The sequence below is a fragment of the Prosopis cineraria genome, unplaced genomic scaffold (assembly GCF_029017545.1).
Source record: "Prosopis cineraria cultivar Desert tree isolate PC_DT_omini unplaced genomic scaffold, ASM2901754v1 PC4, whole genome shotgun sequence".
NCBI lineage: Eukaryota > Viridiplantae > Streptophyta > Magnoliopsida > Fabales > Fabaceae > Prosopis > Prosopis cineraria.
In genome coordinates, this window is record NW_026555335.1 from 37,901,399 (window position 1) to 37,963,851 (window position 62,453).

The 62,453-nt window shown below is 31.4% G+C and overlaps 5 protein-coding genes and 1 pseudogene across 7 annotated transcripts; 4 read left to right on the forward strand and 2 right to left on the reverse strand.

Annotated features, from left to right (window-relative positions):
- The first annotated feature begins 1,016 nt into the window (after positions 1-1,016).
- On the forward strand, positions 1,017-4,132 carry LOC129308140 (probable glycosyltransferase At3g07620). Of its 2 annotated transcripts, XM_054949175.1 has the most exons (5): positions 1,017-1,585; positions 1,687-1,910; positions 2,001-2,346; positions 3,039-3,593; positions 3,674-4,132. In XM_054949175.1, exons 1-5 carry the CDS (start codon positions 1,115-1,117, stop codon positions 3,713-3,715), a joined length of 1,638 nt encoding a protein of 545 aa, XP_054805150.1. In that variant the 5' UTR covers positions 1,017-1,114; the 3' UTR covers positions 3,716-4,132. The 2 variants fall into 2 exon arrangements, with proteins under 2 accessions (XP_054805150.1, XP_054805149.1); XM_054949174.1 differs by having other exon boundaries at positions 3,039-4,132.
- Positions 4,133-15,138: 11,006 nt separating this feature from the next.
- On the forward strand, positions 15,139-18,008 carry LOC129308368 (probable glycosyltransferase At5g03795). 2 transcript variants are annotated; one of them, XM_054949449.1, is made up of 4 exons: positions 15,139-15,707; positions 15,803-16,026; positions 16,106-16,448; positions 17,060-18,008. In XM_054949449.1, exons 1-4 carry the CDS (start codon positions 15,330-15,332, stop codon positions 17,723-17,725), a joined length of 1,611 nt encoding a protein of 536 aa, XP_054805424.1. In that variant the 5' UTR covers positions 15,139-15,329; the 3' UTR covers positions 17,726-18,008. The 2 variants fall into 2 exon arrangements, with proteins under 2 accessions (XP_054805424.1, XP_054805423.1); XM_054949448.1 differs by having other exon boundaries at positions 15,141-15,707; positions 16,103-16,448.
- A 6,410-nt stretch (positions 18,009-24,418) lies between these two features.
- On the forward strand, positions 24,419-26,795 carry LOC129308729 (probable glycosyltransferase At5g03795; annotated as a pseudogene).
- A 907-nt stretch (positions 26,796-27,702) lies between these two features.
- On the reverse strand, positions 27,703-31,401 carry LOC129308730 (serine/threonine-protein kinase SRK2A-like). The gene is made up of 9 exons (XM_054950061.1): positions 30,951-31,401; positions 30,620-30,694; positions 30,424-30,525; positions 30,273-30,326; positions 30,083-30,175; positions 29,900-29,992; positions 29,539-29,643; positions 29,345-29,443; positions 27,703-28,243 (listed from the first exon to the last, which is right to left on the reverse strand). Exons 1-9 carry the CDS (start codon positions 31,068-31,070, stop codon positions 27,920-27,922), a joined length of 1,065 nt encoding a protein of 354 aa, XP_054806036.1. The 5' UTR covers positions 31,071-31,401; the 3' UTR covers positions 27,703-27,919.
- A 7,009-nt stretch (positions 31,402-38,410) lies between these two features.
- On the reverse strand, positions 38,411-44,679 carry LOC129309010 (uncharacterized). Its single transcript, XM_054950357.1, has 2 exons — positions 44,549-44,679; positions 38,411-38,765 (listed from the first exon to the last, which is right to left on the reverse strand). Exons 1-2 carry the CDS (start codon positions 44,677-44,679, stop codon positions 38,411-38,413), a joined length of 486 nt encoding a protein of 161 aa, XP_054806332.1.
- A 3,683-nt stretch (positions 44,680-48,362) lies between these two features.
- LOC129309444 (patellin-3-like) lies at positions 48,363-50,882 on the forward strand. The gene is made up of 4 exons (XM_054951026.1): positions 48,363-49,464; positions 49,559-49,683; positions 49,776-49,911; positions 50,470-50,882. The coding sequence occupies exons 1-4, from the start codon at positions 48,487-48,489 to the stop codon at positions 50,722-50,724; spliced, it is 1,494 nt and encodes a 497-aa protein (XP_054807001.1). The 5' UTR covers positions 48,363-48,486; the 3' UTR covers positions 50,725-50,882.
- Positions 50,883-62,453: the final 11,571 nt, after the last annotated feature.

Sequence of the window (62,453 nt, forward strand, 5' to 3'; positions counted from 1 at the left end):
AAAAAAATGTAACAAAAAAAAAATATACATTCATAGTGTATTTTATGGGATTTCTCCTTGCCTTTCACATGAGTGAAAATCGTTTTCCGGCCTTCCTTCGATATTGGGACCATAGGAAATAACTCCAAAAGCTTATTTTCGGTCTCTTTAAAGAAATCCAGGATCCAAGATTTGAAATCTAAATCTAGGCCACCTATTCCTCTTTGTTTATCTAATTATCTTCTTTCTCGTCTTTCTACGGCCTCCCATTTTTTCACTTAATTCCATTTTTCCTCTCCCATTATCCATTATGGTCCCCTACGGAATGTTTTCCTTTTCCTATAAAATATGTAATAAATAAATATCAATGTCAATCAATATTATTATTTATATTAATTAATAGTTCAATATCAATTACGAAATTTACATTAATCCCCTTTGTGCAGTTTTGATTTAATTAGAACTCGTGTAATACATTCAAAAAAAATGTTTCTTGCAATACAAAATTTATAAAATGTACTTCTTGTATTTTTAACACTCCGTCCTGTTAATAACCCAATTGTTAGAGTAATCCCATCTAAACGAATGATATGTTATTCGTTTCCAATCAGGGAAAATGGACATTTATAAATAATTTATCACATCTTTCTCGGAATAGAAATTTTGATTAATCATCTTTTTTATTGATTTATTTTATATAAAACAATAATCAACTAAAAAGAACACAAAAGCATGCATGCCTGTAGCTTGCATGCACGGCTCCAATATTTCAATGTTTAAAGTGAAACCAACGTTGTTGGCCCAAGAAAAAAAAAAGGTGAAACCAAAGTCTAATGAACTGTCTCAAATAATAACATGCAATAATCGAGTGATCTTAGAGAGGAAAAAGTAGAAAGGCCCTTTTAAATACCATTTACAATTTACATATCAATTTCAATAATTAAACAAAATTGTTTTAGAAAAATGTGAACATTATTAGGCTCACCCAACTATCTTTGTCTCAGTATACATTAAAGAATCTCCAGGCATCAACAAATGAATCCCAGCCCCATATTACTTCACTGTTGACCGCTCGATACTTAATAGGAAGGTGCAGGGCGGCGATATGTGAAAATAGTAATGTGAAGAACTAAAGATGAGAGTTTCTGAAAATCAAACCTTCTCTTTTGATTCTGTGGTTCTGTTCATCATACTGTCATCTTCATTATTTCTCGTGCTCATTACTAGTTTCCACCCAGCAAGTTTCTCCTTAGCTATTGTTCCTGGGAGGATTTTCCCAGCATCCTCTAATTTATACGAAGAAAAACTTCCCTATTCTCCATCTTCGTCTCTGAATACTTCAGATTCCACAAAAACATCAGAAGCTCAAGTTTCATCTACTTCCGGACAAATGAAAACACAACCTCCACATTCTCCACCTTCGTCTCTGAATACTTCAGATTCAACAGAAACATCAGAAGCTCAAGTTTCATCTACTTCCGGACAAATGAAAACAAAACCTCCATATTCTCCACCTTCTTTGAATACTTCAGGTTCCACAGAAATATCAGAAGTGCAAGTCTCTTCTAGTTTGGGACAAATGAAAACTGCCACTTCCAACAACTTTGTAGAACTTCATCAAAACTGTTTCGGCATTCGATTTCCTTTTTCTTTTCTTCTTTTCTTTGTCCCACTTTCTCATCCTTCTTTTTGTCGGTGGGTCCATAGGTAGGTGAAAAGCTTGACGAAGAATTGAACCGTAAAGGCACAGAAGAAGTGAGCATTATTACTAATGAGAAGGACAAGAAGCTGAAAAAGATTCAAGCGAGATTGGCCCAAGCGAGATCTTCCATTAGAGAAGCTAGCAAAGTTCGAAACTTGACATCAATCCACCAAGACCCAGACTTCGTTCCTCGAGGACCAATGTATAGAAACCCCAATGCTTTTCACAGGTACAGTACAACCTCTTCCTCACATGAAAGCCTTGAACATTACAAAACTGTGACTACTGATAATTAATTATGATAAATAATTCTGCACAGGAGTTACCTGGAGATGGAGAAGGTGTTCAAGATATTTGTGTACGAGGAAGGGGAGCCTCCGCTGTTCCATGATGGACCATGCAAGAACATATACTCGTCAGAAGGAAGATTCATACACGAACTCGAAAGGGGGAGGCATTATCGTACTGATGATCCAGATGAAGCTTTTGTCTATTTCTTGCCCTTCAGTGTGGTTATGATGGTGGAACATATTTATGGAGTGTCCGGTGATAGAAATTCCTTTGGCTATCCTGTGGTTGACTACATACAGACTCTATCCCGTAAATACCCCTTCTGGAATCGAAGCATGGGATTTGACCATTTCATGCTCTCTTGCCATGATTGGGTAAAAACTATAAGATTTCTCCCTCCCTCTCATCTTGGCACGAGAAACAGAGCATCATATTCATATGATATGAAATGAAGCTTAAAGTTTTCAAAAATTCAGATTTTTTATAGCAAACCTTATTCATAACTCATACTATTGTTGTGCATTTATTATGAGTTCAACGTTGAGAGCCATGAGTGAATTAAGATTTATAAGTTCAAGAGATTCTTCTACCATACATGTTAGTTTTTTGGGATACTAGCTCTCATGATATTGGTACTTTTATTGAAATACCAATGTTAAAGGAATACTCACGAGGATTTCATATCTTGAATGAGAGTACATTATTATAGGTCCTATGTCAACTGAGCCTTATAAGAGAATGAGATTTGTAAGATTCAGTATACTTTTACCCTCAATAAATTATTTTTTTTAAATAAACTCTCCATTTGATCTTAAACTTGCAACAGTAACTCTACTTGTAGTTTCTCGACCAAAATAGGGAACGAAGGATGTTGTTCTTCGTCATCCTAGAGTTTTTGTTATGATATCATTGCACTATATCATCACTAAGTGGAAAACGCCTTCATGGATCCTAAATTACTTTTCAAAGAACTTCTACATCGAAACATCATGCATGTCCCACCAGTCAACATTCCAAAAGGGTACCATGTTGACTCACTAATGAAATCTTTGGGAACATTTCACAGGGGCCTCGTGCAACTTCTCAAGTACCTCAATTGTTCCACAACTCAATAAGGGTTCTGTGCAATGCAAATACGTCAGAAGGATTCAACCCTGCGAAGGACGCTACACTCCCAGAAATTAATCTTATAACAGGTGAAATCACAGGATTAATCGGAGGCTATTCTCCATCTCGCAGGAACATCCTCGCTTTCTTCGCAGGTCGTCTTCACGGCCATATAAGGTACCTTCTTTTCCAGCAATGGAAAGGCAAAGACCAAGATGTGCAGGTCTATGAACAGCTTCCCAAGGGTGTATCTTACTACGATATGCTTAGAAACAGCAGATTCTGCCTCTGTCCAAGTGGGTATGAAGTGGCAAGCCCCAGAATAGTGGAAGCCGTGTTTACAGAATGTGTGCCAGTTCTGATTTCAGATAGGTACGTGCCACCCTTCAGTGATGTTTTGAATTGGAAGTCATTTTCAGTGCAGATAGATGTAAAGGACATAGCCAACATAAAGAAGATACTCATGGGAATTTCTCGGAGGCAGTATCTGAGAATGCAGAGAAGAGTGAAACAGGTGCAGAGACATTTTGTGCCCAATGACCCCCCAAAGAGATTTGATATTTTTCATATGACTGTTCATTCTGTATGGCTCAGGAGATTGAATGTCCAAATTCAACATTAGTGACATCCAATTGACAGATGCATTTTGCGCGACGTAGTTCAGAGTCTAGATTTTGACGGATGACCACCATGCAAAACTAATTGATGGAGCTCAGGCTTTGTCTTCGTCTGCCTTCGGTCTTCTCCTTTCTTCTTGGCTCGCCAAGTTTGTTCAGACTTTAGATCTGATTAAGAAGAACCCATGAGCTCAGATCTAGAGTCAGATCCCCATTGGCATTTCCTCTGCCTTCGTTCTTCACTTCTTCATCAGTTCATCTCCGTGGATTCTGATCGTCACCCGCTTCAATCTCGCTTCTTCTTTTCTGGCTTTTATTGTTGGAGCTGGGAGATCTTTACTGCTCTTCTTTTTAGTTTTTCCTCCGAAGGGAAAGCAAACTCGCAGCGCGTTCATACAATAAGAACAGGCTTGCAAAAGATTTGTTCTTACATTCAGCCATATTGGGTTACCCTTCGGCCTTACACATTAATTATTAAAAAAATTTAGAACTTAATTTTTTTTATATTAGAAAACTATATTTGATTACGTTGTTATAAATACTTTTTTAAAATTTATAAGTTTCGTATTCTTAAAATAATTATAAAAATATATGTTAATCTTTATTTTTAAATTTAATCACAATTTTTCTTAAAAATTTTTTAAGTGTCTCTAAAGTCTGTTATATATTTTTTATAATAATAACAATAATTAATTTTAATATAAAATTTAAAATTTTATTAAAGAATAAAAATTAATAATTTAAATATTTAAAGTGGTCCAAATAAGTTTCTTGGACTAGGCTTGATTTTAATAACACCCTTATTACCTGGTTGCTTAATCAAAACCAAGAAATCATTTTCATTTTAAAACCATAAAGAAGCCGAGATTGGAATCCCAAGTTTTCGAAAGTTAAAACTAATGTAAATCAAAGTATAATTATATATGGAAACATGTGATACTAAATAATAATTTAAATATATAAAAATAAGTTGAAAACATTAAAAATTCATAGACTGAGTCATGTGCCATGGCCAAAAGACAATCCCTCATGATGGACTGCAATGCATTGCACATAATCAAACAACATGATGTTGATCAATGACATATTCGAGGGTTGACTTCCAATGCACCCTAAATCTCTATCTAACACTCAATTAAGATAATTTAGATGTTCACAGAAAATTCTTTCACAAACTAGCAAATGGCACTAGTTCTAGCTCAAATTATTTCATATCAACAAGTTAGACACCCGAATGCAATTAAATTACCTTTTCACACTTAACAATAATAAGGATATCTTAAATCAACCAATGTGCCAAAAGTTTAACCTGATACCTGTTAGGTCTCTTTTATTAATTCACAATTAACTTCATAATTGAGGTAATTATAAAACTAACTTAAGTAAATTACTAAGTTTGTAAAATTTACATAAATGGAGTTCCAAGTTTTTAAAACTCAACATGTTAAAAAATTATTTCATAAACTAAAATTAGAGTAAAACATGTATATAAAAGCATGGATATCATATAAGGTAAGATAACATTAAATTGAAATTAAAAGAGCAAAAATAATAATCCTAACATAATATGCTACAGCATAAAATGTAAAAATCCATGATAGCAAAAAGCTATTATGGTAGATTTTTTAACTAAACTTTCAACGCAACTCATTTCTCCGTTCGATATTTGATTGAGATAATCTAAGTGTCTATCAAAAACTTTCTCTAAGCTCTAGTTAATGGCACTGGTTTCACATTCAAATTATTTTTCAATCAAAAGTTAGACACCAAAATGTGAACTTATTTATTTATACTTTTAAAATATAACTAGGGTGTCCAAAATCACAACTAAGTGTCATAGACTTAAAACCACTCCTAAACTATATTCAATGGACTTAACAAGACCTATGCAACAGATCACAATACTCCAATAACATATATAACATATTTTCAAAGTTTAACCCCTTAATCTCAAAAATGATAGGGGGAGTCTCAATCATGTAATCTCTTATCTAAATTACTATTACTCATAAGTATACTCACTTCTTACTTGTACAAGTATTTTAGCCCTATTTAAATTTCACATTTAATTCACATACAATCTAAGGCCGAAAGTACACAACTTAGATCAAGAGTCAAATAATGCAAGTAAGCAAAAACATGCAATCTCCTAGTTGGCATTATTAAGATAAATTATACACATAAACTCTTAAATAAATGAGGCCAACAAATTTAGGATAGAAATCCTAAGCCTCTTACTATTTCCCTCAGTCTTGTCCTGATGAGCTAGTTCTTGTAATATTGAAAGAGAGAGGGTGAGTACAACCACTTAGTAATTAAGGTCAATCTAACCTATATAGTTGTATATCAATTAATTATAAATGCAAATGACAATTAATAATTTCACAAACATTATATGCATATATTTTGAATATAGCCTCAACTACAAAATCAACAATCATGTTACTGGGTATAAACATATATAATCACATAATTTCAAAATGCACATCATAGGGTCGCAATAATAACAACCATGCACCTCTAATAGAAAACACACAAAACCACAATAATAACAACTATGTGGTCAAAAATAGAATGCATGATCAATTCTAACTTATATTCTCCTGATATCTTCAACATGAAATTGGTGACTCTTTAGTGGTTACGTCCTCAACTCAAACTAACCCAGCTTTTCATTTATAAGGAGCTATCGAGCTAGGGCGAAACACTCACTTATGATCCACGATTCTCCCAATACTAACAATCATAGGTGTCGTACCCTTAATCTAGTCTTTTCATAAACTAATAGAGACTAGTTAGGTGTGAGTCCCTTAAAAAATAAGTAGGATAATCCCTAATCAACCATGAAATAATGGCTACTTCCCAATTCCAACATTATGTGCCAACACAAGCTTCCAATTTCAATGATAAGCCGTCATTATCATGTGGGTTTAATACAATTACTTCTCTTCCTATAAGTGAATTCTTGCCTAAATAATCATGCCATGCACAAATTGACAATTTACATGCCATTCAATGACATCAATCACATCACATCATATTCACACAATTTTCTTTCTCCATTATACTCCATATACCAAATATTGCATGTAACACCCTCAAATTTACAAACTGATTTTTCGCAAATTATTAATTCAACAAATTATTTTTTTTTCATTGAACCCTTATCATACCCTTATCATGGTAGAAAAATTTCTACCATAATACATCCAAGACAATATACCACAGGTCTTAAAATATCTCAAAAAAGCAATTAGAACCATGAGGGACAGACATGATCCTCATGGCATGATATTCAAATCAGATCATAAATCAAGAGGGACGGATATAATCCTCCTGATCATATAAATACTTTTAATAAAAAAGATTAGAGTTTACATGCTCCACAAAGAAGATATGTCCTAAGTTGGCACAAGATACATTGTATAATCCAAAATAAGAGGCAACGTAAAAGATAGTGTCCCATACACCATAATTACACCTCTGGTGCTTTCTCGGTCGGACTCGCTCCTGTAAAAATGTTAACCACGGGGAATGAGACTTGAAAGTCCCAATAACCAAAAATTAATATGTAATGATGCATGCGGATGTAACTAATCATGCGATTGCTAAGTGGGCACACAAAACATTTAACAAACAATATTTTCAAACAAACCGAACAAGTATTTAATTGCATGACTACACCTTATATCCTCCTTTCACCATGCTCGGACGCCAAGTCACCCGGCCAAAGGTGAGTTGGACCAAGCGACACGCCACTCATTGGGTCCAATGAGGGCTTACCACGTGGTAATAATTAACTGAACAGAAATTCCCATTAACACCATACATTAAAATACCCTGACAAGTCATGCATCATTCAAATATCTAAACAGAAATATATCCGAACAATAATATCTCATCATGATAAACAAAAATAAATTTTTAACCCACTTGACAATAATTTCAAACAAGTATATAACAGTATTTATTTTCAATAATTCATAATTTTTCCAAACAAAAAAACAACACATAACCATTCACAAACACACTCATCACAACACATTAATAATGATTACCTTGTGTCTTGAATAACAAGTTCCCCTTCACAACTCCTTTTTCACCACTATCTTTGTCAATATAATCTACATAATTATTTCACAATACTATATATTAATTTTACATTAAAATAAATAACTCTAATTTAAATAATTAGAAAGTCTTAGATCTATAATCCATATTAACACTAATTTAAGATTTATGCCGCATTTAACTTCTCAAATTCTTTTCTAAAATTCTCATACCCTAATAAACTATTTTTTTAATCCTCAAATCACTTCTAGTATCACAATTTCATCCTTCTATATTCTAAAAATTCGTCCTAAAATAAATTAAATTTTAAAATTATCCTAAAGCCTCAGATCACCTTTCTATAACCTCAAAATACCTATTTATACTTAAATAAATATTTAATAATCATAGGTTTATCCCTACATCTCAGATTCCACATAAATTCAACCATATAGATCTAGATTTTAACTCAAAAATTCTTAAACATGAGTTTCAACCTCAAGAAAATATTCTATAATATTTATTATATCCCTAAGAATTTTAACCTATATTTTTAATCCATCATATCATCAGATTAACTATCCTATAGAAAAAAAATCCTAATCAGAATATTTACTCTATCCTATAAAATAATCATATCACTAGAAAGCTAATATTATTTAGAAAATAACTATAAAATTAATTTTGTAATTAAATAAATTTTTAAATGATAATCTAAACAGGAAAGTTAGAACATACCTGAAGAAAAAGAAAATAATCCCCCCTTGCGAGAAAAATGCCGAGCAACGTGAGAGGAAGAGAGAAAAATAATATAAAAATGGGATATGAGTCCCAAAATTATATTAAAAAAACTATAGGTTTGAATTTAATTATTCAAACCTTTGGGCCAAAGGTTGCAATTTCCTCTAAATTGCATCTTAGCCTCTCATGCTTCCTAATGCACATACCCCCTCCTTTTTATACATGAAGGCACCTCTTCTCTTCCCTCATCTAACCAATGTGGGACTTAGAAACAACAACCTTCCACCCCCCCTTTTTTTTGTTCCTTCTACCTTCTCTTTTTTTTAACACACACATAAAAAAAATTATTTATGTATTATATCTTAACTAAATATTGCTTATGTGGTTTTAAATTTAAATTTTTAAATTCATAATTAAATACCTAATCATAATATTATTTCTAAATAACCTCAAATAATATAAATTTCTATTATTATCATTTTTTTTCCTCAAAACCTAAATTCCACAATTTCTTTATTATATAAAAATCAGGATGTTACATTGCATATTCATCATTCTCATAATGACATGCTCTCAATCATTACCATTAATCACATATGTATAAACATAAATATTGTTCTCAAAAATCTAACACAATTTCACACACATAATCAATCATATTGCTAAAATTTACATCAATGGGTCTTAAATCACCTAACAAGTTCTAAACAATTTAATTTAATAAATAATTAATTAACAAACAACTATACAAACTAAATTTTTTTTCAATTACCTCAAACCTTTGAGAGGTCAATAGTTTACCTCTCAATAAAAATTCTTCACAAGCTATACTAAAGCTTGAATGATGCATAAGATAATTGATCTATAATTAATCATACTAATCATCATTAAAATCATCATAAACACTCTTCTAACTTCTATTAATCAACGCTTTAATTACCCAAAATTCCAATCTCTTATACTTAGGCATAACCATTAACTCCATTTAGTTTCAATTAACTTACACAATCCAAAATCATACTTTGAAGTTTTAGGGTTTGTTCAAAATGAATGACCCGAGCTTACAGGTTTGAAAAAACTTTCAAATTATGTGTAGAATATTTAAATAACTCTCATTAGTCCCATTTAGACTGATGAGTTTAGATCGATAACTTTAAATTTGAAAATTATCATCTCCTAACCTTAAATCTTACTTTCAAAATGTGTAGAGAGAAAAAAGAAGAGATAAGGAAGGCATACATAGTTGAAACCAAGCTTCAGAAACCTCCAAATGCCCAAAAGTTGATGCCTTAATAAAGAAAAGACTCTCTTGGTCGCATCCTCTCTGTTTTCTAGTCTCTACCACTGGTTTGGATTGTTTTTGTGTTTTTTTTAAACTAGTTTAGGAAATCATACTGTAACATAATGTACAATGGGCTTAAAATTTAATTTTTCTCTACAATTTGAGCCCAAGTGACCCAATTTACTTCCAAACTCAATCTAAAAGCTAAAGTCAAACCTAATAGTTGTCTTTAATATCTTCAAATCCAACTATACTTAAATTTACATAATTATCCTTTATTAAATTAATAAATTATGAGAAAATTTTTTAGGATATTACAACACCTAGACCAAGTTTCATAGACTTAAGATAATATAACAATCATATCACACATATAACTCAAAATCAACCATCAACCCTTTCATCTCAAAAATAGTAGGAAGAGGTTATTAGCATTGCATATATCAAAATAATCATTTATTTACATCAATACAATCATACATATACTTGCACTGATATTTCAACCCTAATAAAATAACTAAATTACACAACAATGATTCTATAGCCCAAAATACAACCAACCTTATATTGTGTGCCAATAGTACAAGTGTAACCAAAATAAATTTCTAGTTGACAATATCATTAAAACTACACATATATACAAGCAAACAAAAGAGACCTATAGTAGGAACAAAGTTCCTCTGCCTTTAGTGCTTTCCCTCTAACTTTCCTTGAGCTAGTGCTTATAGAATTTTAAGAAAAGAGATGAGTACAACCACTCAATAACTAAGATACATCTAATCTATATAAATGCAAGTCGTATGATTATAAAGTATGCAAAGTGTGCACATAACATGTATTATGTCACAATCACATCCAATTATAGCTCAAGTTATTATAAACCATCACAAGTTGTCATGGTCATAAATTGAGCAACCATGTGATAAAGAATAATGATATGAATGTTCAACACCTCCCTAACCTCATGATACCTCCAATTGAATGATAGGCCATTAAATCAAACAAGGCTTTATATATGTAAATAAATTACCTAAGCTCATCACTTGTATAGAGTAACATGATTAAAGGTTACTACACTTACTCTCGAACCATGACTTCTTCCATTCTTAAATCCTCGATGTGTCATTTTCTCTAAGCTAGTCCCCTCAAAGAATAAGTGGAGATAAGTTAGATTCAAGTTCCTCGACATATAGCGCGATAAAGGCTAGCCTTTGGTTACTGAAAGGTGATCATACTATGTGAATTACACTACTCCTCTCTCTAAGGCAACTTCTACCGTCATGATCATGGAACAATCATGCTTATACATATAAAGCATGTTATTCATCATATTATCAAGCTAAAGCCATTTTATCACATATCATATCTCAACCACCTTCACACAATCATATCACATCATTATAGTATGATCACATTATCTTATGCATCTTTCCAGTTTACATTCACAATTCTCATATTCAAGAATTAATAATAAATTACATATAGTTTCTCCACATCATCATGTACCACTTTAAACTTCAAGATTCATTGGCATACAACTCATTAAAGCACATTTGATAACAATCGCATGATTATCAATTTTCCAAACCATACATTGCATTTAAACATTTCTAAAATATAGTTCATATTATAGAAATCATGGAAAGTAATTTTCACATTTACAAAACAAGTTTCTAAAACTCTACAATCAATTAATAAATAAATACATAAACTAAATTTTCTCCTATTATCTCAAACTTTTGAATAGTCAAAGGTATACCTCTCATTACTAACTCACTTGCAATGCTTCTCACAAGCCCAAATGGTGCACAAGATAATTAATCTATAATTAATCAAACCAATTACAACTATCATCATAATCACACTTCTAACTCTCAATCAACATTTTAAATACTCAAAACTCCTAACTCTTGAGTTTAATTACCACCATTAGGTTTATTAACTACCATTAGTCCCAACTAACTCTATTAAACTCTTAAATCACCATTAATGACACCTAACCATCTCAACCACCACCATTAATGACACTTTACGGAATAAATTCATCCATTAATGAGAGCTCACTTTCATAAACACATAAAACTACTAATACTATATTTAGATAGTTCAAACAACTTTCATTAGTTTTATTTAAGCCAATGGATTCAAATCCGTAACCCTGTAAGCCCAAAAATCATCCTCCCATAATAAACTCTAAGTCAAAAACTCCTAAAAAAAGAAGAGGAAGGAGAAGAGGAGCTTAGAAAACTTACCCTAAGTATTTGATAGCTTCAAAATACTTCTTAACGTTTAAATCATGTATGCCCTAGCAAAGCAAAATTATGTTTTCTATCGCTCCCTCTCTATCTCTTCTTTCTCTTTACTTTTCTAAATTTTTAAACAATTTAAAATGTAATCTTGCAATTTCAATCATGGATGATTGTGCATATTATAAAACACACCTATCAGCAATCGAAGCCATTTACCTTATTTTTCCCTCATTGTTATTAACTATGACTGGTTATCTCTAGTGAAGGACTTAATTGCGGACAATTGTAATCCATAAACACACCTCACTTCTATGAATGCTCAACACAATCGGTCATCTCTTGTGAAGGATATGACAGTGAATGGTTGTGAATAGAGAGTATACTCCACTCCCAAAAATGTTTAGTCGTGTGTGATGATCGCCTATTTGGTTACAACAGCAGGTGGTTGTAGACAAAAGCCCTACTTCTCCTTCCAATTCACTCTTAAATCCCAAATCTTGTTTCGTACTAACTCTTTCCTTCTTTGTTTAATACGTCTAATTAAAATTTTAGGACGTTACATTGATCATATAATTTTTTTATAAGTTTAAATTTATTTAGATAGGCTTGAATTGAGCCTGATTTAAATAAGCTTAACTCACCTAAATCAACCACTGTACTTGTGATTAGTGGTCCTTTGTAGCCAAAGAAACAAAGAAGGGGTTACTAAGCATTGTAGAAATAAAGAGATTCATTATTGTTGAAGAAAGTGCATTTCTACGTTTATCAGGCTTGTGAAATATAGGGATGAATGAACTCAGGCATATTATTCCTTTAAGTTTATCTTTTTTCAAATGAATTCCTTACAATTTATTCAAAGTATAGCCTATGGAGATGACAAAGTCATCAGCCATGTCAGCATCTTCAAACACACATAAACATGTATCTTTATTTAATGTTATGGATTGAGATAGATAACAACAAGGATTAGATTAAAAAAAAAGAAAAGACTAAAGTATACATTTAATCTTTTAATTTTACATAATATTCTATTTTAGTCCCTTAATTTTATAAAATATTTTTTTAGTCATTTAACTCTAACACTGTTAGTTTTATCCCAACAAATTTTAACATTTAACTTTTAAATGTTGAGAAAATATTCTCAAATATTAACATATTAAGTTTAATTTTTTTAAAATAACAATAATTGTTACAAAAATAATCATTTAAAACTAATGATATTAGGGTTAAAGAACTAAAAAATATTTTACAAAATTAAAAGATCAAATTGACACCTAATTTAAAGCTAGAAAACTAAAAATATATTTTAGCCAAAGGAAAAACATTCCAGGGACCTAATTAAAAATATGACAATTAAACTATAAGGATTGCAATATTAATTTTCTCTAGAAAAAAAAAAACACAATATGCTCCATCTCTTGTTAGATGCTACTCATATTCCACAAAAATAGATATATCAAAAGCTCAAGTTTCATCTTGTTTGCTACCAAAAACAAAAAAACAAAAACAAAAACAAAGAAAGAAACGTCTTGCTGCTTCCAAGAACTTTGAGAGAGAACTCCACCACTCAACACTCAACTTTGTTTTCTTTCTCTTTCTTCCTTCAGAACTGGTTAAGGGAAAAATAAAGCTTAACGCAGAATTGAACCTCATTACTGGTTACCATATAATCTAACTTGAGTAATAGTTAAAAGATGGCAACTAAGAGAAGTTTGGTTCAAATGGTTTGAAGAGTTAAATAAGCTAATTCTAAAAGATGTCAAGTTTCAAATTCTAGAATAAGCAATGCCTTCAAGAAAAATATCAAAAACTTCTCAAGATATCCACGAGTGGATGAATGGTTTTAATACCATGCTGGACAATAGAATAAAAAAAATTATTGATACTATATTTTCTGGGATTCCTCCTTGTTTTTCACATGAGCACCAATCGTTTTCTAGCGTTCCTACAATATTGGGACCATAGGAAATAACTTCAAAGACTATTTTTAGTCTCTTCGAAGGAATCAAAGATCCAAGATTGAAATATAAATCTAGGCCACCTATTCCTCCTTGTTTATCTACTCTCTCGTCTTTCTACGATTCTAGCATTATCCACTATGGTCCCCTACGGAAAATTTTTCTTTTCCTATATATAGAATATATAAATATTAACTGTCGATCAATATTATTAGTTCTATATAAATTCCGAAATTTATATTAATCCACTCTATTTACTTTTGATTTAGAACTCGTGTAATACATTCAAAAATTATAACTAGTTCTTATTTATAAACTATTTGACTCGCCTCAAACTTGACTTGGAAATCGGAATTCCAAAAAAAAAAAAAATGCACTTATTGTATTTTAAACTATTAGGATAATGGAATATAAATAATTTGTCCTCACATTTTATATATTTAAGATTTAGATACTTAGCCTTATAAAGGATTCACATGCATGTCTTGATTTAATTAGAAATAAACACTTTAAATACACAAAGTTAACTATATAATTTTTTTTCATTTCAAAATTAATACTCCATCCTGTTTAATAACCCAATTATATATTAATTGTTAGAATAATCTCATCTAAACGAATGTTATATTATTCATTTTTTTAATAACCTAGCTAACCCCATCCTCATAGGGCCGGAGATTCCATACACATACAATTCACACACACTCATCACACATCACACAACTCACACACACATAATTTCCCCCCTTTAATCATGATGGGGTTTGATCCGAAAGCCTCTAACTACAAGAGGTATAGGACTAAGAGAATGGCAATGGCGCCAATAGACCAATGGCCTGTCGGCTATGTTATTTGTTTTCAAACAAGGAAACATGGACATTTGTAAATAATTTATCATATCTTTCTTCAAATATAAAAAGTTTGATTATTTGTCTATTTATTGATTTCTTTCATATAAAACAATAAACAAATCTAAAAAGAACACAAAGCATATGCATGCCTAGCCTGCATGCACAGCTCCCATTTCAATATTTAAAGTGAAACCAAAGTCTAATGAACTGACTCAAATAATAACACCGAATCCAGCAATCTAGATGAGAAAAAAAAAAATAGAAAGGCCCTTTTAAATGTCATTTACACACACACACATATCAGTTTCAACAGTTAAACAAAATCGTTTAAAAAAATGTTCATAGGCTCATGCAGCTGTCTTTTCGTCTCAGTAATCGATAAAGAAGCTCTAGCTAGGTACCAACAAATGTATCACAGCCCCATATTACTTCGTTGTTCGCTCACTGCGATACTACATGGGAAGATGACGATTGGTGAAGATAGCACTGTGAAGAACTGAAGATGAGAGTTTCTGAAAATCAAAACTTCTGTTTTTATTTTGGGGTTCTGCTCATCATACTGTCATCTTCATTATTTCTTGTGTTCATTACAGGTTTCGTCCCGCCAAGTTTCTCTGTTCCTATGATTAATTTCTCAGTCCCCTCTAATTTATACGTGCAAAAACCGCCACCTTCTCCACCTTCTCCACCTTCTTTGAATACTTCAGATTCCTTAGAAATATCAGGAGAAGCTCAAGTTTCATCTCCTTCTGAACAAAAGAAAACAAAACCTCCATTTTCTCCACCTTCTTTAAACACTTCAGATTCAACAGAAATATCAGAAGCTCAAGTTTCTTCTACTTGGGGACAAATAAAAACGGCTACTTCCGAGAACTTATTTGTCAGAACTTCATCAGAACTGTTTCAGTATTCGATTCCTTTCTTTTCTTTGTAGGGTACTTTCTCATATCCTTCTTTTTGTCGGTGTGTCCTTAGGAAGGTGAAAAGCTTGATGCAGAATTGAACCATAAAGGCACAGAAAAAATTAGCGTTATTACTAATGAGAAGGACAAGAAGCTGGAAAAGATTCAAGCGAGATTGGCCCAAGCGAGATCTTCCATTAGAGAAGCTAGCAAAGTGCGAAACTTGACGTCAATCCAGCAAGACCCTGACTTCGTTCCTCGAGGACCAATGTACAGAAACCCCAATGCTTTTCACAGGTACAAACTCTACTTCACATGAGAGCCTTGAACAGTACACTACTGATAATTAATTATGATGAATAATTCTGCATAGGAGTTACCTGGAGATGGAGAAGGTGTGCAAGATATTTGTGTACAAGGAAGGGGAGCCTCCGCTGTTCCATGATGGACCATGCAAGAACATATACTCGTCAGAAGGAAGATTCATACACGAACTCGCGAGGGGGAGGCATTATCGTACTGATGATCCAGATGAAGCTTTTGTCTATTTCTTGCCCTTCAGTGTGGCTATGATGGTGAGACATATTTCTAGAGTGCCCCGTGATACCAAGTCCGTTGGTTTTCCTGTGACTGACTACATTCAGACTCTATCTCATAAATACCCCTTCTGGAATCGAAGCATAGGATTTGATCATTTCATGCTCTCTTGCCATGATTGGGTAAAAACTATAAGACTTCTCTCTCTCCCCCCACTCATCTTCATAACTCATAATATTGTTGCATATCTGTTATGAAATGAAGTGAAGTTTATTAGTTCAAAAGGCTCTTCTACCTATTGTGCTGATCTTTCAAGGTAGTTTTCTCCCTGAACTTATACTTAGCTTTTCATTGAAATGCCGATATTACGAAAAGAACTAGTTACGACGATCTCACCCCACAATCAAGGGTGTATTATTATAAGTCCCACACCAAGGAACTTCATAAGAGAAGTGATTTTTATAAATTCAATAAGCTAGTCTTTTTTATATAAATTCTCCATTTGAAATTGTACTTGTAACAGTATCTCCATATGTAAATTGTGTTTGTCGTTGCGAGTTGGTCTTCCAAAATGGGGAAGAATGGAGGTTGTCTTTATCATCCTAGAGTTTCTGTCATGATGTAATTGCATTATATCATCGCTAAGTGGACAACGGCTTCGTGGATCCTAAATTACTTTTTAAAGGTAGAACTTCTATAATTGGAATATCATGCATGTCCTGCAAGCTAGTCAACCTTCGAAAAGGGTACCATATGTTGACTTTTTAATGAAAGCTTTGGGAATATTTCATAGGGGCCTCGTGTATCTTCTCAAGTACCTCAATTGTTCCACAACTCAATAAGGGTTCTGTGCAATGCAAATACATCAGAAGGATTCAACCCTGCGAAGGACGCTACACTCCCAGAATTTAATCTTATAACAGGTGAAATCACAGGATTAATCGGAGGCTACTCTCCATCTCGCAGGAACATCCTCGCTTTCTTCGCAGGTGGTCTTCATGGCCATATAAGGTACCTTCTTTTTCAGCAATGGAAAGGAAAAGACCAAGATGTGCAGGTCTATGAACAGCTTCCCAAGGGTGTATCTTACTACGATCGGCTTAGAAACAGCAGATTCTGCCTCTGTCCGAGTGGGTATGAAGTAGCAAGTCCCAGAATAGTGGAAGCCATGTTTGCAGAATGTGTGCCTGTTCTGATTTCAGATAGCTACGTGCCACCCTTCAGTGATGTTTTGAATTGGAACTCATTTTCAGTGCAGATAGATGTGAAGGACATACCCAACATAAAGAAGATACTCATGAGAATTCCTCAGAGACAGTACCTCAGAATGCAGAGAAGAGTAAAACAGGTGCAGAGACATTTTGTGCCCAATGATCCTCCAAAGAGATTCGATGTTTTTCATATGATCATTCATTCTATATGGCTCAGGAGGTTGAATGTCCAAATTCAACATGAGTGACACCCAACTGACAGATATAATTTGCACCAAGTAGTTACAAAATCCAGATTTTGACAGATGTCCACCATGCAAGACTGATTGATGGAATATAGGATGTAAAGACTAGCTAATTAGGATAATTAAAATTTATTTAACATTTGAATAAGGATTTTATCCATTAGAAAGGATTTATTATTTTATTTTATTGTTATCTATGTTCAATAAAACAGAATATACATTAGCATCATATCATTCTGTCTTTAAATTAGATTAATGATTTAAATCTAAATTTATTTTTTTATTATTTTTAGAATTCTATAAATGAAATTAGAGCATTCATTTTGTATTCAGCTTTGATAAATATTGGATAAAGTTTTTGAGAGTTTTATCCTAATCTCTCCCTCTCCCTCCCCTTTTTCTCTTTTCTCCCTTCCCCTTTCTCCTACCCCTTGGAAGCACCCGATGGCTGACGCAAATGTTAGTGAGGGTGGGCAAGTGTCCCAATCAACTTGGAAAAAATTACAAAGAGTAAATCGAATTTTAAAAATTTTGCCCCCATAACCTCATTAGGTTTGAATCCACCGGACCCAAAATAAAATATATTTGAATTAAAAAAATGGATCTTTTATGTTTCACTTAAACTCAATAGATTTTAAATTTTAAATAAATTATATTTAGATTTAGATTATTTTTATAAAAAATAACATTTAAACTTTCCTTCTATAATATTATTTTACAAAATTAAAAATTTATTTATATATATATAATTATTTTTTATTATTTTCATATTTTATGTAATTATCCCTTCATTGGCTCAAGGTCTTGCGTTTGTCACACATTAATTTTCTTACATGTGAAGTATCTTGAAAAGTGATATCTGGCTAAACTATACTTTTAATTCTTTAACTTCATATAAAGTTTTAATTTAATTTCTTAATTTTATAAAATATATTTTTAGTTTTTTAATCCTAACAACTGTCAATTTTAAATAGTTATTCTTTGTATCAATCATTGTTATTTAAAAAATTAAACTTAATATATTAACATTCAACATTTTGTTAATATTTAAGAAGTTTAGAGCAAAAAATTTAGGGAAAATTTCACTGCAATCCCTTGACCAAACTTATTGACAATCAAATCCCCAAAAATTTTGAAACATCAATTTAATCTATGTAGGTTTCACTTGGGCTCAATTGAAATTAAAGTTTTGAAGAAAATGACACAAATAACCCCAATCTCCTCAATTAAAAACAATTGACATAGGAAAAAATGTCAACTCTCATTAATAATATAATACTACTATGTATATAAATAAGTAAAGCTATATGCATAAATAACTCATGTAAAAAAATGAATAATTGATATAGAAAAAATTTCCAACTCTCATTGAGAATATAATATCATTGTGAATATAAATAAATAAAACTCGACGCATGAACAATTTGTATAAGAAAAGTAAACAAGTGGGGTATGGAAAATAAACAACTAATGCAGGGCATTAGGGTTATTTGTATCATGTTTCCCAAAAGCTTAATTTCAATTTAATCCAAGTGGGACCCACAAGGATTGAATTGATATTTCAAAATTTTAGGGGATTTAACTGTCAATAAATTTGGACAAGGGGACTGCTATGAATTTTTTTTCTAAAATTTATGTGATGAAACTAATAATATTAGGATTAAAAAATTAAAAATTTACTTTATAAAATTAAAAATTTATAATTAAATATTGTGTAAAGTGTAAGGACTAAAGGTATAGTTTAACATTTTTTTATTAATCTTTGAGATTAAAATTCTTGAATTTGTCTTTTTTGCAAAACTAAAACAAGAAATTTTAGATTGTTATTAAAAAATTATATAAATTTAAAATTAATTATATATTTTTAACTCAAAATTTATATAATTAGGTAATTTTTTATAAATAGTATATATATTATAAAAATTAATAAAATTGTAAACATTGTAGTAAATCAATCTTTTCTAACATATAATATTAAATCAATTTTTTTATAAATTTTAAAAGTATTTTTGTTTTGAGAAACTTCATCATTCACTAATAATTTTAATTTTCAAAAATTAATATATCTAATTAATTGTAATAGAAGGGTTTAATTGAAACAAAATAGTTATAGGGACTAAAATTATATTAAAGAAAGTTATAAGGACATGAAAATTAATTTTTCCTTTTATTTTTAAATGCCAAAATATTTTAATAAATTTTATATATCCTAACTTTTGCTTACATACAGTTGAGGTCTTCTCTTACATATCGATATGAAAGTATAATTTATATACTTTATTCCTAAGCAATTATCATCAGATCTTTATGATGTTAAATTACACACACACACGCATAGTTTACCTATTAAATTCTCAAATAAATTTAATCGACAAGTGACTTCAATGTTCGACAAGTTATGAGAAGAGCGTAGTGGAGAATAACGGCTCAAGGAAGAGCGTAAATGTTCGACAAGTTGATTAATGATTAGCGAGAGTCACTCCTATTACCCCGATTCTAAATGTTTTAGTTTTATTTTTTTTCTCAATTTTTAATATTTTTTATCATTATTTACCAGACACGAGTATGTAGTTTTTATTTTAATAATTATTTCTTTTCGTTTTTGTCACCGTCATTAAAAAGTTGTTGTTCGAATATGGTGATTTCAGAGATATCTTTAAAATTAGGTGAAATATTGCGATCTTGAAAGTTGAAACATTTTATGTTGGTGAAAACTTACAGTCTGACATGCAGCTCATCTCCATGCAACAAAAATTACATATAATTGCTGGCTTGCTATTGGGACTCTTGAGAGTTTGCCAGATGTTAGAAGAGTAAATTCTTGAAATGAATAGTAAAATCAAATAGTTGTGTGAGGTTTTAAAATCCTTTGTCACCATTTTCTTGAAATGTCAAGTGAAATAGAAACTAAAGGTTACACTGAATGATACACAAATTTAACTTGTATTAACGATGTGTAAGTACAATGGGTGCTTCACTTAGGAGAAGATAAAGTAAAAGTAAATTAGGGGAGCCTAAGCTGAATTGACAAAAAAAGTCAAGTTAGACAATTTTAAAACTAGGTCAAAGTTGAGCTGAACAGATTAATTAGTGCAAAGTGTTGAGAGATAATCTCAATTATATGCTTATTGCCTATTTATATTAAAAAAAAAAATTGACAACGGCTTACTCCTTCAAATTCAAATTTTGGCATCAAAAGGAGCTGGTAACTGTCTGCACCATCAATTGGTAGAAGGCAAGCCTCATCGCACAAATGTGGCATTCCATTTAGATCTGATAAGGCCGGCTAACTGCTGGGATCATATTTCATGGAAGTGAATTGGGCTTTGGCCATTCCTGTCTTAAGCACAATGTGCCGAATTTAGACAAAAATCAACACACACACACACACACACACACACACATATATGTATATATATGTATGTATGTATGTTTGTCAACAAAAATTATATTTAACCATGAATGTCTTGAAAAATCACATTTGTTACCATAGGCTGTATGTATGTATGTATGTATCAAATTACTCATAAAAAACAAATTACAGGAAAATAAATCTCTCTTCCCCGAGCATTCCATGGAGTAGGTTCTGGTGACTCAGAGATGCCCACCAATATAATGAGTAGGGTGCACAAAAGGCTGGACGGGACTGGACTTTAGCCTAAGCCCGGAGTCTGTCCTTTTCATGAAAAGGACTGGGTTAGGTACTACGTAGTTCGGTTTGATCCTATAAAAACCAGAGATTAACAAGATTGGACTTGGTCCATAAGATTGGGAGACTGGTCCTGTTATCCAATACTCACTTGGCTTTTTTTTTTTCTTTTTTTCTCTATGATGACCAACAATCTATTTCAACTTAACAAATTCAATTAAGATAATAAAAACACTAATAATCATAATAAATTCATAATAATTTCTAACACCAAGAAAATAATATTTTAGTTACAGTCCAAACTTCAAATGATTTAAATACATAACTTCAATAAAAAATCAGAGGAAAGACCAAAAATAGACCAGAGGAAAAAAATCAGCAAGAATAGAAGTAATAAAAATCAACCCACAGACATGTTCCTTCAAAATTCGAATAGATTAAGATCAGAGTACAAAGTGCAAGGCAGGATTAGGGTTTTGGCGCACTAAAAAAATTGAGAATGAGAGCAAAGTTGAGTGAGTGGCTGAGACGCTAAATGTTGTTGAGTAACAATGTTGAGGTTTTTTTTCGATCAAAGTGCAAAGTGCAAGGCAGGATTAAGACTTTTTTTTTCTAAGACTTATTAATTAATAATTTACAAAATTAATTTTAATTATATTAAAATAATTATATAGGACCAAACCGGACCACTTAGTCCAGATGCTTGGTCTCTAGTCTATCTTACCCGAAAAATAGTCCTGTCTTTTTGGATCTTTTTGATCCTATAGGACTAGCATTTTATAGGACTGGACAGGACTGGATTTTCATGGATCAGACCGGACCGAACGAGACCACGAGACTTTTACACAGCCCTAATAATGAGTAGCATAGACTACAAACAAACATGTTTTATATTGTTCATAGCATTTTTGTTATATTTTATTGAATAAAGTATGCATTTAATTTTTTAATTTTACATAATGTTTAATTTCAATCTCTTAACTTTATAAAATATCTTTTTAATCCTTTAACTTTAATATTATTAGTTTTATCCCAACAAATTTTTACATGAAACTTTCAAATATTGACATATTAAGTTTATTTTTTAAAAATAATAATGATTGACACAAAAAATAATCATTTGAAACTAACAATATTAAGGATAAATAACTTAAAAGATAATTTATAAAATTAAAGAATCAAATTAAAATCTTATATAAAGTTAAAGGATTAAAAGTATACTTTAATTTTTTTTTTAAATTCACATGTATTCTTCTATTGACTCAGAGATACGTGACAATTGTATTTGAGGCTTGGTCAAATATTAGATGTGGACACCTTTTTAAATAAAAATTTTCATTTTAATTTACCACATTATATCATTTTTGGACCTGTAGTTTAGGAATTAATTTATTCTTTTACCCTATTATCTATTATTAGATGTTATACTGCACATATTTTTTAATTAAAAATCCTAATTTATAGAGTTTATTTTAAAAATAACTAACTACAAATTGTTTAGTAAAGTGTGTCGAGTTAGTTAAATCCAGAAGATTTTTAAATTTTAAACCTATATTTTTTTAGAGGAGAAATATGGTGCATATTTTCAAATTAAATAAAATAAATTGATTATATAATCTGATGAGGTAAATGGAAGATAATGCTTTAAAGTTGTTAAAATACAGGAAGATATTATAAAATTGTTTCATAATTAAATATTAATTTAAATTTTAAATAGATAAATCTAGTTAAAGAAAAATAAAATATATAAAACTGGTAATCACTAATTTATTATATACATATATATATATAATATAATATTTATTTTCCAAACTTCCCCTGTCAAAGTATAAACAAAACTTAAGTTTATTATTGTACAAACATATAAAATAATTTGATTATTCCTTAAATGTAAAATATAAATCATCCCGAACCTAATTTATGTTCAAATACTTTATTTTTTTATATATAAAAATAATAAATCATTTCAAATTTAATTTTAAATTTAAATCTTAATTTGATTCCAAAGTGTAAAATTGCAAAATTCAACAAAGGAACACATGGCATGAATACGACCCTGTTATCCTATTTTTTTTTCATATTACAATTGTTCTCAATTTGTGATTGAAATTTTTGTTCATTCTTCCTTCATTATATTATATTTCATGCAACAAAAATTATATATAATATTTATTTGCCAGTCAACAAAAATTATATTTAACCATGAATGTCCTGAAAAATCACATTCGTTACCTGTAAGTTATATATATCAAATTACTCATCAAAAACAAATTACAACAAAATAAATGTCCCCGCGAACATACCACCGGCTAAGTTCTAGTTATGAGAGATACGCAATAATATATAATGTTGGGTATCATACACTACAAATAGAGCTTATAATTTGGATCTAGCATGACAAGTCAGTTTAAATAAGTTTAAAAAATTTTAAATCAAATTTAAAATTTAAAAAAAAATTATAGCTTATTCGGTCACCCAAATAAACTTGTAAAAGTTCAAGCCAGGCCCAAAATAAAAAGAGCTTCTACAGATATAACTTATATTATAAAATCAAATTAAGCAAACAACATAACATTTATTATATTATATTATAATCAGTTTATTATATTTATTAATGCATACTATTGTATATCAATGATAAACTCTTAATAAATTTTTAAATTTTTAAAAATAAACTCTTTATATATTAATGATAAACTTCTTATACATCAATATGAACACGTCACACTCTCAAATTTTCCAAAATTCTATCCATATTTTCTAAGTATAATATGTTTTTCAGTCAATAGGCCAATTTATACAAAATAAAATTAAATTAAAATTAAATAAAAATTGAAAAACTTAACTTTTTAAGATAAATATTGAAATTGACTAAAAAAATGAAATAAAATAATATTTAAAAATTTAAATGTTTTAATTAGCTCGAATGAACTTGAGGCTTGAGGTGTTAAGGTTGAAATTGATTGTATAGATCTTTTCTAAGTTCGAGCATTTTAAACCGGCCTCACAGATTAGCCACTCCAATTACAAACGTAAACTCGATACTTAAATAAAATTGTTAAAACTGTCATGAAGTATCTTTGTTTCTCTCATATTACAAGTCTCGGTATCTAAGAATAACTGCCTATGTAGGAAAGAATCTCTTGGCACCAAGAAATGAATCGCAGCCCCATACTACTTCGTAGCTCACTGCTCAATACTAAATAAAGGATGGCTATAGGTAAAGATACTGTGAAGAACTGAACATGAGAGTTTCTGAAAATCAAACCTTCTCTTTTGATTCTGTGGTCCTGTTCATCATACTGTCATCTTCATTATTTCTTGCTTTCTTGAGTTGTTTCTTCCCAAGTTTCTCGTTAGCCGTTGTTCCTACGAGGATTTTCTCAGCATCCTCTTATTTAAACGAAGAAAAACCTCCGTACTCTCCACCCTCTTTGAATACTTCAGATTTCACAGAGATATCAGAAGCTCAGGTTTCATCTGGTTCAGTACAAATAAAAACGGCAACTTACAAGAACTTTGTGAGAACTCCATCAGAACTGTTTCAATATTCAAATTCTTCTTCTTCTTTTTTATCCTTCCTTTATTTGTGAGGTACTTTTTCTCATCCTTCTTTTTGTTGGTGGGTCTTTAGGGAGGTGACAAGCTTGACAAAGAATTGAACCGTAAAGGCACAGAAGAAGTGAGCATTGTTACTGATGAAAAGGACAAGAAGCTGAAAAAGATTCAAGCAAGATTGGCCCAAGTGAGATCTTCCATTAGAGAAGCTAGCAAAGTTCGAAACTTCACATCAACCCACCAAGACCCAGACTACGTTCCTCAAGGCCCGGTTTACAGAAACCCCAATGCTTTTCACAGGTACAAATTAAACTCTTCTTCACATGAAAGCCTCGAACACAATACCGTGACTATTGATTAATCATGATAAAGTCTGCACAGGAGTTACCTGAAGATGGAGAAGATGTTCAAGATATTTGTGTACGAGGAAGGGGATCCTCCGTTGTTCCATGATGGACCATGCAAAAGCATATACTCCACAGAAGGAAGATTCATACACGAAATTGAAAAGGGCAAGTATTATCGTACTGATTGATCCAGATGAAGCTTTTGTCTATTTCTTGCCATTCAGTGTGGTTATGATGGTGGCACATCTTTTTACACCCTCCGGCGATACCAATTCCATCGGCCTCTCTGTGATCGACTACGTACAGACTATATCCGATAAATACCCTTTCTGGAATCGAAGCATGGGACTTGATCATTTCATGCTCTCCTGCCATGACTGGGTAAAAAAAAAACTCTCTCTGTGGACCTTCTTCGATAACTCATAATATTGTTGCGAATCTGTGTAATTTGTGCTTGTCGATCCTTAATTGTCGTCCAAAATTATGACTTTTGTCTACTCTGAATTCCAAGTGTATATCTGGTTGACTTATAATGAAATCTTTGGCAACTTTTCACAGGGGCCAAGTACATCTTCTCGCGTACCTCAATTGTTCTACAACTCCATAAGGGTTCTGTGCAATGCAAATACGTCAGAAGGATTCAACCCTGCGAAGGATGTTTCACTCCCTGAAATTAATCTTGAAACAGGGGAAATCACGGGACTATTAGGAGGCTACTCTCCATCTCGTAGGAACATCCTCGCTTTCTTTGCAGGTCGCCTCCATGGCCATATAAGGTACCTACTTCTCCAGCAATGGAAAGACAGAGACCAAGATGTGCAGGTCTATGATGAACTTCCCAAGGGTGCGTCTTACTACAATATGCTTAGAAGTAGCAGATTCTGCCTGTGTCCGAGTGGGTATGAGGTAGCAAGCCCCAGAGTAGTGGAAGCCATATTTGCAGAATGTGTGCCTGTTTTGATTTCAGATAGCTATGTGCCACCCTTCAGTGATGTTTTGAATTGGAGGTCATTTTCAGTGCAGATAGACGTAAAGGACATAGCCAACATAAAGAAGATACTCACGGGAATTTCTCAGAGGCAGTATCTGAGAATGCAGAGAAGAGTAAAACAGGTGCAGAGACATTTTGTGCCCAATGACCCCCCAAAGAGATTTGATGTCTTCCATATGACTGTTCATTCTGTATGGCTCAGGAGGTTGAATGTCCAAATTCAGCATCAGTAACACCAAATTGACAGAAGCATTTTGCACCATGTGCTCCCCAAGATTTTGTTTCATACAGGAACTGTAATGACTGATACCTTCATAATTAAAACATAGTTTATCTTTTGGTTTAGAATTGAAAAATTATTTTGTAGGTAAAGTGTGTATACCTAGTCAATATGAATTGGATGTGACCTATTACACTTACATGTCTCTGTATCAATATTTCACTAGTTTGGTGTATGTACGTCACTCAACATCACAATAACAACAAACCTCATCTCACTAGATGGGGTTAGCGACATGAATTATACGACGTTATTGTACTTTATCATTTATCAAGCTTTTAGAAATATTATTAATTAAGAAATCTTGATCAACAACTTTTCAAAGTATTCTCTTTAATCGTCCTTTACCTTTTTTGACAGAGCTCAAAGTTATATATTTCACTCTTCTCACAAGTGCCTCACGTGGCCTTCATTGTACATATTTAAACCATCTCAAATGATTTTTTTATCATTTTTCCTTCAATATATGCGATACTCACTTTTTATCATATGCGCTCACTTCAAATTTTATCTTTACGTGTATGTTCACACATCCATTTCAATATTTTCATTTCTGCTAATCCAACTTTATACTTTTGCTGTTTCGTTAAAGCCCAACATTTATTACCATATAATATTGTTAGTCTTATAGTATTTCAATAAAATTTTCCTTTAAGTTTATTGGGTACTTTATGATTGCAAATAACTCCTTCAACCTTTTTCTAATTAAATCACCCAACTTGTATCATATGTGCAATATCTCCATCAATTTTCCCATTATGTTGAATAATTGCTCTCAAATATTTAAACTTTTTACTTGAGGTATAATTTAATTACTCAATTTCCTTCCAAATTACTACTCACAAACCTCTTATTAAAATACAATGTAAATACTCTATCTTACTCCTACTTAAGCTGAAATCTTTTAACTCTAATGTCCTCCTTGATAACTCAAGTTTATAATTAATCTCTTCTTCTATTTCCGCAATAAAAACTATATCAAGTTTATTCAACATTAGACTATGTATGAAAATTATTTTTTTTTCTTTTGTACATCACAGATCCAATTCTGGAAATAAGAGATTAGCATCTGATATTTCCATACAAGACTTTATAATCATTATGAATCTGATCTATGGAGTGGCGACAAAGAAACGAGAAATTTGAGGTGCCCAGTTAAAAAAGGGATTGAGTAATCTAGGATGTAATCAGACAACTATTGTTCGCATACATGGAGTTCTTGATGATACAAGGAGCACAACATATGAACAAGACTATAAAGTTAGAAACCTCGCCAGTTGATAGCAGTCATTAATTATGTTACACAATAATAGGTGACTAATTTTTTTTGTTTTAAAGAAAAAAATCAACAAGTAAACAAGAGTCATACTGCTTAACTGACTTGAAATTCTCCACTGGCATGAGCCTCTTTGACCCTTTTGTCATATTCATCTTCTTCATCCTCCTCTTCCTCCACCTCAGCTTCCTCATCATCTCCTTCACCTTCTTCACCTTCCCAGCCAAAACCTTTAATAGGTCTAGACACTGGAGGTGGGTTTCTAGCTTCTCCCACAATTTTCATTATCCCCTCCACACTTTGAACAGAAAAGCTTGGATTGTCTCTCTGATAATAGATAGCTTGAGCCGATTCAGTCAGCTCCCTTGGAAGGTTCTTTAAAAACCATGGGTGGTTCTTGATCTCCATGAGAGTTATTCTCTGTAAAGAAAATTCCCCGACAATTAGCTCCATAGAAACAAGATCTTGATGAGTAATCCCACATGCAGAGCATTGAAATTTTCTATAGCATCTTTGTTCTACAACAATCACATTTTAAATATAGCTGCATAAAGCAGGACATAATATTGGCTGCAACCTGGTGGAGATGTAGATATGTGAAAACTATATGATTACATTGACTGTTGAGCACAAAATGAAACATAAGGTTTTCAGCCAATTCCTTGAATGTTAAAGTTAGACATATAACCAGTAGCCAGCAAATGTACTCTGAAGAGCCTACATGGAACCCAAATTTCAGAAGACGCCAACCGCCTACCTTGAATATCACTCACTATTCAAAGATAGAATTGGACAGTGACATTTTATACATTGATAAGGCAAGGGAAAATGGAAATCGATGACAAGAAGGACCAAAATCCGATGTTTTACAGTAGCGCAGAAAGAGGAGCAAAGGTTCAAGTATCCTATCAAGTTTATGAAAGTGGACTAGATGATGAAGATGAACAAGATAGACAAGCTAAGAAACTGTTTTTATTTTATTGTTCAGAGAACTTGTGTTTTGTAAAACATGTTCTAAGAATAAAAAAATAATAATAATAAAAATAAGTGTTTTTTCTCATTCTCCCTTATTTTTTAAGACAATAATTCCAGAATATTTAAAAGTTGTTTTTATTTTTCTATTCTCCAGAACAATATTTTGTTTTTTTATTCTCCGAAAAGCTTTTTAAAAACACATTAACAAACAAATTTTTTTATTCTTTTATTTTGGAGAACAAAAAACTGTTCTCAAAACAAGTTGCCAAATAGGCCCCAAGTTTCTATCCAATTTTTTTTTTTTTAAGGGAAAAAAAAATTAAGGAACCTAAGTGTGGGGTTCGTTGTTGCCTTTTACCCTTAATATAAATATCCAACAACAGTGAGGCTTGTTTTACAACCAATTTTTCTCAGTTATTTTCTATTCACTTTTATGAAGGCCCATAATTGATTGGCAAGAAAATAGAGTCCATTTGAAATAGCATGACAGTTTAGCACAACTGGCATAACAGCAAAAATCAAGTCACTTCAAAAATCAGAACATACCTTCAATGGATTTGCAACAAATATACGAGAAAGGAGGTGTCTGCAATCTTGAGATATGTGGACGTAATCAGGGATTTTGTATTGGACAGCCATTATGCGCTGCAGAATAGGACAGAAAAAGGGGATAAGAATTATGTGAAAATTACATGTGCAACAATTCAAAAATCAGCATCAATAAGGATAACATAACATACCTGAATTGTTTTTCTGAAATTCCTGGGGTCTGCATGGTCCTCAAATGGATATGCTCCAACCAACATGACATAGAGAGTCACCCCACATGACCATACATCAGCCAACTAAACAATGGCAAACAGAGAAAAACATAATCATTGAATTTAAAGAAGTAGCTTATAAGTTATAACATTATGATTGAAAAATGAACATATCACTTATGCATCAGATTGGATGCATCCAGCAACTAGGATCATCAAAATCTACTTTCTGAGTTGCCTTATAAGAGAAACAATATAGCAAACTAGTGATAATTAATTGATAAACTAGGAAATCTAAATAACCAAATCTAGATAAAGCTCCCATAGATCTATATCTTACCTTGCCATCATACTCCCTCCTGGAAAGGACTTCAGGTGCTATATAAGCAGGAGTTCCAACAGTTGATTTGGGTCGTGAATGCAGCAAAGATGACTACACCACAAATAACAAGAAGTCCAATAACTATAACCCTGGCCAAGTTATTATTTAACCTTTCAATTGTGATGATATTAATTGCGATACCTTGGAATAACCAAAGTCACAAATCTTCAAGCGAGGTGCAGGGCTTCCATCTAGAAGAGTATTTTCCAGCTTCAAATCTCTGTGGCATATTTGCTGAAACGAAGGTCAAAGCATAAGTTAACATGGTGTTACTTTGAGAAAATATGAGAGTAGTTTCCATGAATTCTCAGACACTTGAGTATGATCATACCATGGCATGACAGAAACTCACACCAGAGATCAGCTGCTGAAAGAAATATCTAGCCTGAAGAAACAAAGGAAATAAAATGAGTATGGCAACAATAGGAGTAGTAATAGTAATAGTAATAACATTGGAATCAAGAAAGTCTGAAATAATTCACCTCATCTTCACTGAACCTGCCAGCAGTACAGATCCTTTCAAAGAGCTCCCCTCCAGCTGCATACTCCATCACTATAGCCAAATGGGTGGGGGTCAAAACCACCTGAAAAATCAGAACCCATGGAAATTAGAGTTAATCAAATCAAATGTCGCACCCAGCGATGATTGAACTAAAAAGCAAATAATAAATTGCTTGCCTCCTTAAAGCGGATTATATTGGGGTGTCGCAGGGACCTGTGGTTTATAATCTCTCTTGCGACATTCTCGTCAATCTGGAATTGTCATAGAAAGTGGTGAGAATCATAGAAGTCAAATAGAGACATTTAATAATTAACATTAGCAACCAAGACACAAAGGAAAGAAGCTTGAATCCTTTCTTCTAGTCTGAAATTGCTCCCAAGAATTGTGAAGGAAACGCAAAACGCAACTTCCAGTAAATCCGAAATTTGCAGTATTTCTAAAGCACTTGATTAGTTCTCAGACAGAAATCTTGCATAAGAATGGGGGCCAAAAAAAAAAAAAGCAAACCTTGTGGCCACGCTCGATGTATTTCATGGCGACGAGTTCCTTGGTTTCCTTGTTCCTCATGAGCCTGGCCACCCCAAAGTTGCCAGCCCCCAAATCCTTCACGGTCTCGTACTTGTCCATATCGACGAATTGACCAGTGATGAAACGGCGTGCGAGTCAGTATCAGAATCAAAGCATTTCAGAAATCGAAATGGGAATCTAAGTAGCAAGCTGATCTAGAGAATGGGTGTGGAGTGAAACGGCAACTTATAAGGAAGAGCACGTGGGTGAGTGTGAGAGAGAAACATTAGAAAAATGGGGAAAGAGTATGGGAATCCATGACCATGAGGACCAGCTTGAATCCAGTGATGCAGTGTCATCAGTTAGCTTGCTTTCGCAGTAATTTTAATATTGAAAATCGCATTTATTGGCCCTTGAACTTCTGGTATTTGTGAACCCTATTCCCACTGGACGGATCCTTCTTAATTAAAAAGCTGTTGCCGCGTCGTGTTTGTCTTATATTGGGTGAACAACGTCGTTTTTTAACAGTAACTAACTGCGTCTTTCAGTTTCACAGTCGCCGACATATTGACTCACAAAACAGAACCTCAGGACTAAAGTAATAGAAGCAAGTATTCTTCAATACAGGCCCAGCTCATTGGACCGGGTCCCCGTTTAATTAGGGAGTCGGGCTTGCAACTACCACCCTTTAAATGTAATTCGAGTTTAAATGAAATTGACTTTAATGAATTTAAAAATAAATAGGTTAGCTTAAAGGATCGAATGTCAGCCTATTTAAGCTCGCATGACTTTTTTTTATATTTAAATATTTTTTTATTTAAATAATTAATTTTTAATAAACACTTGAATTTAAAAAAAAATTTAAGCATGATCTATTTGTACATGCAAGGAAGAAAAAAACATTAAAAAAAATAACAACTAACTTTAAATTTTCCTAACTTAACTCTCCAAACTACATTTCACCGATTTTGCCCTTCTACAATTTATCTCTTATTCATATAAGTTGTGCTCGTCTCTCATCATTCCTCTTTATTGATAGCATCTCCCAACTCCCAACAGTGCTCCTCTATCTGCGACCATGTTTCATTGTGCTCTTTCGTTTGTGACAGTGCTTCACCAAGCTTAAAGACTTAAATGATAGCATCTTTAAGTCCTCCTCTTGCTCAAATAGAACTATAGTCTGATTTTCTTTTACTTGTTCTTTTCTTATTCTCAGTTTTGCTCTTAGTCAAACTTGTGTCCATGGTTTATCTCATTTGGTCATTATGATGCTATCACTTTGTTTGTGTTTATGCTTTATTTAGTTGTTTTATTTTGATTGCTGTGATTTTATTTATTGATATGGTCATACTCTTGATTTATATATTGGCATGAGATTTTCGAGTTGTGTAATGAAATAAAATATTAATATTTAATTTGATAAAAAATTTAATAAAAAATAAAAAATAATAGGGCTTGAAGCCTGCAGGGCGGACCTTGAGCCAACTATCTCAAAAGTCGGGTCCCGTAATTTGATACCTCAAAAAAAAAAACAGGTTTTTTAAGCCTGACCTTTTTAGACTCGAGCCTGTCAAAGGCTAACCCTTTAAGGTCGAGTTGGCCCATTTTTGAACTCTATTTGTCATTGCATGAGTTGAATAAAGCAGTGTTAGAGAAAATCATTTCAAAGTGAATAAATATAAAATGACATTAGGTGAGGACTCATTATTTTTTTGGGAGTGTGACAGACAAGTTTAAAAAAATTAATTAATTCAACTTGTTAAATTTTAATATTTATTTTTTATTAAAATTTAAAATATAAATTATAAATTTATTATAATGAGATTATAAAATTAAAAATGTAAGTTATAAATTTTTAAAATTTAATATTACCTGTCATTCCTCCGTTAACTCGGAGGGTTGGCTCGTTTGGATAAAGAAATTAGTAAAAGGCGTTGACGAGGGGTCCACCAGGGGTTGCCGACATGGAGGGGAAGCACCGTCGGAGCAATTTGATTGGTCCTTTTTGTTCTGCGAGTTCGAGGGAGTGGGAGAGAAGGTCTGATCAGGGCAGGGCATTGATGTTTTGAGATTCATTCATCCCTCAAATCACGATTTTGGATGTTCCGCTGCGTGACTGTAATATCCTTATAATTTTAAATATAATTAAATCTTAATTTCTTTACACGCTTTTACTGTAGTCTTATGATAAAAAAAAATATCCGATAAAATTATTGAACTAGTCAAAACATTTTTATGAAATATAACATTAGTTATAATTAATTAATTTATAATTTATAAATAATAATAGTTAAAATTTTAAATTTTAAAAAATATCAACATCTTTTCATTTATATTCTTATTAAATATTTTAAAAAAATTGATAATAATAATTAAAATTTAATATATAATTTTTTTAAAAAAAGAGTAATAAATAAAGAAGTAATATAGTCAGAAACACAAATATAAAAATTATCCAAATCTATATTTTGGATCAAGTAAGATTTTTAAAATATATTTTATATTATAGTCCAAAGTGAATACTGATTTAAAGATTAATAATTAAAATTATAATTAAATTGTGATCAAATCGGTCATAAGTAAAGTATTTTATTAAAGGGTAAGACTTAGTATGCATTTAATCTTATATAATTAATGTACTTTTACCCAATTAAATAAAAACAAGTGAATTTTAATATTGATAATATTAATAACAAGAGTTTGTTATAGAATAAATAATACTCTCTTGTTTAAAAATGTAAAGTATTTTTAACCGAATCTCATTTTTCAATAAAATAGTTACCTACTTTTCAACTAACCTTATCTTTTTATATTCACCCCTATTAAATATTTTATAATAAATATAAAGTTATTATCAATATGGGCACTTAAAAAAAGACAATAATTACACTTCAAAAGATTAAAAATGTATTACATTTTTTAACCTTCAACTCCTCAAAAAATGTCTTACATTTTTTTACATTCAATTTCTCAAAAAATATCTCATATTTTTTAACAGAGAGAATATATGATAAATCTACATAGCTAAGGTTAAGTATATAAATTTTTCATTTTATTAAATTAGTTAAAATATTAATTTAATGATTTACTAGTATAACCGGGGGGGTTAGCTCAGATATTTTCATCCTACACTCATGTCTCTCTCTCAACCCATGTAATATCAATTCAAAATATTGAAGTAATGATAATTATATTTTTGATAATTTTTTAAAATGATTAAAATATCAATTCATATTATTATAAATGTAAGAGTTTTAATTATAAATTACGCATTTATGATTCAATTGTAACTTTGATTTCTGTTTGCAACAATGTGAACATTTCATTTTTTTTTATAAATAAATTTGTCAAAACTCTAATTATCCTTAATTTAACTTTTAAAATTTTACTATCATTCTTCATATCCTTTCGACATTCTTACCCATCCAGTTGACTAAGGACGCCATATGAATTTAATCTTTATTATATAGGACTTACCTTCTTTGAAACTATTTCATGCTCCTGTTAACTATTTTTCCTTTATTTAATACAAGTCTTATAAACTACTTTTACAAGATTATTTTTTTATAATAAAAAATTAGGTAAATTAGTCGAACAAGTCTCTAGATTTAAGAAGTGCTTAAAAAAATACTTATATATTATCCATCAACAAATTTCTCACATAAGTGATAAGATTTAATCCCACAACTTATTAGATTATAGACCAAATCATTATCAACTGTATCAATCTTTATTAATACTTATTTTTATAATATTGTAAAATTACGTTAAGATAAGTAAAATGTAAACAATTTTGACAACATTTCAAAATTATGTTAGGAGGAAATGGAAAAGCCATTTGCTAAACGAAGAGTGAAAGATACAAGAGGATTTTTTAAATTTATATATATTTTTATTAAATCTTGAAAATAACCTTGTATCAAATATCAAGGGTAAAATTTTATAAATACGATAAGGAAGTGCTTTAAAAAAAAAAAAAAGCAAAGAGACTTGGGAGAGTGGAAAAAAAGACTTCTTTATAATATGCCCGCACAAAATCCTGTTATACTTTTTTTCTAAAGAAAAACTTATAATTGAAGTGCAGGTTTTAAAAATTAAAAAGAGGATGTTGCTGTAATTTAACAAAGCGGAAAGGGAACTACCAAACGGAGGCACTAAAAGCAAGGAAAAATGATATGAAAATATCAAGAGAATAAATTAACAATTGTTAAATTCTTGTTAATTTTTTTTAAAAATAAGCTGTATATATGAACTTAGACAACTATCAATAAAAATCTCAATGATAAATTAAACATCATAGTTAAAACTTAAATGTTGTATGTGCAATTAAAATGTTTAAATTTACAATTATTAAAATCAATATTTATAACTTAGTTTTAAGAAATTTATTGAAAATAAACATATTATTAATTTTCTCTTTTAGAATGTAATTGTAATTTTTTTGGGTCATAACTTAATTGTGATTCTCCTTTGAAAAATCAAAGCCACATCAAAATTGTTCCCCTCTTTGTCTTCTTTTCTCGGCTCCTTGTCAATTAAGGGTGTTCATGGGATGAGATGACTCGATACACCCTTATCTCGTGTCATGTCTTAAAAAAAATTAAAACTAAATTTTTGCCTTGTGATCCGTTTTATCCCTAAACTTGTCCCTTCCTATTGGGAATTGGGATGTCTCGCTGTCCCAATAAAGCAAACAATGTGGGAGATAGATCTAGATAATAACACTCATTAAAATTTAAATCACATAATTTATTAAGATTAAAATTAGAACAACATGAGTAAATAAATTACAATAATTTAAAATTAATTATTGAATTATATTAATCACAACTACAAAGTGTATAACACATTATGATAGTAGTTACCAATAATGTTTAGGCTATGATAGCAGTAACAATAAACAAGCCTGATACAATACCAAATCATTGTTCTTTTTATTTACTTAAGATGTATTAAGCTAATTACTTTTTAAAAAATAAAGCAAGAAATACAATGCAAATAAAAATTATTAAATAGATAGATATAAAAATATTTTTTATTAATATAATTAATATAGTATAAAGAAAGATATCATCATGCATTGCTTACTTTATATTATTAAAATTATTAATATAAAAATTTTGTTTTAAATTATAATTTAATTAATATAATTAATATAAGCATAAATTATATTAATATAATTAATATATTTAAAGTATATTTTAAAAGAAAAAATAATATTCAAGACATGATGCTCAGATGGCAATCCCGTATCTTATCTCATTCCGAACCTATTTTCCGTCTTGTCTCAATTATTTTCAAGCCGAGATAATACCCATTTTGATATGATTAAAATGGAATCAAACCATTAAGATAGGTGTAAGTTGAACACTTCTATTGTCAATTGTTAGCTTTTAAAATTTTCTAAAATGTTATCATCCCAATCGTTACTTGCCGGATGAATTCTTGACAAGAGACTAGCTATAATAGTTTTATTTGTTCTTGAGTAATGTAAAATCCACTTATTGTCCTGGAAACTAGAATCACGTTCTTGTCCTTTAAGAAAAAAAAAAAAAGATTAGTTTAAGTTAAACGCGTCATGACAATTCGACAAAGAAAGAGAGAACCCACAAAACCCCACATTATATGGTCCGTTTTCATTACATTTATTCCAGATAGCGACGTTACCCTGAATACTCCTTTTATCCTCCACCAATCAACCTATCGTCCTGATGCTTGGGCCTCATGGGCCTCTTTGGGCTTACAACAACACCACGCGACCTCGATTACTGTTTGGACTCGCACGCAGCAGCTTGATCCATGGGCCCACTATAAGGCCCATGACGTGGAACGAGCGCAGTGATGTACTTTTGACCTGGTCTGCAGAGACTCATCGACACTTGACACATCGTCATGTTTAACTTTGGATGTATTATGATGGAAAACAAAACAAAAGAGATGTGATTTTTTTTTTTAAAATGATTCCGAAGTAAAAGAGACAGCGATAAATAATAGAAATACGTGTAAAATTTTTTTAAAGTTTTAAAAATCAAACCAATCATTAAACTAATTAAGCAACAATTCATTAATTCAACCGTGATCTAATCAGTTTATATTAAATTAATATATTTTTAATTTATATATTATAATTAAATAAGAAATACATGCAAATATTTATGTATTTTTTAAAAATATTAATACTTGTTCAGTAAAATAATTTATTGTTAATTAATATATGATTCTTAAATTTTTTTACCTGACACTCTTGATATCTTAAATTTTTTGTTAAAGAATATTGTTCTTCAATTTTTTTTTAAAAAAGAAGAGTAATTTTATCCTACCGTTGACTCCTATGCACGTCTACTGCTAAATTTCCTGTGTTGACCAAGAAAATCACATGTAGCGAGATATATTTGTTGAGTGGGACGCAACGTGGGATCCACGTTGATTTTTTATTTTTTTCCCAACTTGCAGCTGCTGTAGAGAAACCACCCATCTTTCACTTGCAAAACAGCATCGTCCCGCGGCGGCTGCAATAGCTGTTGAAACGCTGACTAGTCACAGCAGAACCACCTGGGTCGGCCGTGGACACAAGAAATAAATAGAGCCAGAAATAAAAGTTACATTTGGAGGGTCATCCATTTATACTCATTTTTATAAAGGTTTAAATTAAAAAAAATAATATTTTTTTAAAAAATTAGGCTTTCAAACTCGACTTTAATAGACCTTAAAAAAGAGCTTGAACAGTCCTTTTAGATCCTTCTTTTAAATTAAATTTAAATTTTAAAATATATGTTTATATTTTAAAATTAAAAATTTTATTATTTATTTTTAATTTTTAAACATTAAAAATTTTTTTAAAAAATATATGAAATATTATAATTAAAAATTTTAATTTTTAAAAATTTTAAAAAATAAAAAAAATTATAATAAAAACTTATGGATTTAAACTTAAACCTTTTATATAAAAGTCAGGTTTTTAAAAAATAAAATATTTTAAGGAAACTGAGTTTAAGAGTATCCCCTTATTTTCCAACTCTAAAAATAAGCAAGGTCGATGCTTCGCGGCTCGAGGAAGCTCGGCAGAATCATAGACCCAAGACTTGAAGGCCAATATTCTGAAATAGGTGCAACCAAGGCACCGTAGACACCACCCTCTGAGATCTCCTAGGTCACCGCCGGATAATAATAAATCTGCCAATTCTACAGTGTCTTGTAATGGAAGCGTGAGTGGAAGCAGATCCAACTCACCTACTCCATGTCATTCTCAAAGGGGAGAAATGAATGAATGAATGGTCAAAATTGTACAAAGATATTTTTATTATAATTAATCGTATATTTTTTATTAGTGAAGAGAGCGTTCGTTCCTTTAAATTCAAACAATATTTAGATGACCAAATAATAAGCCTCACAATCATCAGTAGTGGTGAACCAGAATCGGAGATAAACTAATCATCATTAACAATGATGATAACATTTAATCAGTGAGGGAATGGCTTGAAACCTTTGCTGACAAATTTCGACAGCTCCGTTTTCGCGATCTCCAGCCTCGTCTCCTCTTTCACTTCTCTAATTACACATTCCTCGAAGCTCTTTCCTAAAACCGAAGAAAGAACATTCAAATTTCCCACGAAACAAATGGGTACGATCGTCGAGAATAAGAGAAAAGGGGAATGAGAGTGACCAAACTCCAGGTGGCCACCGGGCAGAGTGAAGGTAGAGTTGTCGACAGAGGAGCAACGCCAACCAAGAAGTACGGATCTTACCTTCAGGAGAAACACCACCACGTCCACACTTGGCACCGACAGCGCAGCGTCAAAGCAGAAGGACGGGGGACTCCATTATGGGTCGATGCTGGTGAGAGTAAGGAGAGTGGGGGAAGGAGGGGGAGGAGTCAGAGCAAAAGAAGTAAGGGCAAGAGTCAAAATCCTCCTCCATCGGAGATCTAAGGACGAGCACGGCCATGGTGATGGAGAGTCTGGATGAAGAAGGACGAGGAAAAGATGAAAACAAGAGAAAAGGTCGTGTGTATGGGAAAGATGACATGTGGAGTCCAGTCACTTCCTTCACTTGCCACTTGTAAATTTATCAGTCAAAAAACGTGATTTTAACGGTCAACGTTTTTATAGGGTTAGATTTGGGCAACATTACGCTCTTTTTTTTTTAAGTTAAAAGGTAATATTGTCTAATAAAAAGTTTAGAATGTCATGCACACTTGGTAAAAAAATTTTAAAATAAATTTACCCTTTAACCTTATTAATTATGCTTGGCTGTTCTTTTGTTTTAATTAATTTTAAATTTTAATATTAATTTTTAAATTATTTCTTTTAAATTTTTAATTAATTTAGTCTATTTTTTTTTAAGGAAATTGGTTTGATTTTCAACCAGTTTTCCAGTTTTGATCGATTTTTTTTTTTTTGTCGTTGCCCACTTTCCTTCACCATTAGAAAAATTAAAATTAGTAACAGACATTGTAAGGTTGCTCTAACTAATCTACAATTAACTTTAAAATTTAAAATAATCACAAAAGTAACCTAAATGGATTACCAAGTTTGTTAAATTTACATAAATGAGATTTTAAATTTTTAAAATTTAAAATGCTATAAAATCATTAAAAAATCAAAATCAAAGCAAAACGTGTATATAAAAGCATGGATATCATATAAGACAAGATAACATCAAATTAGAATCAATATAACAAAAATTGATTTTAGCACAATTATGCTACAACATAAAATTTTATACTGTAGCATAAACTGCAAAACCTACAAGTTGTCGTGGCAGATTTTCTAGTTGAACTTTCAACACGCCTCAATTCTCCATTTGATGTCTGATTAAGGTGATTTAAGTATATACAGAAAGATTTCTCTAAACTCTAGCTAATGGCATTGCTTTTACATTCAAATCATTTCTCAATCAAAAGTTTGACACCAAAATACAAACTCACTCACTTATGCTTTTAAAACATAATTAGGATGTCCAAAACTCAATCCAAGTGTTAAAAACCCACACCAACCCTTAGACCACACTCAATGGACTATAACAAACTCGTTCAATATACCACAACAATCAAACAATATACATATCACATTTTCACTACTCAGCCCCTTAATCACAAAAACATAAGGGGAAGCCAAATTATTTAATTCCATATCTAAATCACCATCATTCACAAATATACTCACTCTTTACTTGTACAAGTATTTTGCTCTTGTACAAACATCTCAACTAAAAAGATACCACATACACTAGGGCCCAAAATACATATTTAATACTCAATGTTTAATGGTGTAAGTATAACAAAATATAAACATCCTAATTAGCAATATCATGATAATTACACATTAATTAAAAGTAATTGAAGCATTACAGTAGAAAATTTGATTCCTGAACCTCATAAGTCTTTCTCTTGTTCTGACTAAAGCTAATGCCTGTAAAATATTAAATGAGGGGTAAGTACAATCACTTGTAACTAAGATTAATCCAGCTTATACAAATGCATATTAATTAATTATAATGATGCAAGTGGCATACTCAAACAAAACATATTCACATATTAAACCACCCAATTCATATAGTTACAAAACTAACAATCATATAACATTAGATTGCTTAGCATACAAAGGTCACAACAACAATAACATGTGCCCTTCGTAAGACATGCAATACCACAAGAATAACAACCTTATGGTCATATAATAATATGCAGCAAAATACATATAGGGTCATAATACTAACAACCATGTGCCCTTATCAAATTATGCCAGACTATAATAACAACAACCATGTGGTTGGAATATGATATACATGATTAATGCTAACTTTATACTCTCTTAATACCTTTAATATAAAACTGGTGGCTATTTAATAGGCTATGTCTATAAACTCGAACTTTTCAAACCTTTCACTCATGAGGAGCTACTTAACTAAGGCTACTACACTCGCTTGTGCAACACAGTTTTCTCCAATACTAATAACTATAAGGTGTCGTGTCCTTAATCTAGCTTTCTTATAAACAAATAGAGACTACTTAGATTTAAGTTTCTCGAAGAATAAATGGGACAATCCCTTAACAATCATAGGACAAAAGCTACCTTCCGATTCTAATAGGCAGCTAACTTTCAATTCTAACAAAAGTTGCTAATACTATGTGAATTTATAACATCTACTCCCCTCCCTATAGGTTAACTCTTGTCTCATATGATTATGCATAATTACTCAACAAGTAACATGTATGTTCACATTCGTCAATAGCATGTAAATCACAATTATCATTTTCATCATAACATACTCAACATGTACATCAATTCACAATCTCTCCTTTTCATATGGATTCTCATACACTTTAATATCTACTCATAACAATAATTATATATACATATAAATGTCATTCACATCAATTTCATCACATCATATAAACTTATTTATATTTTCATAACTTGCATCAAATATAATTTTACAATATATCAAGATTTTCAAATAAGTCTTTTTCATATATAATTAATTAATCAAGTAAATGCACAAGCTAAATTTTTCCTGATTATCTTAAACTTTGAAAGGTCAAAAGTTACCTCTCAATCACAACTTGCTTTCCAAGCTAAAATCAAGCTCATTGGTTCTTCACAAAGTTAGTCTACAATTAACATTAACACATATCACTAATAATTATCAAAATCATTACTTCCAACATCTAATTTCATACTTTAATAACTAAATTTCTCAACTACAAGATCAACCTCACACCAAATGAGTTTATTAACTCTTATTAACTTCATTCAACCCTCAAGAACTTAAACACTCACTAGTATATCATCTAATAATTCAAAATCATTATCAATCATAAATTACTTACTTTCAACTCTCAAATTTAAACACTTTAATAACCCAAACTCTCAATTCTTGAATTTAATTATCATATTAGGTTTATTAGCTCCCATTAGCTTGAACTAATACTAACACAATCCTTAATCAACATCAATGGTAGCCATCTACTTTAAGTACCACCATTTACGGCACTTTAGAGCATAATTTCATCCATAATAATGAGCCCAAGATTAAAGATGCTCAAACTTATCAAAGCTAAGTTTCAACAACTTAAACAAATTTCATTAGTCTATTTAGATTGATGAGTTTAGACTCATAGTCCTAAGTTTGAAAATTATCATCCATTAACCTCAAATCTCACTTCTAAAATGTGCAGAGAGAAAAAGAGAGATAAGAAAGGCATTTTTAGGTGAAATTAAGCTCTAATCACCTTCAAAATGTCCAAAAATTCATGCTCTATCATAGCAACTACTCTCTTCATCCCCCTCTTTGTTTTTTGTGTTTCCCTCTGTTTTTAAATTATTTTTTCATTTTTAAAAAAAGATGATTTTGAAAATTATACTGCAGCATAAATTTTTATACTATAGCATAATGCTCAGTAGGCACAGATTTAATTTTTCTTTCTATAATTTGAGCTTAAGTGACCCAATTCACTTTTGGACTTAATCTAAAGGCTAAATCCAAACCCAATAGCTATCCATAACTATCCTCAAACTCATTTATATTTAAATTTATATATTTACTCTTTATTAGCTTAATTAATTAAGGAGATAATTTTTAAAATGTTACAGACATTTAGTGACATATCTTTAATTCATCACTACTTATATGTATTAGTGATGGAAATTTTGTATCGAACTAAAATTTGTCACTAATTTCAGTAAATTAGTGATGGATTAGTGATGGATAAATGATATCGTTATATTTTGATCAAATTTATAAATTTAATGGCCAATTTAAATCCATCACTAAATCTTTATATTAGTGAATAATATATTTAATTAAAAATTAGTAAAATAATCTTAAATATTTTATAAAAATAAATAATTTATAATATACATAGAGAGGTTCACATAAAAAAATTTCAAAATTATCAAATTGATTAATTACATAAACAATTTTTCTCTTATTATAAGCAAAATATGTAACATAAAATGAAATAAAAATAAAAATATTTTTTTATTTTATTATGTTAATTTAAATATAAAATAAAATTTTTACCATAAGAAAATATTTTAATTATAATATAGATAATGTAAAATGATATATACAAATATTTATTTTCATAATATATATCATTTGGTATTAAATGATATATTTATTAACTAATAATAAATATTGAATTATATATTTATTTGTTAATGTGTGTCTGTGATAATATATATTATCAACATATTTAAATAATATATATTACATATATATAAAAATACATTTAAGTTAAATATATGTATTCAATTGAATAATATATATTAAATTTTGCATATTAAGAATGAAAGGTCATCACAACTCCATTGACAAAAGATACCTCTGAAAAGAGAGAGGTCTTAAGTTTAAGATGAGGCAGTGTCACATTTAAAGAAAATTAAAATAGATTGTGTTCAAGTGGTGATGACGTGGCAGGTGATGAGTGATGTGTACTTGTGAGGTGACATGGCAGCGATTAAACTCACAAAATTTTTTTAATTATAAAATAAATTAATGATAGAAGTTTATTAATTAATGATATATTTTTTGTCACTAAATTAGTGATGGATTCATTTTGATTACTAAATTAGTGATGAATTTATTTCGGTCACTAAATTAGTGACACTATACTTGTGACAGAAATTAGTAACGGACAATCAATTTCTAAATTTAAAATTAGTGAAGAATTTGGCTTATTAATGATGGATTTGTTCATCACTAATTTTATTTTTTCCAGTGGTCTTGTGCTCGATTTTGAGGAGTCAACTAAAGCGGACTAAGATTTAATTCCTAGCTTAGCTAATTGAACCCGTTGATTCGGTCTGGTTTTTAAAACACTAATTTCCTTACTCTTTCTGTGTTGGAAATGTTTATTAGGCATTTAATTTTAAGAGATGTATATACAGTTACCCACACACAAAATTATTATTCACACCAAAGAATCCCATACATTAAAAATAATGATTATTCACACGAAAGCATCCAAGGTGGACATGATCTGTGGTATCTTATAACAGATTGGCAAGGACACGCATGACATTGCAGGCATACTTCAGAGTTTAGATTGAAGGAGAGTGCATCAAATCTACATGAAAATCAAGTCTCTCTCTCTCTCATCTAAAAACATTAGATATGCCTCTAGATTAAAAATATACTAATAAAAAAACTTTATCGTACATATTGAGGTGACTTCACCCATAGCAAGTAAAACACCAAAAATGTCCATTATCTCCCTTGCTTTTTTGTAAGCTGTGGAGGAAGACAAATTTCAACTCTCTAGAAAATTCATCATGTTTCAATTCATCATGTTTCAACTTTGTGAGGCACAAAAAGAAAAATAAATTAGTGTTGGAAATTAAAAGAAATAAGCAAGTATTTTGGTTAAGTAATGAAAAAAATTTATAACTTTTAATAACAATTTTTGAAAAAGATGTTGTATCATGATATACCAAAAAATAAGGACAGCAAAATCTTATAATAAGTAACTTACCTTTGGCATACTATTTCAAGTATGTGGAGAAACCATTAAACATTAACTTAATCATGGTTTGAGAATAAAGTTTGAAAAGAAAACATAAAGTATAGAACTAAAATATTAAGTTATATCTTACTTTATGTCTTGCACAACTATCCATAGTTGCTTTGTCAGGAGCTCCCCATGGTCTTCCAAGTTCTCCCATTGTAGATCTCCAACATGAACACATAACCCAGCCACATTTGCAGCAGCAAAAAATATAACCATTAAAGTATGACTATGATTAAACAAAATTTAAAAATGGCATACCAATTAGATGGCAAGTGGGGAATTTATTCATCCTTAAGTCTCGAATTAAAGACAACTTGAAGTTGTGGCCGAAAAAATTTGTGGAATGTTCATGTATTTTTGATGAAGGCAGCAACTCAATATGATATTTCTTATGAATAGGTTGACCTCCTTCACATACCGCCAGGTTTGTAATGGTGTATGTTTTATCTAAAAGAAAAATGTTCCTAAATCAATCCATCATCTCTAGCCCAACTATTAACATTTCCATTCGAGTATCCTTAAGTGATAAAAAGAAAGATAGAGTGCTGTAAGGCAAAGTTCAGGTTGCAATAGAGTATGAGTTAATATATGTTTCAAAAAAAAGAGTCATAAGTATTGTCACCTATAAATCGAATGCCATTATGTTGATAGATCGTGCTCGCTTCGAATAACCAAGATCGAGCTCATAGACTTCTTGACCAACGCTAGCATACATCTAATCTACTTTGACAAGTATACGCTAGGTTATCTTGGTTCGATCAAAATTATTGAGTAGAACAAAATGGTTCTTGTCTAATGCATTAATGTTATAGGCATCCATTCTGGGTTGAACGAAGGGAAAACAAAGAAAGATTAAATGCAAAAAAAAAAAAATATGGCCTTTGTATTAAATACCAAAAAAAAAAAGTTGATAGATGTCCTAATCAAAGGGTACGGTTAGATTGTGTTGAACTATAAGACCAACAAATAAGGACAGAAATTGTTATAATAACTAAGTAAAAAAACATGCAAATAAATCAAGAGAAAATACATCACATACCAGTAAATGAGGACATGAACTGATTATATTAAGTGACTATGAACAATAAAATATTTTAAATGATTGTATAAATGAAAATTAACTTCACCCAGTTTTCAAAATGCAGGATATAACTCTAAGATGAGTTTGAGAAGAAGATGGAACAGGCGACGGGCAGATAGAAAAACAACTTCAAGACAAATTCAATCGTACAGGAGGCTCGTCCCAAAACTATTTTAGAGTGACATTTTCGACGGATTGAAAGAAAAGGACACCGAAGGGTTGGTGGAAGGTGAGTAAATTAAGGAGAATCTTGCCAAGAGAGAGGAAGAATAGCAAATGGAGACGTCAGAGTGAGCTGCACTATTCAGACAGTGGGTAGCGTCAAATACTCCCAAACATAGGAGATTTACTTTACAGTGTGTAATGGTATAAGAACTTTGCATCCTTACTTTATCTTACATATTGAGGTGACTTCACCCATAGCAAGTAAAACACCAAAAATGCCCATTATTTCCTTTGCTTTTCTGCAAGCTGTGGAGGAAGACAAATTTCAGCTCTCTAAAAAATACCATAAATACCCCCATTTTACTTCATGAGCATTATGTTTTGGAACTGTTACGTATTATACATTGATGGTACGGGTCCCGTGCCTTTTCCCGCTTCATCTTTATGTATCTTTATATATATTAATAACATGAACCCCTCTTTTTCCCGAAATAAAATCTGTGGCTTCCGTCTTTTTATATATATATATTTCATTTATCAATTTCTCTTTCTTTTTCTTTTCCTTTTGAATTATATTCCTTTTCTTATAATAATAATACCAATTTTTTAAAAATTTTAATTTAAAATTATATCATAAATTAAATTTAATAATTATTTTTTATTTAATTTATTTACTTCTAAATATTTTTTAAAATTTCTGCTAACCTAAATTGATTAATAAAATTTAAATTGGGATGTTTTGGTAAAAGGTGAAGAATGTGTTGAGGAAGATGAGGAGGATGCATGAGATAATACCCAGAAACCAGGGCCTGGAAGTTATGACCAGAAGAGAAAGGTTGTGGGTCTCCAGCACCACCAAGGCTATCTCCTCCATGGGTCAACGCTCATCGGAGGCATCACAGAAGAAGAAGAAGAAGAATATGGAAGGAAGCAAGGAAATAGGAAGGCTGATGGAAATCAGTCAGCATATGACACGCGCACAATCTTTGTCACAACTATAAAATTTAACTGTCAACGTTTTCATATTTAATATTGGGTAAAATTATACTCTTTTTAAAAAGTTATGAGATGACGTTATTTCAATAAAAAAAAGTAAAATATCAAGTATTCCTTTTAAAAAAATTTTAAGGTATTTTTTCTTTTAACTCTATTATTATTACTATTATTATTATAGGAAAATTTCAATATGAAACATATACAATACATCAAGTAATTAGTCAATAATAATTATCTATTCTCATTATTTTTCTTTAGGTGGAAATATAAAAGATATTTTTCCCACATAATTGAAGTGAAGCTTTCCCTTCTATTTTCCTTTCCATCTAAACAAAGCATAAGTTTAGGTGAGTTGCTGCGGTAGCTCGAGGTTTAAAGATTAGAACATGCAAGTGATCATTGATCATGTGACAAATTTTATCTTAAATGCTTTCTTAAAAAAAATACCATTACCCAACGTCTGATTTTTCTCTCAACTATTTTAATATTATTGGCAATATGAAACTAATTAAAAAACAAATCATACGTTAATTACATAAGAAATTTTGAATTTGCACAGGTAAGATTTATGTTATTCAATAATATGATTCATTTTCATTGCACTTATTTTAGTTAACAATTGGATTTGAATTCTCTCCGTACCCTCCCTCAATACATTTCTCAATTCTCAATTCTCAATCCCATCCATTCATTTAATTTTATAATGTTAGATTGTTAATTATGAAAATAAAATAAATAAATTACTCACTATTATCTCTTAAATACTTTTGAAAATAAGTTTATGATACTTATTTATGATAATCATTAAATGAATATTATATTTATTTTAATGCCGTTATTTGAAATCCAACATTATTAAATTGAATAAATAATTAAATGAATGAATATGATTAAGTATTGAGAGATATGTTGGGAGATGGTATGGAGAGAATACAAATTCGATAACAACCTCCCACATAATATTCCCTTAAAATATGCATAACGAAACGATCAAAAAGTTATTATCATAGAGTTGGGCCTCATTGGGCTTGCAAAATCCGCTGTGGGCCCGGATCTCTCTCTCGGACCATCACATCGAAATGCAACTAATGGGAATGTCGTGAGCCCATGAAATGGTACGAGAGCCGCAATGCACTTTTGTGACCTGGTCATGGGAGACCCGTTAAAACGTCACCATGTTTAAGTTTTTTTTTTTTTATATAATTTAATAAAAAAATCATAACAAAAATAAATAACGAAAAGCATCCAAGGTTGTATCAACGGTCTCCTATATAACGCTTTCGATCGTCCAAGCCTGAAAAAATGTGAATTTTTGTAACGTTGGAAAGGAAAACGAAAATAGTGTGATTAAAGCATTAAACAGAGAGTGCTTGATTCTACGCACGCCATGACCTGACATGCTTAAATCGAACCGTTCAGAAGGCACTTGAATCAGAAACAATGGCGATGATGTTGATGGGGTCCTACGTTATGTAATCTTTTGTCTGTTACAACAGACAGCGCTGTGACTTTCGACTTTGGAGTCGAAAGAAACACCAAAAAGATGATCAAACCTGAGTTGTTTTTCTTAGGATTCTTCGTCCACACATTTAAATCCAACTTTGCTTCCATGATTACTCCACTTTACCGCACAGTTTCCCTCATGATTCATCTCTCTCTCTCTCTCTCTCTCTCTATCTATCTATATATATAAACTACCATCATTTTCCCTCAATCCCATCACTTCCATTTCTTGTTCCTCTCTCCTTCTGATAAAAGTTCATAGTTGCCCAGAAACAACCATGGCCGAGGATGCTTCTAAGACTACACTGGAACAAGCGGTGCTTGCTGATGATGTTTCAGAGTCTATGAAAACTCAAGCACGCTCAAAGAATCTGCCAGAGAATGAAGTTGATAAGGAGAGTACCATAGTTTCTGATCTTCCTGATCATGAGAAGAAGGCTCTCCAAGATCTTAAGCTCCTCGTCCAACACGCACTCGACAACCATCTCTTCTTTGCTTCTCCCAACCCACCTCCGTCCAAACAACAAAAACCGACCAACGACGAGAAAAAAGAATCATCAGCTGAGGAATCGGCTTCTCATCACGTGTCTCCTGCGGAACCCACAAAAGCAGAGGAAGAAACAGAAAAGACAGAACAACCTGCCCAAGACGATGAAGCAAAACCCAAGGAAGCTGTAAACGAGAGTGATGTCGCCGTCACTTCCTCTGTTTCCCCAGCAGAAGCAGGAACAAAAGAAGCTGAAAACGAAGCGGTATCCATCTGGGGGATACCATTGCTTGCAGATGAGAGGAGCGATGTGATTCTGCTGAAATTTCTGCGAGCCAGAGACTTCAAAGTGAAGGAATCGTTCGCCATGATCAAGAACACAATTCAATGGAGAAAACAGTTCGGAATCGAGGAATTGATGAGTGAAAAGAACTTGGGAGATCATTTAGAGAAGGTGGTCTACATGCATGGCTTCGACAAGGCAGGACACCCAGTATGTTATAACATCTATGGCGAATTACAGAACAAGGAGCTCTACAAGAAGACATTCTCGGACGAGGAAAAGAGAGAGAATTTCCTTAGATGGAGAATTCAATTCCTGGAAAAGAGCATCAGGAAATTGGATTTCTCCCCAGGTGGAATATCCACCATTGTTCAGGTCAATGATCTCAGAGATTCTCCTGGACCTAGCAAGTGGGAGCTTAGACATGCAACCAAACAGGCCCTTCAATTGCTGCAAGACAACTACCCAGAATTTGTAGCCAAACAGGTACGTACCACTTTGAAGTTTACACAGCATTTGACATAACATCTAGATGTTGTTCTAATGTATACTTTTTTTTTTTTTTTCTTTTTGTGTGTAGGTGTTCATCAATGTGCCTTGGTGGTACATGGCAGTGAACAGGATGATAAGCCCTTTTCTGACACACAGAACAAGGAGCAAGTTTGTGTTTGCCGGGCCTTCCAAATCTGCAGACATTCTTTTAAGGTAAAGATCAGAGAATTCAATTGTTTTTTAATCTTCCTTTTCAGTTTCAGTTTGAAGATTTCAATTTTGGCATGTGGATAAGTGGATTTCAGATACATAGCAGCAGAGCAACTTCCGGTCAAGTATGGAGGATTAAGCAAAGATGCAGAAGTCGGAAATACCGATGCTGTTACAGAAGTTATAGTACGGCAAGCGTCAAAACATACTGTGGAATTTCCCGTTAGTGAGGTGGGTGGGTTTTTAATTTTTTTATTTACCCCACATTGATCGTTTTCATTATAATAAGGAAGCTTTCCTAGGATTCCCCTGCTCTAACGAGCAACCTTTCCTTGGGTTTTGTTTTTGTTTCCTATACGTACAGCTGTTCATCGAAATGTATGGGGACCACTTTGATGCTTAACCCAAAACGACACAAGTTGATAAAGTCCCAAATTTTGAAATAAACCTTGTAAGGAATCTTGGATGGAGAGACAATATATTTTTAAAGAAAGTACCAAAAATAACTTACTTTACTTTTTTTTACATTGATTTGTAAAAGCCATTGATGAATCTTTAATACTAAATACGAGTGTAGAAAAAGAAAGAATATTTTGATATTTTTTACTAAAAAATATAATGTCTCTAAAGGGCCATGGTCCCTTGCAGGTTTTATTTTTATATTTGGGACTTATGCTAAATATTTAATTAGCCTTTTGTCCTTGTAGCTCATTTTCTTTTTCTCTCTTCTTGTTGATTGAAGTTTCATTATTATCATTATTGTTTTTGTTTTTGATTGGGAATTTGCAGAAATGCCATGTCTGTTGGGAGGTGAGAGTAATAGGGTGGGAAGCAAGTTACAGTGCAGAGTTTGTGCCAATCAGTGAAGGAAGCTATACAGTGATAATCCAAAAGAGTAGAAAGATTGGTTCATCAGACGAAGCAGTGGTCTGTGGCAGTTTCAAAACGGGTGAACCTGGCAAGGTTGTTGTCACCATTGATAACCCAAGCTCCAAGAAGAAGAAGCTGCTGTACCGTTGGAAGACCCAGCCTTGCTCTGATTGAAAATCATCCTTGTCACAACATCCGAGATTTCCCGTTTTGCTTGTTGAATTATTCTATTTTATATGCCTCTGGTTATGTTGTATGTGTACAAATTTGAGGAAATATTTGCGGCGACATACTATCATAAATTATTGAAGCTTGTCAGTTGAGCTTTTTTATTTCCCTTTTTTTGTTGTGTTTGGAGCTGAGAAGATCCGATACAGTGTAACATATTGGATACGGTAATTTTTAAAATTTTAAAATGAGTAAGGAAATATATATAATTTATATTTCAATATTTTATGATATAAGTACAGGTATCTTAATTTTTTTAAGAAAGTATTTTTAAAGTAATATAAAAATATTTATAACAATAAACTAAAATATTAATTTTTTTCAAGTTTTAGTATATAATATATAAAACGTTTATTATTATTTTTAAATGTCGGTGCATCGTAAATATTGTAAAGCTTGACGCTTTATGAGATCGAATAAGACAGGAAAAATATAGTGGCGGCTTGTTGGATGAAGATTCTCTAGCATGGTTAAAGAGGAGACAACAGAAGCTGAGAGTGATGGTTCGATTGCTGCAGTGTGTCCTCCTCACGAAGATGAAATGACAAAAAGATTCATCAACATCATGTAGTTTTGTCGTGAGCTTGTAGCCAATATATTTTTATTTATTCAGTACAACCATGCACAACAAGCCTTATAAAACAACAAGAAGCCTTTGTAACATCACACTTACATGGATTGCACGACATTTTGTGATTTATTATCAAATAAAATTTTAAAAAATTATTAATTAAGAGGTCTCATTTATTAAGGTGTTATCTTTAATTTTTCTTTACTTGTCTTTACAAGATTTAAGATTATTCATTTTACCCTCCTCACTTATGCTTCTTTCATAATCCTTTCTATACATATCCAAATAAATTTCAATGATTTCCTATCATTTTTTTATTTTTTTGTATGATAAATAAATAATAATATCATATTTTTTTATTGGTATATAGAGTAGGCAGTAAGCCCAAAAATATAAACTTAAATCAATATTCTCATATACATCATGCCCAATTCATCTTTGCGTAGCAATCAAGACTGTCTGATGGCTCATAAGGGTGAGCAAGTGAACCATGATGTTGATAAACTTGCACATACCCGCTCGTGTATAGTTAATTTGAGCTAGCCCGAACTCGCCCAAAAATAAAAATAGGTAATCTGAAAAAATATGGTTTAAAAAAATACAGGCAAGACGAGCTATGAGTAGACTATCGAATTGTCCGTTCTCGCCCATGTGTGTGTGTATTTAAAGTTTGTTAGATTGGATCTAAAATAAGCCCTTAAAAAACATACTACAAAGCCCAACCCATCAACTTCTTCCCCCTATGTCGTCATCATCATCATCTTCTTCTTTTTTTATAGTATTCCTTATCTCTTCTCACCCTCTCCTCTAGACTCTAGTCACAAATTTTCAATTTCCACTTCCCAGGTCAAAAACCTAGCATCTTGTCTTTCACTTCTCCCTCTCAAATCCCAAACTCAAGTCTCAACTAATGCTTGTTGGCCTCTCACTCATGCCGCACCTTTCAAGCATATACTCTATTGCCCTTCTTCTTCAATCTTCATCTAAAAACCTTACATCTCTCTACCTTGCTGTTATTGAACGACCATTTACCCCATTTACCTCCATTGCATGTCAATCTTTGCCTCACCATTATTCTCACTTTGCACACTTGGTGCCTTCCTAGAGGTTAATTTGAAGTCCAAGTACATCACTGTCCAGCTTGTGCTCATCTTCTCTTCTTGTTTCAATTAGTGTTTAGATGCATCTTTACTCATTCTTGCTCTCCCTTTATTTAGATCTAAAGTATAATAGTATGGGAATGACTTATAAAATTGCTTTGATAAATTGTTAGGTACTTGGATGTAATTTAGGAATTGTCAGTACACTTTGAAGATATTTTGATCTAGGTTAATTTAAGATTTGGCAACAAAGGCTTTATTTCTTAGCTTTCTAAAATTTAAGAATAATTTTTCTCTCTATAGATCTCTTCCCATATTTTTTTAATAATTTATTATTTTATTTTGGTTAAAATTAGAGTAAGTTCTTACTTCCTTTTTTTTTTTAAAAAAAAAAGGTTTTTGCACAAAACGAGCTAACCTTAACCTGCACATATTTGTACAGGTTGAAACAAGCTACATATGGGTATAGGCTAGCCTAGCCCTTTTGTGCAAAATGGGACGAGATGCAAGCAACCCTTCGAGCTAACCCATCTAGGCCGTTGCACAACCTAACTGGCTCATGTATGAACCTTATTGAATTGGATTAAATTAGTCATTACCTCACAATCCAATCCATACAGGCATTCCTTTTTTGAAAAGTATGCATAATTTTAACTTTTCATCTGTTCTCCACGAGTCTCTCAATTCTTCTAGTAAACTTATCCCCTCTTTAATATTAATAATCTTTTTATCCTCTAGACAACTGTCTAAGAATTTGACTCAATGATGACAATGTTACCCTCCATTTGTTTTCACATCATTGCATCTTCCACCAAGAACTTCCCTAGTCTCCTCACAAATCCCCCTATCCATTGAACATAATTATTTCAAAACACCCATCTACAACTTGCTTTACCATTCCTACCTTGCACCGCACCATCTGCGTTTAGTTTAATCTAACCAACCTTTGGCTTTACCCATTTAACACTAATGGTTATTTTGCAAATACCCTTGCAATGTTGATTTTGGACCTCCTTTTCCCAACTCAAACAACTAACAATTTCTCCAAGTCCACAGAAACCAAGATCTAATGGTGAAGACTAGATTCCACTCAACATCAGAATCCCTGTTATTTTCTAGGTTTAATAACACCTACTCGCACAAAGGAAGAGAAAAGAAAATTTGTACCTTATTTTCACACGTGAGATCATGCCATACTTGCCTTGGCTACTCACAATCCCTTATAGTATGCAAACTATCTTCTTCTATTAACTCGTACGTCAAATTGTAATGAGCATAATTTTAAAGGGAGAGCTTATCCTAAAAGATAAGCCTATTGGATAAGAGAGCCCTTATACTTATAAACCTCATACTACTTGTGAGGCTTTCTAATATAGGACTTATGATAATGTCACCCTGTCAAGAGCCAACATCCACGACGGCTTCACTCTATAGCACTTCACTCGGCCTTATCCTAGTAGCCACATCAAATGTCACGATCACAAGCCTTTCGGATAGAACTTACCCCCAAAAAATGTCTCATAAGGGAAGGGTGCCCAGCTGATTTATAAACCATATTTCACCAAATGTGCCTTTTGATGTAAGACTCATAACATAGCCCACCCCGCAAGAGCCAACATCTATAATGGCATACGCTCTATGGCGCTTCACTCAGCCTTTGGCCGATCAACCCCTTAATGGGCATCCCTTTCCTCAAACGATGGCTTTCAACGAAAGCATCAATATCATGACCATAAGCCTTTCAGGTAGAACTCACCCTCAAAAGGTACCTTATAGGAGGAAGGTGCCCAACTGACTTATAAACCACACTCCACCAATATGGCCTCCCGATATAAGACTCATAACATAAACACATAGGAGATGTCCCCAAAATCTTCCCCCTACAAACTGATGTTAATAAGCAATCACTTGTCAGCATCTATAAGCAAACCTGAACACTTCTTGGACCTTGCCACACCCATATCCTCACCCACACCTCTTCCTCCCCCATATCTTGAAAACCCTTTAGCATCTCATATGTCTTACTAACAGAATATTTCTCCTTCCCCTTTCTCAACCACTTAATGCCATCCTCCTCCTCTTCACTGATAGATGGTAGCATTGCTTGGATTCTAGAAGTAATATTCACTAGTAGCTAGGTTGATAATTGCTCTATTTTCCACTCTCCATCTTGTCCCACAAATTGAGCCACTGTATATTCTAAGATCCCATTTGGAGGATTTACTAAAGTCTTATTCAATAATGGACCTTCACAATCTAGCATTTATCTTTCCAAAATTTCACCTTGAGCCCATTCTTTACGTCCTACTTGATATTGTGCACCAATTCCTCCCATAGTTCCCCTAACTTCTTCCATATTGCAGAATATGTTTGTCTAACCGTACATCAGTTAGTAAGGTTCTCCTTCCTCCCTTACTTGGCAATTAACACCTGTGATACGAGCTTTTCAGGATTAGCAAGCACCTCCCACCCAATGTTTCCAATCAAGGCATCATTCATCTAGACATGTCCCTCAATCCAAACCCACCATGTTTCTTTGGGAGGCATAGCTTCTTCCATCCCATCGGATGAATCTTTCTTCTTCCCTTGCCCTCTCTCCATAGAAATTCTCATTGCATTCTCTCAATTTGCCTTCCAATACATTTTGGCACTACCTCATGCTGTATATGAAAAACCGAAATTTGCTGTGATACTGATTGAACTAGTGTCAAACGACCCGCCAGCGATAAGCTTTTTTGCTTCCATCCACCTAATCTTCATTGTATTTTATCAAGAACTGAAATTTCCAACAAACACACTGGCCAACTCATGCCGTCAAAAGAAGAAATCCATGCGATTGACAGGCCACATGGCCCATGGCATGCATGTGAGCGACTTATGAACATCATGGTTGTGGCCAAAAAAAAGAACATTATATAGTTACTGCCCAGGCTGCTCACGGATCCAAACCAAAGCTAATCATACAAGCCCAGAACTATGAAACACAACCACAACAAATAAAAATTAATCATTTGGTCGCATAATTTACTTGTCTGTGGCTCAATCTCTAAATTTTAACACACTTACAATTTTAAGAATTTAAAACATTAATCCTTAAGTTTCAAAACTTAACTAACTTCAGTACTCATAAAAAAAACTGTGTCAAGATTGAGTTTCAAATGAATAAATTTTAACTGTGTCAAAATTATAACATCAAATGATCAACTTTAAAAAATAAACATAAACACGCATAGCTCTATATATAACCTACAATAATACATAAAATGATTCGGACGTTCCCATCAATATACGTATATCTGGATTTGGATTTAATTATTTAAAATTATTATATAAAATGAATATTTATAAGGTATAAATGACAGAGAAAGAGGTAGCATTGTGGCATGAACAAAAAGGAAGTGACGAGGTGAGGAGAAGATACATGCCGTGGAACCCTTAGCTTCAGCCACCTCGTTTCTTAATTAGCTTCCACTAGAATTCCCATGTCGGTCGCGTGACTGCCAACCAAACAACCTAATCAACTTACGACTCTGTGCGACGGTGTCCAAAAATAATCTCTATTTGGCTGTGTTGGACTATAAATGTGCACGAGCATTGTATATCAGCACCATATTGATCCTGAATGACTGAAGTTGGTATGGAGAAGAGTCGTGTTGGGTTTGGAGTTTTGCTGGTGTATGTTGCTTCTCCTTTTAGCTTCTGGAATATGATTTCAGTACTTATGAATGATATATAGATTTTATATATATATATAGTGATGAATGAATGATGCAATGGAAACCCAGTACGCAGGGACTATCAAACAGCCATGCCAGGTACTGGTTATACTTAGTCACTTATGTTGTCATTCAACTTGAAAAACCCAAAGTAATTAATAAATTTTACACATTTGTGATTTAAAAAAGAAAGATCTTTTCTATAATTTTCTTTAGTTTTTATATTTATTATTTGTTTCTGGATTATCCTTATATTTTGATTTTTGTATGATGTCTAAGATATATTAATAACATTAACATACATGATTAAATAGATGTATTTTTAGAAAAAAAATTACAATTAAATAACTCTCATAAATATAGATAAATTAGTTAATTAACTAGTTGCAGCTGGGAGATACTAAGATGCGTACCTTTGCAACCGGCTCAATTTATTAAAACTAGAGCACCCGTGCATAAGCGCATTTTATATGGCAGCTTTTTCAAATATATGACATTCATTATTTATGATCAATTTTTTTAAAAAAAACTTTCATGAAATAATAACATGTAATAAACACATCCCCTATATTCTCTATACTGTCTTATATTCAGTGGGGTTGTTTAGCTAATTTATGTTAATATAATAATTTTTAAATAATTGGAATTTATTTTCTTAATGTACTTCCATCATCTAATTATAGAAAGTCGTAAGTGTATTTTATTACACATGGATACGTTTTTTTTTTCATTTTATTTAAATATTAGTGCTTCATAGACATCGTGTGTGTGTGTGTGTGTGTGGGGGGGGGGGGGGGGATTTTAAAGAAGCTTTTGGGATCCGGAGTGGGGTTTTTGGGGCTTTTAAGGCAGGAAAGTGGGTGTGAAATGGAGGAGCTTGATGCTTTATGAGAATAAGACATGAAAAATATATTGGCGACATGTTGGATCAAGATTCTCTAGCATGGTTAAGGAGAAGACAACAGGAGCTGAAAGTGATGGTTTGAAATAATGCTGCAGTGTCCTTGAATATTTAATTTATACCATCTTAATTAGTCGGTTCCACCCATTATATTGAAACGGATTTTGCCTCGACTTTCAGAAAGACGAGAAAGGGATTTGAGATAGGAGGAAAACACAAGATTGCTTTTGAGACTATTCGTCCTGTCCTGAATATTATATTTTTATTTTAAAAAATATGCATTAAATATATTAATTATATTTATATTAATTATATCAATTATAATTTCAATACGTGTAATTTTTATTTAAAATTAAAAATTTTTATATTGCTAATTTTAATGATACAAAGTAAGCAGTGCAGGATAATATCTTTATTTATAATATATTAATTATATTAATACAATTTATTTTTATATTTATTTATTTAATAACTTTTATTTATATCGTATCTCTTGCTTTATTTTTGAAAAAGTAATTAGTTTAGCGTAATTCAACTATAGAAGAAGAATAATGACTTGATATTATACCTGACTTATCTGTTTTTGTCACTCTTATAACTTAAATATCACTTATAATTGCTACCATAATGCGTTATACATTTGTTAGTTGTGATTGATGTAATTCAATAATTAATTTTAAATTATTATAATTTATGTATTTGTATTGTTTTGATTTTAAACTTAATAAATTATATGATTTAAAAGTTTAATGAATATTATTATTCAAATTTTTCTCCCGCATTGATCGATTTATAAAGACAATGAGAAGTTTCAATCTCATCCCAATCCCGTCCCTATTTCTAACGATATGGGATGACTTTTGAGATCGGCTACGACACAAGATAGGGGTGTTTCGATCTCATTTTCATTCTGTTCCCATCTTGTGAGTATTCCTACTTTCTTCGAAGATAAAATGACAAAAAGATTAATCAACATTACATTGTTTAGTTTTAATTTGTAGTGAGCTTGTAACCACCAGCATTATGTTGCAGATACCAAGGAAGCGACATTTTACTCATTCAATAACAAGAAGTTGATCGGGTACATTGCATTTTGCCCCAAAACAAAATACATGAATTATATGATATCAGTGTGATTTTTAATCAATCAGAAATCTTTAAGTTTTTAAAAAAATTCTTAATCAAAAAGTTTCAATTAATAACTTTTATAAGTGTTTTTACTCTTTTTTTTTTCAATAGATATCATACCTATTTTTTTTCGTATAATAAATAATAATATCGTACTTTACCAACGAACACACTGAGCGACTCATGGCGTCGAATGAAGAAATCCGTGTGATTTACAGGCCCCATGGCATGCATGTGAGCGACTTGTGAACATCATGATGGTGTCCCAAAAAAAATAACATTATGGTTACTGTAGGCCCAACTAGGCGCAGCCCAGCCTGCTCAAGTATCAAAGCTAAGCATATAAGCCCTACAATTCTGAAACACAACCATAACCAATAATAATAATAATAATAATAATAATAATAATAATAAGTTACTCGTTTGGTCTTATAATTTTAACTCATAACGTAATCCCTAAATTATTTTAACTCAATACAATTCCTTGCCTATAATTTTATTTATTTAAAACATCAGTATCCAAGTTTTAATAAATAATTAACTAAAATAAAATATAGTCAGGGACCAATATTTTAAATAATTAAAATTAAAAAAAATTGAGTTATACCAAATCAGAATTTAGGATGAAGTTTCAATTGAATTTGCATTAAAATTATAGGATTAAATGATCAACTTTTAAGAAATAAACATATATAGACACGCATACCTGGATGTATAACTTTACATAAAATGTTTCGGATTTTCCCATCAACATACGGTATATCTTGATTAGGGTTTTTTAAAATTATTATATAAAATGAATAATTATAAGGTATAAATAACATGGAAAGATATAAACATAGAGCATGAACGTGAGGAGATGAGGTTCCGAGAAATGTGCATGCTGAAGATACATGACGATGTCGCCGAGCCTTTCAGTCACCTCCATTCTACCATTAGAATTCTCACGTCTGTCACGTGCCCTCCACCAAACAAGGTACGCGATCAGTTTTCATTTGGATTTCAGTGAGATATAATAAATTATAAAAATAATTAATTAAATAATAAATTTTAATCATAATTAATTATATTATAATATAATTTATTTAAATATTATTTTTTAAAAAATTAATTTTAACAGAATTGAAATGTTTGGATAATTTATTCAAAATTAATTTTAACTGTATAAATTACAATAAAGAATATTATTTTTTAAAATTAAATTATTGATAAATTTGTATCTAATATTTAAAAAATAAAAAATATTATTTACATTATATATCTGATTAATTATAAAAATTTAAATTATATTAATATTAATAATTTTAATTTATGTAAATAAATAACCCAATATATCTTGATTCAAATAAATTTAATAAAAGAAAAAGATTTAATTCTTAAATACCAAACTTTAACTTTACAATAATTAATGAAGATGATAATGTATAAGTTAATTTTTAATGACATCATAAATATAAGCTATATATGATGACAATGTTGAGTACTGTTTAAAAATTTTGACAGCATACCTTCTACCAATTAATGTTTTATTTAAATTAATTTTATAACAAGTGTTAAGTGAAGGGTGGTGGTTGATAGGATATAATTTTTTTAAGGATTCAAAGTTCAAATTTTACAAAGAAAAAAAAAGAAAAAAGAGAGTTTGGTTTTATTTTTATTAAATTTTGTGCCTTTTTTGGTTTTTTTTGTAATTTTTTCATATAATTTTGTAACAAAAGACGAAGCTAAATCCTGGAGCTTTCGATTATAATCGATTTTTTGGGGAAAAATCGATTTTTTGAGAAATTGATGTTTGCGTAATTAATTGGAGAATCGATTTTTTTACCCAAAAAATCGATTATAATCCTTATCCAAACGCACGCCTAATCAACCTGCGTCTGTGCGCCTGTCCAAAAAGGCAAAAACAACCTGTGGCAATTGGCAGCATTGGCGGACCTAGGAGGCTCGGACCGGGTTCGGTACTTCAGTGGGAGTAGAATTTTTTTTTAGACGATATATATTTTATCGATAATAAAATTTAATTTATTGGTATATATAATTATATAAACTAGCTTTTATTAGATGTATAAACTAATTGTTTGAATAATAATGAACACCTATCACTTAAACAACAATTTGAATATATAAATGATTTTAATAAAAATCTAGAACAAATTAAAAAAAATATAATAAATGATTACACTAAGAATATAAGAATTAAATGGTTTTCAAATAAAGGTCTCAATAAAAATAATCATTCATAATGCTTACTTTATTTTAAAATTTCAATCCTTTCTCACTGTCTATCATTTCAAATTTTCATGATCTCATTAACAACTTGACTCCTCCCAATATTTTAAATTTACAGTCCTAGATATTTAATCATATTTTCTCTTTCCTTTGACATATTTTGCGCCTCAATCCTCACATAATTTAGGTTGTGATCTTTCTCCGGCCCCCTCTTTCTTAGATCTAAACTTATTTCTTCCATGTCCAACTCCGTCTTAGCAAACCCTTTGCACATGTATTGTGTTTCTGTCTTGTTCTTGCTTTCTATACCCTAATGTAATCCTTCCTATCAATAATGAAATAATATGTTATGTTTGAATTATCTCTGTTTTTGTATTCAACATGAAAAACCCGATGGTAATTTATAAATTTTACATTTTTGTGATTTTAAAAAGAAAGACTCTTTTCTATAATTTGCTTTTTGTATTTATAATTTGTTTCTAAATTATCCTTATAGATTATTTTTGTATGATGTCTAAGATATATTAATAATACATTAATAATGATAAAAAGGGGTATTTTTAGAAAAAAAATTACAATGAATTAACTTACGTAAATTTTTTGATATAGATAAATTAGTTAACTAGCTACTGGGTGATACAAGATATCAGGCCGGCGATACAAGATAGGTATCTTTGCAATATTCGCTGGCTTATTTTCAATTAAATTAAGATATATGAAATTTTTATAAATCATTTATTTTATAATAAATTGTTATCATTTGAGGATATAAATATATTGAATATATAAATTTACTCTTTTTCAATTTATTAAAACTACATAATGGGGTTGTTTAGCTAATTTATGTTGAATATAATAATTTTTAATTTTTAAATAATTAATATTTTTTTAATATGCTTTCGTCCTCCAATTTTTTAAGGCTAGCACCGTAAGTTATAAAATTATCACAAAAAGGTCGTCAATAAAGTTCCCATCCATTTTTATCTGATCAAACAAAAGAAATAATTAATGCAGTCATAACTACTACAAGTTGACCCTAATTGGAACTCAAAACAACAAAAACTTAAACACCGTAAATTGCCTTGACTATTCTTTTTTTAAAAAAATCCACTTAAAGGGATCCAAATACAAGTTTTAATACATAGTATGAATATTTTCATTCAAACTGGGTAATATGGGAAAACGTTGTGCACCATCTCATACCGTATGAGAGACTAAAAATGATACTAAATATATGGATTTACAAAGAACACCGATTGCGTTTACGTAATACAAAATAATTTGCATTTATAACAATATATAGAGATAATCAACAAAAATAACTAAAAGTAAATCCTAATTAAATTCAAGAACGAAAATAGTCGCCAAAACACAATATATCTCAAAAATGAACAATGACAATGTATCTTCACATGTTCATTTTCCTGTCTTCACCCGCTTCACCATGTCTGATATAAGTTCATTATCACAAGCTTTATCCTCATCAACAACTAAGAGTGGACGCCTAAGGTAGATGGGGCAATTGCCCCCACAAGCTCATAAAAAATAAATTTAGCAACTCTAAATATTTCATTTGCCCCATTCAAAAATTCCAGGTGCCCCTGCCCTCTCAAAAAAGAAAATTCACGTGGCCTTGTAAAAAATTTCACTAATTCTTAAAAAGTTTATTTGGCCAAAATCTTATTTATGTGCTTTAACCTTAAATAACAAGAGTCTTAGCAAGAAGGGACCAATAGTTTTTAGAAAATAATTTTCTTAAACTAAACCACTCAAAGTTTTAGATTAAATCAGTACTATTCAGATTGATGATAAATATATTTGTAAAAAATTTATAAATTTTATTTTTATAAAATATAAAATTAAAATTAAAATTAAAATTAAAATTAAAATTAAAAAAATTTAGACCATCCAAATTAATTCTAGATGGCCCAGATCTTTCTTGATGATAAGCACCGAAACTAGATCCCTTGTAGACTTTAGGCCTATTAAAGTCTACTTTTAAGTCTACTTTATCGTGCACATATCATATT

What these genes read in the sequence shown, in the direction of transcription:
- LOC129308140 (XM_054949174.1), top strand. Translation starts at nt 1,115, where the DNA reads ATGAGAGTTTCTGAAAATCAAACCTTCTCTTTTGATTCTGTGGTTCTG. An exon ending in CTGCCACTTCCAACAACTTT is followed by an intron (nt 1,586 to 1,686) that starts GTAGAACTTCAT and finishes GTGGGTCCATAG; the next exon opens with GTAGGTGAAAAGCTTGACGA. An exon ending in TGCTCTCTTGCCATGATTGG is followed by an intron (nt 2,347 to 3,038) that starts GTAAAAACTATA and finishes AACATTTCACAG; the next exon opens with GGGCCTCGTGCAACTTCTCA.
- LOC129308368 (XM_054949448.1), top strand. Translation starts at nt 15,330, where the DNA reads ATGAGAGTTTCTGAAAATCAAAACTTCTGTTTTTATTTTGGGGTTCTG. An exon ending in CTACTTCCGAGAACTTATTT is followed by an intron (nt 15,708 to 15,802) that starts GTCAGAACTTCA and finishes GTGTGTCCTTAG; the next exon opens with GAAGGTGAAAAGCTTGATGC. An exon ending in AACCCCAATGCTTTTCACAG is followed by an intron (nt 16,027 to 16,102) that starts GTACAAACTCTA and finishes AATTCTGCATAG; the next exon opens with GAGTTACCTGGAGATGGAGA.
- LOC129308730 (XM_054950061.1), bottom strand. Translation starts at nt 31,070, where the DNA reads ATGGACAAGTACGAGACCGTGAAGGATTTGGGGGCTGGCAACTTTGGG. An exon ending in ACATCGAGCGTGGCCACAAG is followed by an intron (nt 30,695 to 30,950) that starts GTTTGCTTTTTT and finishes TGACAATTCCAG; the next exon opens with ATTGACGAGAATGTCGCAAG. An exon ending in TTGTTGCAAATCCATTGAAG is followed by an intron (nt 28,244 to 29,344) that starts GTATGTTCTGAT and finishes TTTTCTTTACAG; the next exon opens with AGAATAACTCTCATGGAGAT.
- LOC129309010 (XM_054950357.1), bottom strand. Translation starts at nt 44,679, where the DNA reads ATGGTTATATTTTTTGCTGCTGCAAATGTGGCTGGGTTATGTGTTCAT. An exon ending in ATAGTTGTGCAAGACATAAA is followed by an intron (nt 38,766 to 44,548) that starts GTAAGATATAAC and finishes CCCATAATGGAG; the next exon opens with TCCCCCGTCCTTCTGCTTTG.
- LOC129309444 (XM_054951026.1), top strand. Translation starts at nt 48,487, where the DNA reads ATGGCCGAGGATGCTTCTAAGACTACACTGGAACAAGCGGTGCTTGCT. An exon ending in TCTGCAGACATTCTTTTAAG is followed by an intron (nt 49,684 to 49,775) that starts GTAAAGATCAGA and finishes AGTGGATTTCAG; the next exon opens with ATACATAGCAGCAGAGCAAC. An exon ending in TGGAATTTCCCGTTAGTGAG is followed by an intron (nt 49,912 to 50,469) that starts GTGGGTGGGTTT and finishes GGGAATTTGCAG; the next exon opens with AAATGCCATGTCTGTTGGGA.